This window comes from Trichosurus vulpecula, chromosome 7 (assembly GCF_011100635.1).
Source record: "Trichosurus vulpecula isolate mTriVul1 chromosome 7, mTriVul1.pri, whole genome shotgun sequence".
NCBI classification, from domain to species: domain Eukaryota; kingdom Metazoa; phylum Chordata; class Mammalia; order Diprotodontia; family Phalangeridae; genus Trichosurus; species Trichosurus vulpecula.
The window spans coordinates 240,035,550-240,103,377 of record NC_050579.1 but is presented as its reverse complement, the minus strand read 5'-3'; the positions used below and the strand labels follow the sequence as shown (position 1 = coordinate 240,103,377).

The 67,828-nt window shown below is 49.4% G+C and overlaps 5 protein-coding genes across 5 annotated transcripts; 2 read left to right on the top strand and 3 right to left on the bottom strand.

Moving 5' to 3' along the window:
• Positions 1-16,415: 16,415 nt before the first annotated feature.
• Positions 16,416-22,480, top strand: HSP90AB1 (heat shock protein 90 alpha family class B member 1). Its single transcript, XM_036766968.1, has 12 exons — positions 16,416-16,552; positions 18,115-18,261; positions 18,536-18,742; positions 18,834-18,993; positions 19,144-19,277; positions 19,371-19,676; positions 19,908-20,073; positions 20,199-20,389; positions 20,533-20,680; positions 20,778-21,046; positions 21,334-21,667; positions 22,098-22,480. The coding sequence occupies exons 2-12, from the start codon at positions 18,115-18,117 to the stop codon at positions 22,205-22,207; spliced, it is 2,172 nt and encodes a 723-aa protein (XP_036622863.1). The 5' UTR covers positions 16,416-16,552; the 3' UTR covers positions 22,208-22,480.
• An 87-nt stretch (positions 22,481-22,567) lies between these two features.
• Positions 22,568-28,035, bottom strand: SLC35B2 (solute carrier family 35 member B2). The gene is made up of 4 exons (XM_036769227.1): positions 27,820-28,035; positions 27,102-27,295; positions 26,861-27,015; positions 22,568-24,235 (listed from the first exon to the last, which is right to left on the bottom strand). Exons 1-4 carry the CDS (start codon positions 27,828-27,830, stop codon positions 23,297-23,299), a joined length of 1,299 nt encoding a protein of 432 aa, XP_036625122.1. The 5' UTR covers positions 27,831-28,035; the 3' UTR covers positions 22,568-23,296.
• Positions 28,036-29,750: 1,715 nt separating this feature from the next.
• On the bottom strand, positions 29,751-38,308 carry NFKBIE (NFKB inhibitor epsilon). The gene is made up of 6 exons (XM_036766008.1): positions 37,599-38,308; positions 34,647-34,749; positions 32,013-32,235; positions 31,486-31,574; positions 30,853-31,092; positions 29,751-30,436 (listed from the first exon to the last, which is right to left on the bottom strand). The coding sequence occupies exons 1-6, from the start codon at positions 37,958-37,960 to the stop codon at positions 30,371-30,373; spliced, it is 1,083 nt and encodes a 360-aa protein (XP_036621903.1). The 5' UTR covers positions 37,961-38,308; the 3' UTR covers positions 29,751-30,370.
• A 7,337-nt stretch (positions 38,309-45,645) lies between these two features.
• TMEM151B (transmembrane protein 151B) lies at positions 45,646-51,832 on the top strand. The gene is made up of 3 exons (XM_036766117.1): positions 45,646-45,762; positions 48,853-49,293; positions 50,705-51,832. The coding sequence occupies exons 1-3, from the start codon at positions 45,646-45,648 to the stop codon at positions 51,830-51,832; spliced, it is 1,686 nt and encodes a 561-aa protein (XP_036622012.1).
• Positions 51,833-56,168: 4,336 nt separating this feature from the next.
• TCTE1 (t-complex-associated-testis-expressed 1) lies at positions 56,169-64,386 on the bottom strand. Its single transcript, XM_036768347.1, has 4 exons — positions 64,230-64,386; positions 59,683-60,251; positions 56,814-57,263; positions 56,169-56,375 (listed from the first exon to the last, which is right to left on the bottom strand). Exons 1-4 carry the CDS (start codon positions 64,384-64,386, stop codon positions 56,169-56,171), a joined length of 1,383 nt encoding a protein of 460 aa, XP_036624242.1.
• Between the last annotated feature and the right edge of the window lie 3,442 nt (positions 64,387-67,828).

Below are 67,828 nucleotides of genomic sequence, written 5' to 3'. Positions count from 1 at the left end.
TGACTTTGCACAGACTCCCTCACTTAAATCCAAGTCACTTGCATGTCATGGCATCACCTCCCTGATGTCACAGTCTTTAAGAATGAAGGACAAAACAGCAGCAATGGAGGAAAAAAAGAGGAAAAAATTAAGCACAATTAAACAAAAGTAATCAATACCTGAACCACACCTGACTGCATACGCAACATTCTACACCCACACTACCCTACTTTGCCAATGGGGGAAGGGAGAGGCGCTCTCTCAGCTTTTCTCTGGGGGCCAAGCTTGGTTATAATTGCAATTCAGCCTGAGGTTTTAGTTTGTCATCACGTGTATTGTTTTCCTGATTTTGCTCACATCCATCACTCTTCCACCGGTTGTCTGCCTGTCTCTTAGAATGCTTCATAGTCACCATTTCTTTAGTTTTGAATATTTTTGGCTTTCACATCATATTCTTTATTCATTCATGAATCCGCACCTGCCTCCCCCTCTCCCCGGAGGACCATCATGCCTTATAACAAAGAATTAAAAAGATAGAAGAATAAAAGACAATTCAGCAAAACCAACACAGCAACAGTCTGACGGTATATACAAGGTTCCACATCCATAGCCCCCCACCTCTGAGGCCGGGCTTGGTCATTACAGTTACACTTGTTACAGCGTTATTGTCACTGCCGTTCCTCTACGTTGTAACGACTGTTGATGGATTGTTTTCCTGGTTCTGCCGACTTCATCCTGCATCAGTTCACATAAGACAGTCGAGGCTTCTGGGAGTTTTTTTAATATTCTTACGGAGATGGAATATTCCATTCCATCCACACGCTCTACCTTGCCTAGTCATCCCCAAGCTGAGCGGCATCTACTTTGCTCCTGGCTTTTTGCTGTTACAAAACGCACCGCCATTGAGTCTGTTACTGTCTGCAGGACTCTTCATTTTTTCACTTCCTTGGGCCAGTGGGATCTCTGGATAGTCACCTTATAGTCACCTTTTAGGCTAATTACAAATTTCTGCCATGCTAACTCACAGTGTGTCCTTGAGTAAAGGCCTCAGGGCCTCACTTTCCTTGTCTGGAAAGTTTCTTTTTTTCATTTTTTTCTATTGAGAATAAATAGTATTTTGCTTTTTTCCAACCACACGTAAAGACAATTTTCAACGTTAGTTTTTGAAAGATTTTGATTTCCAAATTTTTCTCCCTCCCTCCCCCCCTCTCTACAAGACAGCAAACACACTGATATAGGTTAAACATGTGCAATCGTGCAAAACATTGGAAAGTTAGTTTCATAAAAACTGAAATGCTAGTTGTCCTGAGTGTTCTCTCTTGGCTACCAAGCTGCAGTTGTGGCTTATAGCCACCAGAGGGCACCATGCAGATGCCCTGGAGCTAATAATAGATAATAATAATAGCTAACATCTATAGCATTTACTGTGTGCCAGGCACCATGCTAAGTGCTTTACAATTATTATCTCACTGGACAACCCTGGGAGGTAGGCATTATTATGCCCTTTTTACAGATGAGGAAACTGAGGCAAAGAATGGGTAAGTAACTTATTCAGGGTTACCCAGGTAGCAGGTGCCTAAGATAGGCCTGGAACCAGGGCCTTCCTGACTAGACCTGTGTTTTATGTGGTGTGTTATGTGTTAGGTCACAGCCGTGGTATGAGGCAGCTAGGTGGCACAGTAGAGAGGAAGACCTGAGTTCAAATCCAGCCTCTGACACTGCCTCTTCATCTTGAGTTTTAAAGGATGTGGTAAGACTCAATTTTCATGAAAACTGGACTAATTCATAAATCTAACAAACATTTATTAAATTCCAGATATTTGTTGATGCAGCGGATAGAATGCCAGGCTCGAAGTCAGGAAGATTCATCTTCCCGAGTTCAAATCTGGCCTCAAGACACTTTCTAGCTATGTGACCCTGGGCAAGTCACTTAACCCTGTTTGCCAAAACTTACTCATGCGTAAAATGAGCTGGAGAAGGAGATGGCAAACTACTCCAGTACCTTTGCCAAGAAAACCCCAAACGGGGTCATGAAGAGTCAGACACGACTGAACCCAACAACAACAATGAAAACTGAAATTCTGCCTTCAAAGAGCTCAGTCTTCATTGGATAGGGTCTCTTAAGCTTTTTTGTACCGCAGCCCCTTTGGCAGTCTGGTGAAGCCGATGGAACCCTTCTCAGAATTAGGTTTTTAAAGCATAAACTAAACGACACAGGTAGCAAGTGCCAGAGCCACTGCCTCAGAATTAAGTAACAACATAATACAAGGTAGAACGTGACTGGGACGGAAAACAGATCCAGATGGTTGCTGTCCATCCACACCCCGTATCATGCGTAATATCCTTAGGACAAAACATGATACGAGTCAGGGACTCGCTAGCAGAGGGGTGGAGATGAGCTTTGCCTCTGAGGCATGGTGTGACCCTGGACCATTCGTTCACTGACCTGTTTTCCAAATATGAGCAAAGGGGAGGGGACTCTTGGCTCTCTATCCATTAGATTTCAGTTAATGGGGAGATTACACTTAGGTTACCAGGAATGTTCTCAACTTTATAATCTGTTTATTCAGTTATTGTATTCATTAGGGAGTGTGAGCACATTAGGATGCGCCTGCCTGAAAAACGATCTATTTTTCCCTGTGTTTACTCTTGTTCTCCAGGTAAACTCAGAGTTGTCATCTTTTTAAAAGGAACCAACATCTTTTTCAATTAGTCACAATTAATGAGCATTTATTTAATTTTTAATATTTTATTTTTCCCAGTTCCATGTAAAAATAAATTTAACCTTCATTTTTTTTTACAATTTTGAGTTGCAAATTCTCTCACACCTTCCCTCACCGCCCCCCCCCCCAATCAATGACAGCGCAAGCAATCTGATAAGAGTTATGCATGTGCAGTCATCAAAACATTTCTATAATAAACATTTACCAAGCAACTACTATGTGTTAAGCTCTGGGGATACAAAAAAAGAGGCAAAAGACAGCCCTTGTAATGGAGGAGAAGACAAGCAAACAAACGTTTGTAAACAAGCCACACACAGGATTAACAGAAATAATTAATAGAGGGAAGGTGCTAGAACCAAGAGGGACTAGGAAAGGCTTCTTGTAGGAAGATGGGATTTTAGATGGGACTTCATGGAAAACCAGGAAATAGATACAAGGAGGGGGACACTCCAGACATGGGGGATGGTCAGAATGCCCTGAGCTGAGACACGGCTGGTCTCGTCCAGTACTAAAGAGGCCAGTGTCACTGGATAGAAGGTGGAGGGAGTAGGGCTAGGTGATAGAAGGCTTCAAATGCCAAAAAGGAGTTTCTATTTGATCTTGGAGGTGATAAGGAACCACTGGAGTTTACCAAATAAGAGGGTGACTTAGTCGAACCTCAATTTAGGAAAATCACTTTGGCAGCTGAATGGAAGATGGATGGGTCTGGGGAGTGGGGGCAGACATGTGGCAGGTCAACCCACCAGCTGGCTCTTGCAGTAGTCCAAAGGTGAGATGATAAGGCACCACCAGCCTCAGGGTGGTGGCAGCGTCAGAGGAGAGAAGGGCACAAAAGTAGCCAAGGTATGTTGCAAAGGTGAAATCAGAATCCCAAATGGAGAAAGTAATTTTCAGTTACCAATGAGTCGATCAATAAAAATTTATTAAGCATCAACTGATACGTGTCACGTACTGGTCTAGGTGTTGCGCTACATAACAAATTAGCAACACATCTGATGGGGCAGGTAGGTGGTGCAGTGGATAGAGCACCAGGCCCGGAGTCAGGAAGACCCAAGTTCAAATTTGGCCTCAGATACTGACTAGCTGTGTGACCCTGAGCAAGTCCCAATCCTGTTTGCTTCAATTTTCTCATCTGCTAAATGAGCCCAAAAAGGAAATGGCAAACCATGCCAGCATCTTTATCAAGAAGATCCTAAATGGGGTCACGCAGAGTCAGACTCGCTGAACAGCATTGTTTTCAGAAACCCAGCCAGGCCTTTGTTTTTCCCTTTATCGTGCTCTGCCCAAATTACAGAGAGGGGCAGATAGAGGCACAAATGACCCCCAAATACAATGCACGACGCCCAACATTCTCATTCCATTCCGGAATTGCCTCCTCTCCCCACCCTAAACAACTTTCCCTCAGATTCTGCTTGGTTCTGGCTAGTTTAAGTTAGCTCTGCCTTCCCTGGGGCCTGACAGACTGGGACAGGTGGTGCGAGCGTGCGTGTGTGTGTGTGTGTGTGTGTGTGTGTGTGTGTGTGTGTGTGTGTACACTCGCTGTGCAGGTACAAGCTCCCAGAGTCAGTCCGGGATGACTCACAAAGCAGAGAATAATAGAATTGGGTCTTATCTCAGAGGAGCCTGGAAGGAGACAGAAAACAGGAGACCCGGCCAAAGAGCTGGAGGGGGCATAAGACCGTAGATTTAGAGCTGGACAGGGATCTTCCAGACTATCCAGGCCACCCCACCCCCTAACCCCCTTATTGTACAGATGAAGAATCGAGGACTAGAGTGATTGACTTTGCCAAGGTCACACAGGGCCAGGATTTGAATCGAGGTCTTTTGACTTCAAATCGAGCCCTCAGAGACAATCTAGTCTGGGAGTCCACAGACCAGGCCCAGATAGATTTCAGGGGGTTTGTGAACTCAAAAAGGAAAATATCTGAATTTTCATTAACTCTTGTTTTCCTTTGTAATCTTATATATTGTATCATATGCATTTAAATATATTATTCTGAGACGGGTTCATAGGCGTAACCAGACTGCAAAAGGTTTCCAGGACACAAAAAAGGTTTAAAAAAAAAACAAACAACCTTCTCTGGTCCAATTCCCTTATTTTAAAAGAATGTCATTGATGTTGTTTGTTCTGATATCCTAAGTCATTTTTGGAAACACCCCTGTTCCCCCTTTCCTGGTTACAAAACACAGCTAAGCAAAAACACTCGAGAAGATCCAGGCCAAATAGGGGAAGTGAGTTGTTCTCGAGAACCAACCCTAAACCCCAGATCTACTGATGGCAGATTTATTCCTGTTCTTTTCCCTGGCAGAATGTGCTCTATCCTGGCTCAGGAGAACTTCTCAACCCCATCGACGCACCCAGCCTGGGGAGGCTCCTTCCTGGTACCCCATGGACTCAACCTTCCTATGATGTAAAACATGAGTCAAAGCCAAGAGTCCCATGATGAAGGAGAGGTTCAGGCCTGAGCAAAAGGAGCCAGAGTGAGAAAGGATAGTCAAAGATAATCAACAAGTATTTATTAAGCCTGGTTCTATGCTCCAGACCCTCTGCTAAAAGCAGTAGTCCCTGCCCTCAGAGAGCATCCAATCCAAGGGAGGGGGGTGTGATACTTCGCAAACAACTATATTTGGATTCACATGTGCGCGCGCGCACACATACACACACACATGGTAGAAGGAGGAAGGTAACCTCAAAGGGAAAGCACTTGGCATTAAGGGGGTCCTAGGAAAGGCTTCTTGTAGAAGGGATTTTAGCTGAGAGTTGGAGGAAGCCAGGGAAATTGGGAGACAGAGATGCGGAAGGAAAGCATCCCAGGCATGGGGGCAGCCAGAAAAAGTGCCCAGATCCAAGAGCTAAGAGTTTCTACTTTGAGGTACAGCAAGGAAGCAAGTCACCGGATGGTAGCATAGTGATCATTGGAAGTAAAGTAAAAAGACTGGAAGGTAGAACAGGAGAGGGCCGTCAGCTGGGGAAAGGCTCTTAAGTGTCACCAGCCTGTGTCTGGGCACTCTGGTCCGACTCTGGTGATCCCAGCTTTGAAGGAAGGCCATACTGTCCGATCCTCCTCCATACTGCCCAACCCTAATCTTAGCTCTGCCACTGACCTGATGTGTGACCCTTCCTGGGCCTCAGTTTCCACATCTGTAACAAAAAGGGAGTTGGGACTGACAACTCCAGATCTAATATTCTGGGAAGCTGGCTTATTTGTGTAACCGTGCTTTGGGAGACAGTGGCCCCCAGCTCTTGCTACATTTCTGGGCTCTTTGCTCCCCACCCCCCAGTTCTGGGGCTGGCGGCACCTTAAACTGCTTTCCCAGTGCAGATAGAGGCCTCCGGAGACAAGACACACCCTTGTGCATCCTCTTCTCCCATCCCCCAGAACCCTTAGCCTCAAGTCATGGACACATCTTCCGGAGCTATGCCCATACTATTCCCCTGTATCTCCAGTGCCTAGAAACTCCCAGAACTTTGTGTCCTGCAGCTGTCCTTGAGAGAGGGAGGGTGGGAAGGAGGAGAGGAGGAGCCAGCATCACTGTCCTCATTTCACTGTGGGGGAAGGGGGTGGAGCTCAGAGGTGCCCTCCCCTGAAACCCCAGCTTTCCTCTATGACATCAGCCTTGGATTAAATCACAAAGGTCCTGAGGCTCCCCCTTGGGGACACTGGGCCTCACTGCAACAAGCTAAATAGGTCAGGTTCATCTCCACGGCCACTTTAGGGCAGGGTGGTTTCATTACCTCAGGCCACCTCCCAAGCAGGAAAAGGGGACCGAGGTGGGAAGACGGCTTGATTATCCATCTCTGCTAAGCTTCCTTTGGCCCCCCATCTTCTCCTACCATGCCCAGCCTCACCCCAATAGGTGCCTCCCCGATAGAACCTTGTTCTGAGCTGTTCAGTGTCATCCTAAAACGACAGTCAAAGTAGGCCCCTTTTACCAGCCCTCCTCCAGGCAACAAGTGCAAGATGAGGAGGGCAGAGACGCTTAGATCTGTGTAGGTCTTGACCTACGTGTACAAAAATATTTATAGCAGCTTTTCTTTTCCAGGGGGAAAGAATTAGAAATCGAGTGGCTGCCCATCATTTGGGGAACTGAACAAGTTGTGGTATGTGATTATGAGGGAATACTATTGTGCCATAAGAAATGATGAGTAGGATGCTCTCAGAAAAACCTGGAAAGACTTACATGAGCTGATGCAAATGTACTGGGCACAAAGTAACAGCATTATTGTAAGATGGTCAGCTGCGAATGACTTAGCAGTTCTCAGCAATACAATGATCCAAGACAACTCTGAAGGCCTTAAGATTAAAAATGCTATCCATCCTCGGAGAAAGAACTGATGGTGTCTGAATACAGAATACTTTTTTTTACTTTAAAAAAAAAAAGAAAGATTTGCGTAGGTCTTGGCCATTAAAGAGCTCAGTATGTGTTTGTTGAATTATCATCCCCATTTTACAGAGGAGTTAAGTGACTTGCCCATTGTCACAGAGTATCAGAGCCAAGACCTCTCTCCAATAGACCCCACTGCCAAGATCTGACCAGAAATAATAGAAGAGTGGGGGTTGGGTGGGACAATGTCACTCCTCTGGAGAAAACTGAATGGGAACAGAAAGGAGTATACTTTTCTCTCAGCTGTACATGCCAGAAATAATAGAAGGGTGAGGCGGGTGGGGCAATTCACTCCTCTGGAGAAAACTGAATGGGAAAAGAAAAGAGTATACCTTTCTCTCAGATGTACATGGTACCTTCTCAAAAACTGACCAGAGACAATAGACAAAAGGGTGAGGCAGGTTGGTGTGGTGAATGCAGTGGCAAAATCACTCCCCAAAACAGGTTCTGGAACAACTATAGTATAATCCCCGTCCTCTCTCATACCAGAACTAAGTATCCTAAAAAAATGCTTTCCCCCTCTGCTCCCCTCCCCAGAATGTGAAAGTAATAACAATGGCTCTCATTTTACATAGCATTTTAAGGCTGGAAATTCTTCAAGTGCAAACTTTGCAAACCTTAAAGTGCTATATAAATGTGAGTGATTATTATCATCACACCCTGGAGAGATGGCTCTACAGGCTTCTCAGCAGCATAATACATTTCAGTGTTTCCACACAGTTAACAGGAACGTCCTTACTAATAAAACTTGGTCCCTCCTGCTTCGCTACCACATCACACTCACATAGACTTCATTAACTTCCCTTTGCTTGGCATGCTGGTCTGGATTCAGTATGTGACAAAGACACACAACCTCTGGTTGTGGGGTGTGGGAAATGACAGTCCTTCAGCCACTCCCGCCTAAGCACTCAGACAAGCTGATGAGAATACACCTCTCACCTCTTCTTTCCCTCCTGCCTCACCCCACTCTTGGTGCCTCCCCAATGCTCCAATTCCAATTCAGAACCTTGCTCTGAGCTAGCTATAAACTAGTCCATGCTAATAAATGGTCATTACAATATAACTCCTCTACAGCAGGTATTTTTATTTTAATGGGAGGCTTTGTTGTTCAGATCATTTCAGTCATGTCTGACTCTTCATTAGGGTTTGCCATTTCCTTCTCCAGCTCATTTTACAGATGAGGAAACTGAGGCAAACATGTTTAGTGACTTGCCCTGGGTCACACACCTGAGGCTGGATTTGAATTCAGGAAGATGAGTCTTCCTGACTCCAGGCCCAGCACCCCCTAGCTGCCACTCAGTGGTATGCTGGTAAGCGTTATCTCAGCCTGGCATTTAAGCCCTTCCATCATCTGCCTTTCTAGTTTTATTCCATTCTGCCGCTCTTCACAAATTCTGTATTCAAGCCAAACTGGATTACTAGATATTTCCCAAACTGGACATTGTACCTCTAGCCTCTGACCACAATATTCCCCCATGGCTAGAATATATTACTTCAGTCTACTCAGATTCAGCTCAGGCCCAGAATCCCCTGGGAAACTATCTCCAACCACCACCCCCACCGGCCTCACACCACCCCCATCAATTTAATACACTTTCCTTCCTTAAATTAACTCCTGTATACTTATATCTGCACACCTATAACCAGAAGAATTAAAGTTATTGTCAGGGCAGTGGCGTTTTTATTTTAACTAAACATTTTTTAACATTCTTTTTATTATTGGAGCCCAACACACTGCCTCGTACCTGCATACTTGTTCAACTGAACTGAATTCTTGAGGAGAAAAAGACAGTAGGATTTTAAGTAGTGGTTACCATCATGCAGGCCCTGGAGTCAGGAAGACCTGAGTTCCAATCCAGCCTCTGATCCCCTAGCTCACTTGCCTTGGGCACTTCTCTGTGCTTCAGGCAACTCCCTAGGATTTAGCTACTAAGTCCCAGACAAGGATTGCCATCTATGGTGCAGGGAGTACCCATACCAGGCTCCTGCGCTGAGGAAATTACTGATACTTCAATCATTCCTATATTGCAATATAACTGCTGATAACAATTTTGGTAGAACCATTCAAAAGTCAATGAGAAGCTGGTTGTGGCATCCCATATTTGTAGTTGTCAGCTCAGGGGTTCCATCTGCCCTGGGCTAAGTCAATCAGGCATTAATATGATATGTCCTTGGGAGTGGGGGGGGGGCACCAGGTTGTCTAAGGAGAGAAAAAAGGACGGAGGAAGGGAAGAGAATGAAGGAGGAAAGAAGGGAGGGAGGGAGAGAAGAAGGGAGGGAAGGAGGGAGGAAAGAAAGAAGGAAGAAAGGAAGGAACAGTAGGGAAGATGGTGTTAAGATAGTTCATTGCAGGCAATAAATGTTATCTATCATCATCAACCTTATCCTACCCTCTCCCCCTCCCCTCCCCCTCCAATAGATTATCAGCTACTAGAAGGCAGGGATTGTTTTTTTCTTGTATACCAGCATCTGGTACCACGCCTGATACAGAATATAGAACATAGACTATTATTGGCCTGTAACAAATGACAAATATGAGTAATTCAGAGAAGCACAGGAAGACGCTTATGAACTAATGCAAAGTGAAACAGGCAGAACAAGGAAAATGGTTTCCCCAACAATTAGAGCAATGTAAATGGAATTGATGATAAGCACTGGAAAATTGTAATGTAAATTGTAATGACCATGTTTGACCCCAGAGGAGAGAAAAATGTATCTCTTTGCTGAGGAGGTGAAATTTACGTATGAGAGCCCTTTCATTTTCTGTTCAAAGTCTATTGATTGCTTTTGTTGAATATTTAAAAAAAACAAAAACCTACATCGCCAGAAAGTTCTCTGTGTAGGAAATGGGGGCAAGGATATATTTGGAAATCAATGTGTTATTTAAAAAATACATGAATTAAGCTTTAAAAAAACAAAGTGAGATAATATAAAGTACTTTGTAAACTTTAAAGGACTATGTTGAACAGGTTATTTTAGTACTATTATTATGTTTGCTAAGTTTGAGGTCTTTGAGCTAAACAAATGACCTTTCTGACCACTGCCTCGCTGATTCCCTGATCAGATTATGACAGCCCCAACTCATATTCAAACAATGTCAGGTCCTTTCAGACTTTTTGGTCTGAGAATCCCTTTACATTCTTAAGGACCCTTTACATTCTGAGGACCCCCTAAAGAGCTAACCCCAAAGAGTAGATTACCTATCGATATTTATACTAATATCAGCATAATTATGAAAATATTTTTGACCCCCATATACCCCTAAAAACGTCTTGAAGACTCCTGAGGGTCCCTGCACCATACTTTGAGAGCACTGCTCTAGGGGAAAGCACTCAGCTCTATAGAGAGATCTGTGCAGGTTTATATAGGTTTGATGAAAAGTCAAAGCCACAAGTTGCTTTATGATAATAACAGCTAGCATTTATATAGTATATTTACATTTTGCAAAGCACTTTACAATCATTATCTCATTTGGTCCAGAAGAGCCTCAGGAGGTAGGCGCTATTATTATCCGTTTTACAGACAAGGAAACTGAGGCAGATAGAAGTTAAAGGACTTACCCAGCTAGGACAAGTCCAAGTACTCTATCCGCTGAGTCAGTGGGCTGAGAACCTATGATTCGTTATGATCTTTACCAATCTGATGAGATTACTTGGCCATCAATGTACCACCGAAATCCTTAGGAGAGGAAAAGCCTATGAAATCATCCTCTTTTCAGCATGCTCTCTTCCTGGTCTCGAGCCTCTCATAGGAATAACCTGGATTTGAAATTTTGGTAGGGCAATGAGGTGACGTGGTAAATGGTGGCCCTGACTTGGAGTCAGAAAGACACGAGTTCAAATCCTGCTCATTCATGTAAGGATGGGGAAAAAACAAAGCACCACACCACCACCCAAGAAACCCAAAACCAAACAGCCTCAGTTTCCCCATTTGTAAAATGGAGATAATAACAGCGTCTATCTCTCACAGATGTCTGGAGGATCAAATGAAATAATACAGGTAAGACATTATGCAAATCTTAAAGCGTATAGAAGTGTTTATTATCATCATCATCGTTATTATTACTCTTCCTACAAGGCTCTAATTGATTAAGTTTATAAAAAAGTTCCATTTCCACGTTCAAAATCCCTAGGCCTGATCATAAATGTTTTATCACGCTTTCTTTCCCTGTACCTTACCACCCTTAACCCTGCTCTTTGCTCTTGCTGTGACCTCTAGCTCCTTCACCTCTCAGTTCATTCCCCAGCTAGCTGCCTTGTAACGTAACACTTTCTTCCCTTCCTTATCTTGTCTCCTCAGTGAACCTGCTTAACTCTATACTCAACTCCGGTGACCTAGCCATGCTCCCATCTTACCAAATTCCTCCTCAATTAATCACTCCCACAATCGGCTTTCTTTACTCCTATTTACTCGCAGCTAAGTGAAGCTGGAGGAAATCACTAAACCTCGCTGACTAGGTCCACTACAGATAGCTTATCTGAGCTCCACAGGTCCCAAACTGCAGCAAGGCCATCAATCTACTCCTCCCTACCCAATTCAGAAACCCAATCTCTGCAGCAGCTGTTCCAAACCTTCTCCTCACTCCTCAAGTCTCCCAAGGCACCCCTTTGTCCTATCCTCATGGCCAGAGGGCTGCAACCCATACTTTACTGACAAAATAATTAAGGCCATTTCCTATGAACTCCTCAGCTTATCTCACTGAAATATCTTGCTCTACTAACTCCTTCACTCTAGTCACTCATGAAGAGGAAACCCTTCTCCTGGAATCTATCCCTTCTAGGCTTCCCCAGCATATTGGGGCCCCTGCTCTCACCATCCCCACTCCTTCTTATGATCAATTTCTCTCTCTCTCCTCTCTTTCTCTATTTTTATCTCTTCCTCTCTCCTCTCCCTTTCTCTTTTCCTTTTTTCTCTTTCTTCCACTCCTTCTCTCTCCTCTTTCTTTTTCTATCTCTTCCTCTCTCCTCCCTCTTTTTCTCTCTTCCTCTTTCCCCTTCTTTTTCTATCTCTTCCTTCCTCTCTCCCTCTCTCTTTTTCTTTCTCTCTCCTCTCCCTTTCTTTTTTCTATTTCTCCTCTCCCTTTCTCTTTTCCTTTCTTTCCTTTTTCTAACTCTTCCTCTTTCCCTCTCCCTTTCTTCTGCTTCCCCTCTTTCTTTTTCTATCTCTTCCTCCCTCCTCTCTTCTTCCCTCCCCTCTTTCACTTCCTTTGCTGTTGTCCACAAACACTACCACATTTCCTCCACCCTTAGAAAATCTTTACTTGATCCTACCATCCCTGCTGGCTATCCTCTTGTATCTAGATCTCCCCTCAATAGCTAAACTCTGAAAAAAAAAAACAGAAAAAAACAAAACAAAACCAAACCCAAACCATCTACACTCACTGCTCCTGCTTTCATTCCCTCTCGCTCCTTCTCCTAAACCCTTGGCAATCTGGCTCCTGACTCCATCATTCAACTAAACTATTCTCTTAGTTGACAACTATAATGCCTCATTCCTCCTGACTTCTTCACAGCATTTGACATTATTAATCACTTTTACTTCCTCAATGTTCAATCTTCTCTGGGCTCTTGTGACCCTGCTCTCTCCTGGTTCTCTTTCTTCCTGATCGCTCCTCAGCTTCCCTGGCTGGTTCATCATCCATTTGATGCCCAGTACTTGTGGGACTCTGTTGTGGGCCCTCTTCTCTATCAGCTCCCATGGGTTCAACGATTGTCTCTACAATGACGACTCCTAGAGCTGTATATCCAGACCTAGCTTCTCTCCTGAGCTCCAATCTCATATCAACAACTGCCTTTTGGAAATCTTGAACTGGAGGTCTCTTAAGTATGTGAAATTCAAAATGTTCAAAGGAACTCATCCATGCCCCAGCCCTGAAACCAAATGTAGAGGATGCCACCATCCACCCAATCGCCCAGGCTCTCTGTCTCCCTCCTCTCAGGCATCTAGCCCATTAATCCATTGCCAAATCTCATCATTCCCACCATCGCACCTCTTGTATACACATCCTGTTGTTTTCACAGAGCCACTGATCTATGGGTATCAGGCCCGTGTCTGGGAGACCTAGGAGGCCAACTCTTGCTCAGATACTTGTGTAATCCTATACCCTCGCAATTATAATAGCAATAATCTTCTAAACTAGTCTCTCTGCCTCATTTCTCCCCACTCCATCCATCCTACATACAAAGGCAATTTTTCTAAAGTGTAGGTTTGACCATGTCACCTCCCTGCACAATCAACTCCTCTGGAATCCCTGGATCCTGGATCAGGATCAGTATGACTTAATTACCTCCACGATACAATATAAAATACTTTACATTTAAAGCTCCTCATAAACTGGCCACTTTCTACTCTCCCAGTCTTCTTACACTTTACTTCCCTCCACAAATTCAATCATCCAGCAGCACTGACTTCCTTGCTGTTCCTCACACGGATTGCTGTTGTTCAGCTACTTCAGTAACGTCTGACTCTCCATGACCCCGTTTTTGTATTTTCTTGGGAAAGATCCTGTTGTGGTTTGCCACTTCCTTCTCCAGCTCATTTTACAGATGAGGAAACTGAGGCAAACAGGGAGAAGTGACTTGCCCAGGGTCACACAGGTAGGAAGGTGTCTGGGGCCAGATTTGAACTCAGGAAGATGAGTCTTCCCAATTCCAAGCCCAGGGCCTTATCCACTGTGCCAGAACTAAACTCCATCTCCTGTCTCTGTCTCACATTCCTGGAATGCTCTCCTTCTTCCACCTCTGCCTGTGAACTTTCTGGGTTTCCTTCAAGTGAAAATCTTACCAGCAGAATGCCCTAGCTGGTTGATCCCCCATTTCTAAAACCTTCCCCTCTGAAGTCACCCTCCATCTTATGGACCTATTTATTTACAAGCTGTCTCCCCTGTTGGATCGGGAGCTGGCTCCTTGAAGGCAGGGACTGGGGTTTTTTGCCTTTCTCTGTATCCCCAGCACTTAGTACAACGTCTGGCACATTTAATAAATGTGCATGGCCTTGGCTAGATGTGACTAATCAAGGACCTGTGCTCCCATCACTATCTTAAATTCTGACCCAGACAGCCCCATCCCCCCATCTCTGTCTTTTGGGAGTTGGAGGACTCACTGTACAAAGACTTCCACATCACTGCTCCCAGGCCTGACCCTGTGAAGTAGAAGAAAAGTAAATTGTGGACATGAGTGTCCTTGGAATTTTTCTTATCATTCTCTGAAATCCATTTTAGATTCCAAACTGGTAACATCTTGGGCCGCACCAGCTCCCCCTGCCAAACAAGGATGCACACTGTATACGGGGTGGATGAGGCCTGCCAGGGTGGGGAGGTGGGCTTCACTCTGGAGGGTGTTCCCTCCATCCTAGACCTGCGTCTTTCTAAAAGCTGTTATGAAGGCCTGGGGCAATCGAACGAGCTCTCCTAACCACGCTACAGTGTGGAGGAGAGGTCAAGGGGGTGTGTGTGTGCCAGCTTGTGTGTACAATGACAGTGCAGATAGTTCCTTCTTCGCCCACTCTGGGAAAGGCCCAAGACAGGCTGCAGGGGTCCCTTCAAACGGCGTGGCAAGAAGGCAAGAACCGGAAAGGGAAAGATCTTAACAGCTTCTTCTAAATTAGTCCGGAATGAACAGTGCCTTCCCAGCTAATCCCCCTGCCTTCGGGCGGTGGAGGGGGGGGGCGGCGGGGCGCTGGCTTGGGTTTGGTTCCAGGCACAGTTCAGCTGAAGGGAGAAGGGGCAAAAACCATTCAGGGAACCTGCCCCCTCCTCCGGTGGGAGCCTCAGTGATGAGAGGGGGCAGGAAGAAAAAGAAAGGTCTGGTGGGGGAGGGGTTGGTAGGTCAGAGGGTGGGCATGGAAGAGCAAGCTCTAATTCTCATCAGGTAGGGCTGGCGAATTGTGGGAGGGGCACTGGATGGGTTTATGGATACTGAGATTATTGAAAACGAAATGGGGGGGGGGCAGGGAACAAGCACGTATTATGAGCCTACAGTGGGACCGAGCACCGTGCAAAGTACTTTACCCGGGCGGGGGTGATAGAAAATGGGGCGGAATGGGGATGCGGCCGGAGGGATGCAGAGGATGCGGAGGATGCAGGGCTCGGCCCACGCGTGGGGGATGGGCCCGCGGCCTGCAGGGAGCCCGGCCGGGCCAGGTCCGCATTGGCGCTTCGGCTACGAAGGGCCCAGGCCCGGTCCAGGGTGGGGGGGGGCGCGGCGGCGGCGCGCGTGGAGGGGGCGGGGAGGAGGAGGGGGAAGGGGGAGGGGCCAGGGCTCGCGGGAGGGGAGAGGGCGGGGAGAACGCGACTAGACTGGCGTGGAAACTGCTGGAAATGCCGAAGCACTGCAGAAAGGCACGGGTTCCGCCGCGAGCTCCTCGGCAAGGAGTCCCGGAGAGCTGGCCCTTCCCCCAGCCCCTTCTCCCCGTGCTGCCGGCAGCGGGTGGAGCTAGCCTGGGCTTTATTCCTTTTGCACGTTCCTGAGCGGGGGTTTATAAATGAAGTACAGCTCCCCCCCCCCCCCCCATCCAAAGATGTGCCTCAGCCACGGCGCGTTCCCCTCCCAGCTGCTCAAACCCCGTTCAGAAAAAGCCTCTGGCCTGTTCTTCCCGCGACCCCTGCTTTTTCTTCTCCCCCACGCTGGTTCCGGTGGGCTGGAGGTCAAGACTATCTCGCGGCTTAGCCCTTCCCCCCACCCCAGTTATGGGGGGGGCGGGGGGCGGTGATACTCGCTTAAGAGGGTGGCTGCGAGTCCTAGGCAAGGTTCCAGAATCTTTCCCAAAGGCAGATCACTCGGAGGGTCTCGCGACCCCTAAACCAGGCCCCCCACCCCCACCCCAGAGATCTTCGTTCTGTCCCGTGCAGCTGGGACAGCAGCTTCGGAATGAGAGGGGTTGCCCCCATCCTGACCCTTCCCCGGTTACGTCAATGAGCCAGTCAATGAACCTTTCTTAAGCCCCTGCTAAGGGTCAGGCCTTCTTGAGCGCAGGGGAGCTGAGAAGTCTAGGCAGCTCGGGCCCTGCTGTCTGGGAGCTGGCAGGCTGGTGGGGGTGGGGGGGAACCACGAGCAGACAATGCCCAGACGCGCTACCCACGGAATGGGTGACCTTGGGCAATTCGTTCCCCTGGCCCCTGCCTCAGTTTCCTCATGTGTAAAATAACCAGATGATTTCGAGAGAACGTTCCTTCCAATTCCAGTAGCTTCGTGTCTGGAATCTGTATATAGGTGTATGTGGTTAGAGGGAGGGGGGAAGGCGGGTGAGAGCTCAGAGGCTGCAGGTGCTCAGCTTGTGAGGCGGCCCCTTTAAGGCGGAGGGATTCGCTCGGGGAGCTCCGACGCCGTCGGTGCGCTGCCAATATATAGAGCGGGTGGGGGCGGCCGGCAGCTTCTCTTGTGCCAAGCTCCTCACGGTAGCGGGTCCTTGGAGCCGCTGGACTCAGCACTTCCCTGAACCGGCCTTCTTACCCGCAGCTGCTCAAGGTGACGTATCCCCCCACCTTATTTAATTCCTTTTTTCGTATTCGATGGCTTTCGTCTTTTCATGTTATTACCGAAAAGGTTCCTTAATGCTTCCCCCTCCCCCCATCCCCGCCGACCATTCAGGCTTTCGCATTTCTCGGCCAGGTGCTTTCCCCTTCCTCTTGCCCCTTTTCTTCTCTCAAGCCGCGGGAGGGTTCGAGGAGGGAGTGACAGACGCGCGGGGGCCGGTTGGTCGCGAGCTGCGTTCCCGGTGGGAACGGGCTAGCACGTGGTGGCCGCGCCGGTTCCCGCGGGACGCTGCCATGTTGGGCTCGCGCCTCCCTCCACTTCCGGCGGCTACGGGGAGCGAGAGGGGCATTCGGCGCGAACGGGGGGTTAGGCCGAGGTGACTCAGCGGGGGGGGGGGGGTGTTCCCTCGCCAGGTTTCGTTCTTGGCTTATAGTTGCGTAATTATAGCTGTCTTGGCCATCTAGGTATCGGATCTTACATAGTCTATTTCGGCCATGATGGCCACATTTTTCAGTAGCGCGCGGGGCGGGGGTGGGGGGTGGGGGTTCGAGAAGGGAGGAGCAGGTTCTGGAACATTCCCGGGGCTCCCTCCCCCCTCCCCTCGCGTCAGGGCCCAGATTGTTCTGGAAGCTTCTGGAACCGCGCGCCCCGCCCAGGTGCCCGGATGCTGGGATGGCGCCCGAGCCCCCAAGCGGAGATGGCGGGGACGTCGTGCCCCCTCGGCAGGGGGTGTCTCCTCGCCTCCCCCCCCCCCCAACCTGAAGGATCAGCCCCGGGTGGAAACTCCTCCCATCCCGCGGTGCCTCGTTGCATTCTGAGGGGTTGGAGACGCAGACGCTGGGGCTCTTTGTCCGCGTCCTTTGTCGTCTGTCGTACTAAACCTGGCCGTTATCCTGGTCCCCCCTCCCCCGATGCGGGGGCGGGGGCTGCTGCCCTTGTATTTGGTTACCTTGTGTTACATGGCACGAGGGCGGTGGGCAGACCCCACCCGGGGAGGCTGCGCATTCCCGGTGAGCAGGGCCCCGCGATGCTGATGCAGGTTTCGGGGCTTGGCTTCTGCTTCCTTCCTGGCATCCAGTTCTGCTAAAGGGTCTTCCATTTTAGTGTGAATTGAGGATGCTGTATGGGGGGGAGGGGAGCTATTAAACTAGGAGTCGGTAAGGTCTCCATTGGATTTCGCTTCTGGCTCTGGGGGATCTCAGCCTGGGTTTTTCCCCAAGACATCATCAGTACGCTTTCCAGGCTGTAGTAAAGCAGTAGTGAAATCTTGAAAGATCATTTCTTCCCCCAGATGTCAAAGTTCTTGGGGTTAGTAGCTTCTGGAGAGTATAGAAGCATTTCTCCAATACTTTATAGTCTACAGGGCATTTATTTGGTCTCAAAACAACCAAGTCTGGTGGTTTGGTTGGTTTTTTACTGTTTAATTACTGGGTAACTGAACCTGGCATGGGTAGGAATCACTGGGTTTTCTCGGATAATAAATTCTTGTGGGAAAGGTAGGGGAGGTCAGATGATGGACTCTAGATTAATTGTATCCTTTGTTATGTTTAAAGATGCCTGAGGAAGTACAGCATGGAGAGGAGGAGGTGGAGACCTTTGCCTTCCAGGCAGAGATTGCCCAGCTTATGTCTTTGATTATCAACACCTTTTATTCTAATAAGGAAATCTTCCTTCGAGAGATCATTTCCAATGCCTCTGATGTAAGTGTTACTATTGATAATGTTACGGTGACCTGGGGAGGGAAGTGGAGGAGGGTGGTAGTTCCAATCGGGTTTTCTGTTATGATTCCTGGTGAGATGCTTCATTGCAGTACCCTGGGGGGGAGGTGTCTGTGAACATGATCCTAACTGAACAGTACAATTCTAGGTAGTGTTTAGGAAGAGGTGGAAGGCTAGGATCTCTGAGTTGTAGAGAAGATAAAGGGATTGTCTTGTCTTAGAGGGATAGCTAATAAACCTGTATTCTCTCTCCTAGGCCCTGGACAAGATTCGCTATGAGAGTCTGACAGATCCTTCTAAATTGGACAGTGGCAAAGAGCTGAAGATTGACATCATCCCCAACCCTCAGGAACGTACTCTGACTTTGGTGGACACTGGCATCGGCATGACAAAAGCTGATTTGATCAATAACTTGGGAACCATTGCCAAGTCTGGCACCAAGGCTTTCATGGAGGCTTTGCAGGTATGGCATCCGCCCTTTTATTTGTCACTAGGATTGCTTGATGTGAACCTTTTCTTCTCTGTATGCCCAATTTCTGTCGTCTTTCATGTAGGCTGGAGCAGACATCTCCATGATTGGTCAGTTTGGTGTGGGTTTCTATTCTGCATACTTGGTTGCGGAGAAGGTAGTTGTCATCACCAAGCACAATGATGATGAACAGTATGCCTGGGAGTCTTCTGCTGGTGGTTCTTTCACAGTCCGTGCTGACCATGGTATGTATGTAGCTTAGTTTGTCTTAAGCTGGGTTGGATGAAATTTCTTTGAATTGGAATGTGTAGGTTAAAAAACTTAAGAGGTTTGTTTTGTGTTGGACTTGTTTCTATTCCAATTAATAATGACACTGGTTAAATTTCTTATTTCAGGTGAGCCTATTGGCAGGGGCACCAAAGTGATCTTACACCTGAAAGAAGACCAGACAGAGTATCTGGAAGAGAGGCGGGTCAAAGAGGTTGTAAAGAAGCACTCTCAGTTCATTGGCTATCCCATCACACTTTATGTGAGTACAAACTAGCCATTTACGTAAAGGGATTACTTTTTTTTAAACCTCTGCAGACCTAATTCAAACTGAACTGTTTCTGGCTGCCCTTAGTTGGAGAAAGAACGAGAGAAGGAAATCAGTGATGATGAGACAGAGGAAGATAAAGAAAAGGAAGAGGAAGAGCCAGCTAAAGATGAGGAGAAACCCAAGATAGAAGACGTAGGATCTGATGAGGAAGATGAAGGTAAGGACAAGAAGAAGAAGACCAAGAAAATCAAGGAGAAATACATTGATCAGGAAGAGCTGAACAAGACCAAGCCCATCTGGACACGTAACCCTGATGACATCAGCCAAGAGGAATATGGCGAGTTCTATAAGAGCCTCACCAATGATTGGGAAGATCACTTGGCAGTAAAGGTAAGAAATTTTGAGGGCCAGAATGTTGTGGAAAAGTTACAGTACATTTGGTGCAGACTACATGAAATGCAACAGTGGACTTGACTGCATTATTTAAAGAACTGTTTTCAATTGGAATGTTGAGGAAACTTGTCTCAGTTCTCTTGAGTGTCATTCTCCTTGGAGAAATGCTGAATTGTAGGCAGCTGTTTTCTGAACCAAGATGAGAAAAATTATTGTTTGCCTCCTTAGCATTTCTCCGTGGAAGGTCAGTTGGAGTTCAGAGCTCTGCTCTTCATCCCCCGCCGGGCTCCTTTTGATCTCTTTGAAAACAAGAAGAAGAAGAACAACATTAAGCTGTATGTGCGGCGTGTGTTCATCATGGACAGTTGTGATGAGCTTATTCCTGAGTATCTCAGTAAGTATTCCTTTAATGGGCTTACCGTTTCCTTTGTGAAGATTTTAACTTTTTAGATGTGTAAGCAGAAAAGATTTATTTTGTAACAAATAGCAATTGGTTATTTTTATCCTGCTTTTTCCTAGATTTTATCCGAGGTGTGGTGGACTCTGAGGATCTGCCCCTCAACATTTCCAGAGAGATGCTGCAACAGAGTAAGATCCTGAAGGTCATCCGTAAGAACATCGTCAAGAAGTGTCTGGAGCTCTTCTCTGAACTGGCGGAAGACAAAGAGAATTACAAAAAGTTCTATGAGGCCTTTTCGAAAAACCTGAAAGTGAGCATCTCTAGATTGTTAAGCACCTTTCTTGGGGGTTTTGGAATACTTCTCTGAATTGAGTAAACAGGGTTGCCAGACAGGACAGCAGTCAAAGCTGAGCTTATGTACTAATTTGTAAATAATGTCTTCTCTTCCTAAAGCTTGGAATCCATGAGGACTCAACCAATAGGCGCCGTCTGTCTGAGCTATTACGTTACCACACATCTCAGTCAGGAGATGAGATGACTTCCTTGTCTGAATATGTGTCTAGAATGAAGGAAACCCAGAAGTGCATCTATTACATCACTGGTAAGCTGCTTGGGCTTTGGTGAGGGTGTCAGGGATGTTGGCTGGCAAGCTAGGATATCCTGACAACTGCTTCTAATGACTTAATTATAACTTGCAGGTGAGAGCAAAGAACAAGTGGCCAACTCTGCTTTTGTGGAACGAGTACGGAAACGAGGCTTTGAAGTAGTATACATGACAGAGCCCATTGATGAGTACTGTGTGCAGCAGCTAAAGGAATTTGATGGAAAGACACTTGTCTCTGTTACTAAGGAAGGGCTAGAACTTCCAGAGGATGAAGAAGAAAAGAAAAAGATGGAGGAGAGCAAGGCAAAATTTGAGAACTTGTGCAAGCTAATGAAGGAAATTCTGGATAAGAAAGTTGAGAAAGTAAGTGCAATTTGGGAATAATGGATTTTTTTTAAATGGTTGGATTCTTACGAGTCTTGGGAAAGGCCTTTTATTGTTTTAGCCTAAATTGATGTCCTTCAGGGACTCATTGCAAACAATATTTAGACAGGTTTCTTTAAAAGAAATTGTGTGCTGGGAAGAAAGCCATTTCATAATTTAGTATAAACCAGACAGATTAAGGGTGTCATGAGTGCTTCATGTGACCCCATTGCACTGGCCATTCTGTACTCTGTGAGGCTACTACTTAATTTTAACAATGTTCGTAGGTGACAATCTCCAATCGGCTGGTGTCTTCACCTTGTTGCATTGTGACTAGCACATACGGCTGGACAGCCAACATGGAACGCATCATGAAGGCCCAGGCATTGAGAGACAACTCTACAATGGGATACATGATGGCCAAGAAGCATTTGGAAATAAACCCAGATCACCCCATTGTGGAGACTCTCAGGCAGAAGGCTGAGGCTGACAAGAACGACAAGGCTGTGAAAGACCTGGTGGTGCTGCTTTTCGAGACAGCTCTGCTGTCGTCTGGTTTCTCCCTTGAAGATCCCCAGACTCACTCAAATCGAATTTACCGTATGATTAAGCTAGGTCTTGGTGAGTATGATCTTGTGGCCGTGTCAGTCTGAAAAGATGAGTGGAAGGGCAATGCTGAGTCCACGTCAAGGAAGACGAAGTCAAATTCTGCCTGAGATTTGAGTGTATGAGCCCAGGGTGGGTCACTTAACATGTCAGCCCTAGTTTCCCCATCTGTAAATCAGGTGTTAAGTTTGAGGATAAAACTAAACCGTGTGGGAAACTTTGCAGGCCCGCTGCATTAAAGTCCTAAAGACAATTTGAGCCATTTGGGGGGGAGGCGCTTGGCGGTGCTGAATGATCTTTCACTGCAAGTGTTCAAACAAAGGATGGATTCTTAAATTTGTGATTGTCCTTTGAATCTATCCCAGTAGGTGATTCAGGAAAAAAGGGTTGGAAATCTGTTTTTTACACGTATGGTGTGTATCCTCTAATATTTTTTTCTTCTCAGGCATTGATGAGGATGAGGTGACTGCGGAAGAACCCAGTGCTGCTGTTCCTGATGAGATCCCCCCACTTGAAGGAGATGAAGATGCCTCCCGCATGGAGGAGGTGGACTAAACAAACCTGCATCAGACCCCCACCCTCTGTATAGTTCCCTGTGTTTTCCCACAGCAGCAGTAGAGGCCCTGTCCTTGCCTGGCTCCATCTGCCAATGTCTAGTGGTTTTTTTTTCCTCCTGTTTTCCAGTGTATAAGGGCAGGGTTTCCAGGGTCCCTGTTCCCCCTCTCCTGATATGGGGAGTAGGATGTTGTGTATTGTGGGCTGTTAATGTTTATTTTGTTCTGAAAATTAAAGTATGCAGAATAAAGAGAATGCAGTTTTTACACGGAACTCTTGCAGCCTGGTGTACTTGATTTACTGGGCAAATAATGAATGGGTGGTTGGAGATCTTGAGTTAAGAAAGGGAAGACCCCACTATTACTTCAAACCTGAGTTTATTTCTCCTGGGAAGTTTTAATATATTTACCCACAATCACCAAAATTCAAGTTTGTTGGCAGTTTCAGGAAACAGATGCAGTACAAATCTGCTTGGCAGTGAGGTTGACTGGTAAGCTGGTCCCCACCCATTTGCTCCCACCCTGTTCCCAATGCATACACAGGGTCCATCCCCCTTGCAGCATTTTTTAATTGATTAAAAGTTACAATTTGAAGTACCAAAACCTGGGCTTGGCCCGATAGGGAGAGCTAATAAATGGGTTTGGTGAGGCCGTCTCCAACAGCCTTCTTTCACTCCCACTGGGGACCAGCAGCAGCTTGGAACCCTTGTGCTTTTCTCACCAGGGAAGGAATATACAGCTCTCAAGGGTCAGGAGGGAGTAATTAGAGCCAGAGCTACATGATGAGGTTGTGCTGGCCTGGCACTAAGGAGAGGAGTTGGAATGGAGAGAACAGTAGAAACCGGTCAGCAGGGAGTAAGAGTAGTTTTAGCAAACTGAATACTGCATGGGGCGGGGAGGGCCGGGTTCATAAGAAAACCAGTACCTTGAAATCAGGACTCTTGATTCTTAAGGCAAAGGTGGAGGTTGCCCCCAGACCCCAACATTTGCAGGAGCTGGTGTGTGACCTTAAAAGAAACCCTTCTCCAGCCACAAAAGGAAGAAAATCCAAAATAAAAGGTTACTTCTTCGTAAACCATTTTCTCTTGTCTCAGACCTTTTGTATTGGAGCCTCATTTGGAGGTACCTTCTTTCCCCGCTGTTTCAGGCGCCCTTTGGCATACACTCGAAGGAAGAGAGCAAAAAAGACAACAGCCATGCCCAGACCCCCCACCACAGTGACAGCGTGGTCATAAATGAGACAAGAGAGAAAAATAGCAAAAGCCTGGCGCAGGGTCATGATAATCGTGAAAGTGGCAGCACCAAACTGCCCAATGGTATAGAAAATGAAGAGCTGACCAAAGGCTGAACAGATGGATAGCAACAGCGCGTGGGCAGCAAACTCTCCGTGTCTCCCCATGAACCTCATGGCCTCCACCAAAGCCCCTTGCTGTATCAGTGAGCCCACTGTGAGCAGGCAAGAAAAGAGGTTGACCCCAAACATCATCTGCACTGAGGACATCTTGTAAGCAAATAGGGCATCTTGCCAGTTGGAGGTAAAGCTGTCAAAAAGGATGTAGCCAGCAAGCAGGATGAAGCCTGAGAGAGTGGTGGCTGGGGAAAAATAGTGCTCAGGCCCATTGGACAGCAGGAACATGCTCACTCCAATGGAAATAAGGCCAGCAGTCAGGTATTCCCAGTGCTCATAGCTGCGATGGGATACCAGTTTGCCCATCAGCATTACGGGGATCACTTTGGAGGCCTTTGCCAGCACTTGTGTGGGGAAACTGACGAACTTGAGGGCCTCGTACTGGCACCAGCTGCTAAGGATGTTGGACAGGCTGGCAAAGGAGTAGCGGTACATGGGTGCCCCGTGCCGAGGCTGTTTGCAGAGCACACAACACAGGCCAGCCACCGTCAGTGCTAGCACTCTGTTCATCAGCACCAGGAACTGGGAGTCAGTGAAACGCTCTCCAGGCATTTTATCTGTAGCCCCATAGTTTCGGGTCATTACTCGCTCCTGTAGTACACCCCAAGTCAGGTATGATGCCTGGGAGAAATGGGAGAGATATGTTAAGAACCCATTAACAGGGTAGAGTGAAAGAGGCCAAAAGTGGGGAGAAAGATACAGAGAGGAGAGATTAAAGAGGTGAGGTGAGTTTAGGAGGCAAAAGAGATGACAATCTTCCCTTTCCAGAGAAAAGTCAATACCACTATTAAAACAATTATCTCTTGCTTTAGAGTCCACTCTGTTATCTTTATAAATGCTTACTGGGACTAGACAGTCATTCCCTTTCAAGTCAGAAATTAACTGACATGTGGAATCAGCTCTGGGCCTGTTTTCTTTGGTTATGCTTCTAGAGAGCCTTGCATTACTGCAAAGGACAAGAAGTAGCCTGGCCATTGCTACCCTGAGGGACTATGGGAAACTGGAAAAGCACAAGCTCCATCTGCAGGACTATCACTGCTTGGTGACTTCACGACTTTGTCCTCTATTATTTCCAATTTTGTGTATCTCATCTAATAGTTGCATTTGATTTTTGATTCTTCACAGAGTTATACAAATGTTTAAGCCTGCCTAGTCTGCCTTGATAAAGGTGAAATCACAATGCTTTGAGTTAATTTGTCAATGTAGGGGATCTGTACAGAGAGAGTGTATATATGTGTACACACACAAACACACACCCCTGTATCACAAGTCAAACATGTTAATCAGTACAGGTGAGTGAGTTAACAGTACTTCTGAAATACAGATTCATTTATTATCTAATACTTAATCCAACTATGGCAGACAGAGATAAAGACAGGGATCACGCCCACCTCTTTTCTAACCACCAAGTGCTCTAAGGTCACAAAACAGAGCATGGAGAGGATCTAGGTCTTCTGCCTACCATCCCAGGGGTCTCCTACTAGATCCTCCATGGCCAGCATCAATATTTGGGAAAACAGATCTTAAAGAGGAGGAGAGTGAGAATGGGGCAGTTGTCAGCACAAGCCGGGCGATATCCATCACCCTCTTGTCCTTGAGTTTCTTTCTCTCCTGACATCACTCTTTCCTGGTTCTCCCTCCTGCCTGACTGTTCCTTCCCAGTCTCCTTTGCTGGATCATTGTCCAAGTCATGTCTACTAATGGTAGGTGTGTCCTCCAGGGCGCTATACAGTGTCCTCCTCTCCCTTTCTTTATCTCACTTTATGATCTCTTTGGCTTTCTCTCTTGTGATACTGCCACCACCCCAGTGCAGGCCCTCATGACCTCACACCCTCTGACCTCTCCAGTCCACCTTCCATTTAGCTGCTAAACCGATCTTAAGTGCAGGTCTGACTGACCACATCCCCCGCTTATCCAATAAACTTTAGTGCATCCCCATGTCCTCTAGGATCGAATATCAAATACTCCGATTAGCATTCAAAACCCTTCATGACCTGTCCAGTCATCTTTCACCTGACACCACTCTGCTTCCTCTGTGATCCAGTGACCCTGCTCCCCACCTCCCAACATGGGGCATTTTCACAGACTATCACCCATGCCTGGGGTGCTCCCTCTCCCCATCTCCTCCCGCCTTCTTTCAAGTCCTGGCCACCACCTGCCATCTTCTCGATGAAACCTTTCCTGATCCCTCTTAATTCTACCACCCTGACTCTGTGGATTATCTCCCAATCTATCCTGTATACAGTTTATACATAAACTGGGAACTCCTTGAGGGCAGGAATCATGCTTTGCCTTACAATCCCAGCACTAATTACAGTGTCTGGCACACTGCGGGCATTTAACAAAGGCATGCTGACTGATGAGCTACAAAAACACTCACCCCACAGCCCAACTTTACAGTCTAAAGCACAGATTACTAAGGAGAAGGGGCAGATATGCCACATCCCCTCACCAGGGAGATATGGCATATTAAACCCTCTACTCATAGCACCACGGTGGTGTGGAAAGAATGATTTGGGGTCGGGGTCCCAGGTTCCAATCCAAGTTCTGCCACAGTGAGTGTGTGATGTTGGCCAAGTTCCTTCATCTCTCTGGGCCTCAGTTTCTTTATCTGTCAAACTGTAGGGGTTAGACTAGATGACATCTAGGGGGCCTTCCCAGCTCTAGTCTCTGACCCTTTGGCTGACTGAGAATCAGCCCTCCTCACTCTCCCTCCAATCCCTTCCCTCCCTCTCTGTCTCTGCCAGCCTAAACCCCTTGTCCAGCACGTTGGTACTGTGGGAAAAGAACAGAGGAAGAGGGAAAGAGTGCCCCTGCCCTTCACTATCTGAGCAGGGCAAGAGAGGGTACAGTGCTGAACTTGGAGGCAGGAAGACCTCAGTTCAAATCCTGCCTCAGACACTGACTGTGTGACTGTCTGCCTCAGTTTCTTCAAATTCGGGATGGGGATAACAGCACCTACTTTGCAGGGTTGTAACTGAGGATCAAAGGAGATTTTACACATGCCTGTCAGTGTCGTGTCTACCACGCAGGACCCACTACTGGAGCCAATCTTTCCTTTCTTCCTAACCCAGCCTCTTGGGGTCTATACCCGGTCTGAGGCTGCAGAATATCTGATGGAAAGTCGAGCATGATCCAGGGGTCCTGGGGCCTGCGTTAATGGCACAACCAGCCCCAAAGACAGCCAAACAGCCCTTCATGCTGAATCCTGGGCCCCCGACTGCTGCAAACGGTGAACGGACCTACCTGAAGCCCCCCGGTGCAGAAGAGCAGCTTGAGGAGCTGTCGGCCTCTGGTGGTCTCCGTCAGCTCGGCTCGGGGGGCCGCCGGGGCTTCGTCCGCAGGCTTCAGCTCATTGCCAAAGACACAGTCCCGTATAACGGGGAAGCAGAGGCCCCGGCCTGGGGAAGGGGTTCAGCGGGGTCAGGATGGCCGCCATCGCCCCCCACCCCCCACATCGTGACCCCGCTCCGAGCCCCCGACGCACCTGTCTCCAGGTAATTCCTCCGCTTGAAGTACTGGACCAGGAAGTAACCGGGCACCAGGAGGCTGGCGTAGCCCGCGGCGTTCACCAGGAACCTGACGACCCAGAACTCGGTCCAGGGTTCCGGGGCGGCTTCCGGAGCCTCCCCTCCCATTCCCAGACTGGGAAGAGTGACCAGCACCACCACCGCCCACCACCTGCGAGGCAAAGGACGAAGACGCGAGCGTGTGACCCCGAACCCCGACACCTTCCTCCTCCTCCCCGAGCCCCCCGGGAGCGGCCCCTCTGGGCGAAGGGGGCTCCCCAGCCTGCACTCTGATGAGGCTCCGGAGTGGCCTCCACTCAGCAGGGACACGGGGAGGGGGGGATGGGGAGCCCACCAAAGAGCCTTCCTTCCCGCAGCCTGAACAAAGATGCTCTCTTTGGGCTGGGGGGTGGCAGCGGGGCGCCCCTCCTTCCCTGGTCCCCAGGGATGGGCCCGCCCCTCGGGCTACACAAGCCCGCTCTGTTCCCTGCTCAGGCTCACCGCGCATCCGTCCCCGCCGCCCATCCTCCTCCCAGCTCCTCTCGCCCTCCTTATCTCCTTCTTCATCCTCATCCTCCTCCCTGTCTCCCCCCCACCCCCACCCCGGGGCTTCCTCCTCGCCCGCTCCGTTCTGAGGGTGGTCACGTGGAGGATGAGGGAGTAGGTCACGTGGGGGGCCCGGCCGCTCGTGCTCACCTGCGTTCCATGGTCGCGGCCGCCGCGGGGGGAAGGGGGGAGGGGAATCCGGGGCACACGGGGGAGGGGGGGAAGGGAGAGGGGGAGGATTCTGAGGTTCCCGGGGAGCCGCCGCCGCCGCCGCTTCCTCCTCCCCTAAACTTGAGCGGCTGCCGGAAGTGTCATCCACCAGCCTCCCCGCCTCCCGGGGCTCCTCCGGCTCCTGCCACGCAACACAGCCTGGAGCAGGCACCGCCCCCTCTGCAGCGCCGCCCGACGGATGGGAGGGGGAATGCAGCCTCGGGGGCCCCATCGGGACACTGCGTCGCGGCGCCCCCTGGCGGTCCGTGCTCCGCGGCGCAAAGAAAGCCGCATTCAGCGCCTGAGAGTGGGCCTCGGGGCCTCCGGCCCAGCTGCGCCACCTCCTGATCTACCGGGGAGCTTCAGCTCCGCGGCGCGGAGAAAGCGGCACTCAGGCAGCCTCGGGGACGACCAGAACCCTGATCCGCAGCGCCCCCTCGTGGTCTGAGCGGGGAACTCTAGCTCCGAGGCACGCTCCAGAGCGCCTGAGCCGCCCACTGTCCCTGGAAATTTGCAACCCTCTTCTCCACTACCACGCCTGCGGTCCCCCGGGAGCCCCCAGATCGTTTTCTTCCAACTTGACTCATCCCCTTACACCCATTTGCCCTCAGAGGCAAAGACATTTTTTTTCTCCTTCGACTTCAATTTCCATCTATAAAATTAGGGAATTGGTCTAAAAGACGTTTTAGTTACTTCCAGGCCCCATTTGCTCCACTGCCTGAAGGCATTGTTCTGTTTCAGACTCTATAAACAGACCCTTCCTCTCCCCACTCCCCGCTCCCTGCGTGTTCCCGGGTCCCCACGGCAAGCCTGGCCCGGTCCCCCTAATGCTAGCACCCGCCACCTGTTTCTCAATGTTCTGTATGTGTGTTGTCTGTACAGAGATGTTTGCACGCTCTAATATCTCCTCCGATGGAGTGTAAACGCCCCGAGGGCAGGCGCTATGTTTGGCCTTTCTTTGTAATCCCAGGGCTAAGCACGGAGCTCTGCACCTGGTAGGCGCTTAATGAATGTTTACTGACTCACTGACTTCACAAAGCTACACACATGTACATTTCCTCCCCCCCCCCCCCATCTTGTAGACACTTATTCCTTCATGACCCAGTGAAATAAACTAGTTCTGATGTCAGAAGACCCTTGGGACCTTGGCAGAGTCATTTCTTCTGAGCCTGTTTCTTCATCTGTAAGTTGAGACGGGAAGGGAACAAACATTTATAAGCACCTACTATACGCCAGGCGCTGTGTGAAGAGCTTTATACATCTATTATCTTCTTTGATCCTCAACTACAACCCTGCAAAGTAGGTGCTATAATTGTCCTCGATTTACATTTAAGGAAACTGAGGCAGACAGTCAGTGTCTGAGGCAGGATTTGAACTGAGGTCTTCCTGCCTCCAAGTTCAGCACTGTACCCTCTCTTGCCCTGCTCAGATAGTGAAGGGCAGGGGCACTCTTTCCCTCTTCCTCTGTTCTTTTCCCACAGTACCAACGTGCTGGACAAGGGGTTTAGGCTGGCAGAGACAGAGAGGGAGGGAAGGGATTGGAGGGAGAGTGAGGAGGGCTGATTCTCAGTCAGCCAAAGGGTCAGAGACTAGAGCTGGGAAGGCCCCCTAGATGTCATCTAGTCTAACCCCTACAGTTTGACAGATAAAGAAACTGAGGCCCAGAGAGATGAAGGAACTTGGCCAACATCACACACTCACTGTGGCAGAACTTGGACTGGAACCCAGGACCCTGACCCCAAATCTGCTGCTCTTTCCATCACACCATAGGGCTCTCTCCGTCCCTTTCCTGTCTAGGACTATTCTCTGAGCCTTCTGACCTGTTGTCTGATTTGCTGAGAAGGTATTTTTAAAAATCAAGAGAGAAGGAGTTGGGGGAAAAACAGTCAAAAACACTCAGCTTTTTTAGTGTCATATCACTCTCCTTCCTCAAAACACAGTCCAGAGTTTCTCTCACAGAAGTGCCTTAAACAACTATTTCCTACTAATCCTCTGCAACGAGAGAGGGTTTTCCTACGGACAAACTCCTGGTGATCCTCTTCCCTCAGCCACCTGGCTTCAGGCTTGTTCTGGAAGTGTTCCCAGTAACAGGGCTACAGCTCCTGAGTAAACCAGCCTGGGTCGAGTCTCTGGCTCCATATTTGTAAAGGGGAAAGAGGACCCCTGTTGTTGCAAACATCTCACTCCTCCTTCCCGTGATGACTGAGTCTAAGAAAGTTGATTTCCTCCCAAACTGCCTCTGTGGTATGGTTTCTTTGTCTGTTCCTTGGGATCCTGAGTCCTCTCAGCTCATAGAGACTCTGCTCAGCCCATAGCTGCCGATCCCATCTCTCAGAGGCCTTCGCACCCATGCCAACCCCATCTGATAGGACAATGAAGACAGTGAAAGGCCCAGAGCTGCTGCTGATCACCCTTGTGAGCTGGGGCGCAGGCAGTGTCCAGTTGAGGAGGTTGGGTTGAGGAAGGAGGCCATAAGGGCCCAGGCCTGGCTTCAGTCAGTACATAGCAGTGGCTTCCCAGAAATCTTCAGGTCATCAAATGGCAGGAGAGTGAGAGGCTGGAGGGACAGAAGAGAGAGACAGGCTAGTTAGAGGGCTAAGGGAAACAGGAGGTGGGGAAGGCACAAATGGGTCCAGGGTATGGGCTGGAGGGAAGAAGATGGAATTCCCAGAGTCTGTTGGAGTGGGCAGGGATCCAGCAGCTGCTTCCCAATTCCTTCGTGGGGAGGATTCTTGCGGTTTTTGAGTGAAATTAAGATACTAACAGCCATCCTGCCCCATAGGCAGCCCCTGTGCGCTGAGGTTGATACAGCACATGCAGAAGCTAGGGCTGGAAAGGACTTCAGGGATCACCTGGTCCGAGCCTTTCATTTTACGACAGAGAAAAGTGAGGCTCACTCAGACAAGAACCTAGGTCTTCTTACTCCTAGTTCAGTGTTCTGGGGGTACGGAGTGGGAGAGGAACTGTACTTACATCTTCAGCGAGGTCCTGCGGTGTCTCATCTTCGACATTCCGGAGCAAGGAGTCAGCACCCGCCTGGCACAGAGTGGCAGCAATGCCCGAAAGATGGCGCCCAGCGGCCAGGTGGAGGGGGGTACAGCCGTTGTGCATTCTGGCATCCACCCGAGCCCCTGCCCGAAGCAGGAACCGCACCAATGCCCTGTCTTGAGTCTCCACGGCCAGGTGAAGGGCCGTCTTCCCACTGGTGCCCTCCTGTCGGGGATCACAGACATCACTGATCAGTCAGTTGGCCAAGTAGTTTTCATTAAGCACTTACTATATACAAAGAATACAAATAAAAAGAGAAAGACAGTGTCTGCTCTTAAGGAGCTTACACTGTAACAGGAGGAGACACATAAAAGGAAGGGGCTAGGGAAGGGTGGTAGAAAATGCCCAGAGGACAGCCCCGAGAGGAACTGGTTACATTCATCCTTCATCCCCCTCAACCTTCTGGAGTAGAGGGCTCCCCTCCCCCAGCCCTGCCACCATTTCTCTGCTGCAGCTTCCTCCTTGGAGCCACTGAGGAAAGAGGGAACTTTCTGGGTATTCCGGACACTCAAATGAGTCTAAGGTTGGCTGGAGAAGGGGATGAACCTGGCTACTCACCTGGATGTCAATGTCAGCCCCGTTCTGGAGAAGCAATTCCATCAGCTGCCGATTTCTCTGCAAAGTAGCGAGGTGTAGGCAGGCCAAGCCTGAGCAGGAAGGAAAGGGGGAGTCAAGAGAGCAGCCCAACCATGCTAGGAGCTCACGTAGGGAGTCACAACCACAGTAACAACACCACTTTAAGGTTTGCAAAGCGCCTTACATTATTTGATCCCTACTGATTTCCTAGTAAGAATAATTTTTCCTAGTAATGTTGATCCTGGTAATAATTCTTTAAGGTTTGCAAAAGCACTTTACTTATGTTATTTGAGCCTCACAACAACAATGTGATGAGGAAACTGAGTCTGAGGGAGGTTAAAATGCCTTGTCCAGGGTGACATAGTCAGTAAGTGGGTGTAGAACCCAAGTCTTCCTGTCGTCAGGTCGAGCTCTAAGAGCTTTCCATTTCCTCTCTGTCTCCTCTCACAAGCGGGTAATGCCCCATCCCCACCTCGGTGGCATCCCCTTCAGCAGACGCATCATCATACCTTGCCAGTTTTGCAGCCGGAGCTCCGGATGGTGATGTTGGCTCCGACTCCGATCAGGTGTGGCCTCCAAGAGGTAGCGGGCGCAGTCCAGGTGCTGGTGTTGACAGGCCAGGTGCAGGGCCGTGTCCCCGTGCCTGTCCTGAAGTGTCTGGCTTGCCCCTTTCTGCACTAGGGCCCGGACTGTGCTGGGCTGGTCCAGGTACACTGCCAAGTGCAGGGCTGTCTGTAGGCACCAGAGAATGGAAAGAGAGGTGGGGAAGGGAGGTGTTATGGAGGTTATTCTCTCTAATCCCCTGCCTCTGGGAAGTACTTAGATCCCCTACAATCTCCCCTTTTCATTCTCAGAGGTCAAGTTATTATAAGTTATCATATATTATATATTCCTTTCCATAGAAGCTTCATCAAAACCTTACTTATGGGTCTCCCCTGGAGAATGGGGCAGGAGTGGACAAACATAGATACCCCTTCAGAGCCCTAACCTCAGTGTTACCATACACACATGTTATTTAAAAAGAACTTTTCACAACAACCCAGGGAGATACATAGGTCAGAGAAGGACTAAACCTGGGATTTCATTGGTGGAGTAAACTACTTGGGGAGGAAACTTCCTTGATCAGTGCAGGTTCTTACTTTCTTTACAATTTTTTGTTTGTTTGTTTTTGGAGGCAATTGGGGGTTAAGTGACTTGCCTAGGGTCACACAGCTAGTAAGTGTCTGAGACCGGATTTGAACTCAAGTCCTCCTGACTCCAGGGCCGGTGTTCCACCCACCGAGCCACCTAGCTGCCCCTACAGTTTATTTTCTGAGAGTTGTCTAGAGCACTGGGAGGGAAGCTAGGTGGTGCAGTGGATAGAGCTGGTGAGGGTCTGAGTCCAGATTGTAAAGACGGCCCGCTCAGAGGCCTCATTTCAACCTCCAACCTCCAGGAGACCAAGCCTCGAAGGACAGTGGGCAGACCCTATGGAGCGTATTACTCCTTTCCTGGGGGTGAGAGGAAGACAACATTGGATATTCCCTCCCTATGGATGACTAGGATTTCGAGCTTGGTGGGAAGACAGGCCACCCTAGATATTAAGGCAAAAGCAACGACAGCAACCCGCTCCCCATACAAACACCCCCTTCGATCCTCACATCAACTCTGGAAGGAAGGTTCTTATTTGTTCCTGTTTTGTAGATAAGGAAACTGAGGAATAGCAATTGTTCCTCAAAGCAGCCACCTTGATGCACCTGATGCCATGTCATCTCCTGCTCAAGAAGCTACCGGGGCTCCCTTCTTCCCTGTGCTATAGGATCCTCGTCACAACTGGGCTCTAGCCTACCTTTTTTTTTATTTTGAATTTATCTCGCCTACCCTTCCAGGTTTATTACATAGTGCTGTCCTTTAAGAGCCAAACTCTCTATTGGCTGTCACCCATCTGTCTCGATGCCTTTTGTCCAGGCTGTCACCTGAAACCTGGGATGTACACCTCTCTTATATGCCTCTCCTTCTTATAAAAATCCCTTGTTGTTGTTCAGTCATGTCTGACTCTTCCTGACCCTGTGGACCGTGCTGTCCGTGGAGTTTTCTTGGCAAAGATACTGGAGTTGTTTGCCATTTCCTTCTCCAGTGGAATAAGGCAGAGTCAAGTGACTTACCCAGGGTCACACAGCTAGTACATGTTTGAGGCTGGATTTGAACTCAGGTCTTCCTGACTCCAGGCCTAGGCTGCTCCACCTAGCTACCCTAAACCACTGGAGTTGTTTGCCATTTCCTTCTCCAGTGGAATAAGGCAAACAGAGTCAAGTGACTTACCCAGGGTCATACAGCTAGTAACTGTCTGTGGCTGCATTTGAATTCAGGTCTTTCTGACTTGAGACCCAGAACTCTCTGTCCACTGAGCCATCTAGCTTGCTCACAAAATAAGTGACAAAATCCTCATAAAACCCCTAGCTTCCTTCAAAGCTCAGTTTAAATGCTACCTCCTATAGGAAGCCTACCCTGATTTCCACCACCACCAAACCCCTCCCCACACCCAGCTACTAGCAACCTCCTCAAAGAAATCATTTTATTCTGTATTTTATATCTACTTTTCTATGTACAAGAAGTAGCTGTAGCCTCATGAATGCAAAACTGGAGCCAGGAAGTCCTAGGTTCAAATCGTGTCTCAGGGCCTTACTAATTATATGTCCCTGGGCAAGTCACATAACTTGTGCCTACCTGGGCCAGTTTCCTCACCCATAAAATGGGAGAAATCACAGGACCTGCCTCCGAGGGTTGTTGTGAGAATGAAATAAGCTAATATACAGAAAGTGCTTTGCCTTCAACCACTCAGGCTATGGGACTGAGGCAAGGCACTAGGGTGTAGGGGAAATGTCTTACTGCATTGGGAAAGGGAGCCTCTTCATCTTTGTAGGGCCAGTCCCTAGGCAGTCCCTAGCTGGTCCCTAGCCTTCCAGAGTTCACATAGTTTCTTCCCAATATAATATAATCTCCTCAAGGGCAAAGCATAATAAATGCTCACAGAATGAACAATCAGGCTTGGCCCCAGACTCTCATGGGGGAAGGACCAGGGAAGCCACTCTGCTCAAGGAGTCTGTTGGCGGGGTGGACGTAGGACGGTGCCCTTGCACGGTCTTCATGCTTCATCTACCCACCTGAAAAAGGTCATTTTGTATGTCCAGGACTTCCTGGGGCAGCAGAGCTAGGCAGCAGCGCAACACCGTGGGAGCCTCATGGATCACAGCCAGGTGTAACAGCCTGAGGGGAGGCAAGGCAGGGGGCAAGAGTGAATGTCAGAGTGCCCAGGATGGTGAGGATAGTCTGGGAATCCGTGGAACAATGACACAACAGGTAAGGATAGGAAGTGAAAGTCTAAGAGAGGAAATGGACTCTGGATTTCCCCTTCCTTCTTAAGGGATTCTGGAGGATTGGGGTAAGGGTAAAGACTGATTTGATCCCCCTCTTGTCCTACCCTGACCCTTTTGTCCCTGCCCCCAAAGTTGCCCCTGTGAGTTAGCTCATAACCAAAGTGAAAAGGGGAAAGGGGGTTTCCAGGCCCAGTGCTGCCCTGATGTTCTTACTCTACCCCAGAAAGTAGAAGAGATAGGAAAGAAGCATCAGCTTGAACCACCTTTCTCAGAGGACCCACATACATCATCCCCAGAGACAAGGGGATAAGGGGTACCCACTGAGGGAACTCCCTGTTCACTAATTATAGAGTGTCTGCTCTCACGGCTGGACGCCAAGTTTGCTGGTGCCTGGTACAGACACTAGGTGTCTGGGTTGCCTAGGTGGCAACCTGGCCTGTTTGCTCATGATTGCTCCTCCCACCCTTGAGGTTGGACGTTACCAGACCCCTAGAGGTAGAGGGTAGATGGTCTATTTGAAGGAACTCGGAGTGGTGGTGTAAGTCTTGGCTTAGCCCACCCTTCTACTACGGGAGAGGATAAGAGGGGGGAGAGACAGATGGGAGGGAAAGTCCCAGGGACTGGGGTTTCCCCCCTAACAGCTGGGAAAGGAGAAGTGGAAGGAAGGGGGCGGGGATGGCTTGGACCAGAACAGCTGGGGTGGGTGATCAAGGTAGATGGGTCCATAGAGAGCCAAGGCTGGGGTCAGGGCTCAGACTGACAGCAGGCAGGGAGGGCGGGCTGGGGCTGGGACAGTCCTGGGAGGAGGAGCACGCTCTGGAAATCCCCTTTCTGCTCTGGGCTGTGCTCTCTGGGTCACATTCCAGAAGCCACCTCCCTCCTTCCCTCATCTTCCTTCCTCTGACTTCCTCTTTTCCCACTTCTCATACCTCCCCTACCCTAGACCCCTCTGAGGGGAAGTACCCTCCCCTTGTCCCCCCAGTCTGACAACTCCATTAAGGGAACCCCTCTGGGGAACAAGCCCAGAATTCTCAACACCTAGCCCTGCACGCTAATGTCTCTATCCTGTCTTCCTTCTCGATGCTTCTGAAAACCCCAGAAGTTGGTCCCAGGCTCTCATTCCAGTAATCTGACTTTCAACCCTATATATTATTTTAGGTTTAACCCCCTCTCTCCAACTTCATGGATTTTACCCACACCCTTTGAAACAGTGGAAGATATTTGTTCAGTCGAGTGCCTGAGGGCTAATCTCAAAGGGGTAGAGTGTAGGGGACCTTGAGAAACCTGGTGCAGTGCTACTCACCCTAGACCTGCATGGATCCAGGCCTAGACAAGACCACCAGTTTTCAGGCATGTGGGTGGCCTCAAGGCCAAGAGCAAGTAGCATCTTCCAGTCCTCAAATTTCTCCTCAGCATGAACTCCTTTGTACCAATCACACTCTTCTCTTATTACCCTCTTCCTTATTCTTGTACCCATTTTTGTATGTTTTGCTGCCCACTCCCACCCTACCCTTTGCCCGAGGGCAGGGCCTGGGTTAGATTTATCTGCGTTGTGATTCTCAGAATCTAGCAAGGTGTTTTGCTTCTAGCAGGCACAGGTTTGCTGAATCTGGAAGTTGGAGGGGGTGGGGCAGCATCTCCAACCACCTCCCTCCGCCCCGCCCCTAATAATTAAGCACACTTTGCCTTAGACCCCAGCCAATACTACTTCTCCTGGGCTCCAGGCCGAAGAAGGAATGTTAGGCCTAAACATTCTCTAACCTTAAAGAAGATGGGGCAAGAACTCTCCCCTCAGATGGTTTCCTCTCCCCTCACAGGCAACCAGCTCTCCTTCCTCCCCTTTCGCACCAGACCTTCACACATACATTGTTTATACTCCCAAACAGCATCTGGGCTGGATGGAAGGAGGTTTGGGGGTGGGAGGGGGAGCACAGAACACTGACCTCATCCCTGACTTCCCCTTTCTCAACCTAGGAAGAAGTGGCAGCAAAAAGGCTAGACCTTGCCCTGGTTTATCTGATGTGAAGGGGTTGTGTTCCCCACTGCTCCAAACCTTACACAACCTCAACCCTGATCTTTGCCCTCCAGGGGCCTCTATCCCCTCTCAATCTCCCTAGGGCCAGCCCCCTTCCCCCCAATACTTGAAACTCCTACTGCTATAATCCTTCCTCTCTGTCCCCTCATTCAAACCCTGGGAAGCTTTACTTCCTGGGACTGTCTAGAGGTTGGGGGAGGGGAATAATTCTAGATATTGAACAAACAGGCACTCCTCCCTCTCACCCCCTCCCCAACACAGAAAGAACCAGGTAAACTGGTTCATTCTTATTCTTAACTGATAGTGCAGTCTCATCCATTCTATGAGGTTGGTTGGTGGTGTTATTTATGAGGTTCTGTCAGTCAAACTGCTCTACAATCTTTGGAGAAGCAGACGTTGGCCGGCCAGCCAGCTCAGCCTGATCTGCCCCTCCAAACCCACGGACACTAGTGGAGGGGCCATGCCAGGTTCTAAGATATGGGCTGGAGGTAGACAGCCCGGAAAGGAACATGGCTTAAGTCTAGGGTGGTGGGTCACCAATGGGCCTTGGGGACAGTAACCACCCCCCTCTCACTTCAGAGTGGCTCATTGCTTTTTGGAGGAACACCGGGCTGTCCCCTTAGGGGAGGACCTCAATCACGGACCTCCTGGTGGACAGGCACAGTGGTGTAAGGGGACCCAGGCCATCAGGAACCCAAACTCACGTGTCTCCATCCTCAGATATGTAGGTGAGCGCCTCCAGCTGCTGCGGGCTGAGAGTTCCCACCCGGACCTCGGGCTCTCGGGGTTCCCCGCCCTCGACTCCCTCGGGGGCCCCCAGCGGGGGCAGAGGCTCGGTAAGCGAAGAGGAGCCGTAGGCGGAGTCCATCCGCTCCCCATCTTCCTCCTTCAGGTCCTCCTTGGTCCCTGAGGGGGGCCGGGTCCCGGTCCGGGGCGGGGGGCAGCCGTCTGAGGGCGCTGAGGTTAGGGGCGGCTCGGGCAGCGAGCGCAGCGAGCGCCAGGACTCGATGCCGGAGTCGTACTGGCCTTCGTCGGGCTCGTCCGGCCCCTTCCCAGGCTCCGACATAGCTTGCGCCCCTGCTATCGGCTGCGCTCCCTCTCCGAGTGCGGGGAGGTGATCCCCGGCTCTCTCGGACGCCGCTCGGCTTGGGCTTGCTGGGGCGCGGGGCCTGGATGCTTTCCGAGGCCTCCTTCCCAGGCTGCGGGCTCTGCGCGTTGCAAGGGAAGCCTGCAACGATGGAGGAGCGAGGCTTTTTAGCCGGCCAGGGAGGCTCCGGAGAGATAGGTGGATGCTGGGCTCGAGGCTGGATGCGCTCCGGCTTGGATGCGCGTAGCGAGAGCAAGAAGAGCGGGATGGCGGCGGCTGCGAATGCTCCGAGGCTGGGGATACCTTCGTTTTCCCTTTCCTGCTTCTCAGACAGCCGGCTCCGGCCCCAGCTCCGCCCCGAATCGACTCATTGGTCGCGCCCGAGACCTGAGTGGGGCCTGGGACTCCCCGCCCCATGCAAGCTCCGCCGATAGCAACGCCCTTTGCCAGGGACACCCAACCCCAGGAACTCCCCGCCCCAGGTACGCCCCACCCCCCGTGTCACTCCCCGTCCCACCTAGGCTCCGCCCTCAGGACCCACGGCGCCCCAAACACCCTACAGAAGAATGGCAGGGCTCCCAGGAACACCCTGGGAACACCTAGGCTCCTAGGAACACCCTGTCCTAAGCAACACAGAATAAGACGATAAATATTTATCGAGCAACTGCTCTGTGTGCTGTGGGAAATACAGAGTGTAGATGAGATGGGGGTCCCTACTTCTCATGGAGCTTGCGCAAGCTCACTGCGGGGTATGGATTGTGCCTTTCTTTGTACCTATATCCCTAGCACCTAGAGCCTGGCCTGTAGCAGGAGCTTAATAAAAATGCTCGTCGATTGATTGATGAGAAGAGAATAAGACATCAAAGCAAATGTAAAGGGTGGAGGCGATTCAATAAATCTATTCCCATTCCTTAGCAAGATGAAAACAAACCTCAGTCAACCAGTCAAACCAGGCAGAAAAGTTCTAGACTTCCTTGAAGCTGGGAATGTTATTCTCTTCCCCAGGAATGCCTCCCCTCCCTCTTCTTCCCCTGTAGATTCTTAGCCTGAGGAAAAAAGTGCCCCAGGCTTTCATGTCTCCGCACCTGCTTCCCTCCTTTAAAGGCTTTACTGTATACTACGAGGCACCCTGGACAGAGGCAATAAACATTTGTTCTGGGTCCGCACTTTGGAGAAACAATAATCATTTCATGTCGAAAGTTGTATGGTTCATCCCTGGAAAGAATCATCTGTGATTGTATTGGACTAAACCTGTTCTTAATCCACTCCAGAACCCAGGCCTCAACCTTTTTATTCGTTCACTGGGCAAACTTTATTAAATACTTGTGTACAGAACACTGTGTTTAGAAATGGAGGAGACACAAATATCACATAAGATGTAGTCCCTGATCTCTCAGAGACTATATCGATTTCATTAAATGTTTATGGAGAGTCTATAAGTAAGACCCTGTCCTCAAGGAGCAAACCATCCTTCTTCCTCTCCTCAGTCTGGAGTGGGAAGCTTGAATAATTCTCCATAGCCTTTTGTTTGTCACCCCCTCTTCCTGTTTCTTTCCACCCCCTCCTCCGTTCTTCTCTAGTCTGATAGTTTTGAGGTTTGGAGACATGAGTCTAGTTGGAGGTGGGGGAAACTTGTGTTTTAGACAACAGTCCTCAAAATAGTATCCATGAGGGGATGCCCCTGCTTTACTCCCTTGGGACTTCTTCCCCCAATATCACAAGTATGTATCTGCTTGTATTTTCCTAACGTACATTTTTCCCCAGTTGATACATCTCTACATAAATAAGCATAAAAACAAATCATTTTTAAAACTGTGATACACTCGAATGAAGATATGTGAGAAGAAACTCCCAGCATACCCCTCCATGGAGGTGGGAAGTCCTCAGGTGTTACACAGATTTTTGCATTGCACATATTTTTGGACTTTCTCAATGTATCAGTTATACAGACTTTTTTTCCTCTCAAAAGCAAACCAACCAACCAAAAACCAACATTATTTGTTCTATGGGATAGCGCTTGGGGGGGGGGGGAGAGATACATGAGATACTGTAGTGATGTAAGAAACAGAGAATATTAAAAAATTTAAATGTAATATCTATATCCCAAAAGAAAGAAAACCCCCTAAAATGGGTGGCTGCTTTTTTTTATTCTCAGAGAGATCCCTGTATGCATATTCTCTCTCTCTCTCTTTCTCTCTCTCTCTCTCTCTCATTTGTGTACTAAGAAATTTGAAGAGACTGAGGCTATTTATCTGAAAGAGGATGGGGGAAGAAACTGAAGTTCTTAGACAGGTCCTTACTAGGTCAAGAAGCCAGAGCTTTGCACAGTCTGGGGAGGGGGTACTGCTTCCTCCTCATTGTGGATTCAGAAATCACCAACTCCTGCCCCCTTCTGGCTCTTGTGAGAAGGCTGTGCCAGAAGAGGGCAAATGAGGAAGGTCGATGGGCCACACTTTTCTCTCCAAGGCTGACACTCATCCTGTGGTAAAATTTTCCTTCCTGGGGCCTACTTGTCTTATTTCTGCTACCTCTGAAAGACCCCTTTCCTCAGCTGCCTCCCTCATACTATTATACTAACTAGGGGTGAAGAACCTGTGGCCTCGAAGCCATATGTGGCCTTCTAGGTCCTCAAGTGTGGCCCTTTGTAGTCACAAGTTTAGGTTCCATCAAAGGGCCACACTTGAGGACCTAGAGGGCCACGTATGGCCTCAAGGCCACAGGTTCCCCACCCCTATTAAATCCATCTCAGCTTCAGCTCTCTCCCTAGACCCTGAAAGTCACTATTATTTTTTAAAATTTCCATTTTATCCTAGATCTTTTCTCCCCACACGCATTTCTCCCATCTTCTGAAACTCACTGAAACCTAGCTTCCTCATTTAGAGAATTATCTTTTTATTAATACTCTTTTTAAAATATCATCTTAACTTCTGAATAGATACCTCCTCCCTCCTTCCCTAGGGCTTCATTCCTCATAACAACAATTTTTAAAATCCCCAAAGTTAATCAAACTAACACATTGGTCTTGTCTGACAGTATATGCAATATCTCACACAATATTCCCCCACTTCTGCATAGAAAGGAAGAAGGTGCTATCTTTTCCCTAAAGATATCTCAATTCTTGGTACCCTCTATGTTGCTGGCTGCTTCATCTCTCACATACTGTGGCGACAACAGGGAAGCTGGCATACTTCTTTCTCTCCACTGCCATTTTCAGACCTTGCCTCCCCTTCTTTCAGCGGGCAATTACCTTTAAAGTTAGTTTCACCCATCCCAGATTCTTGTTGGAGTCATCTATGGACCACTGGGTTACTTTTCCCTCCCTCCTCAAGAAGTTGTGTCTGACTTACAGACTTTGTCCCCACCTTTGCCCATCTTCTTCAAACACTCTGGCCTCCCACTTCCTCAACCTCCTCATCTTCCACAGCCTCTTTCTCCAGATTACTTCAACTACTCTCAGGAGTGGGTCTCCTCAGACCCTTCCCCAAACTGAATTTGCCCTAGGAGCCAGAATTCTTCTAATGCCTCTGCACAGAACTCTGAGTGAGGGGCAAGAGAAAACAATGCCTCAGTTCCCCCAGTTTAGCACCCTCCTCCAGGTGCTTAGCCCTTTCTCTAGAACTTGGCTTCCATTTCCAGTACTTATATTCCATTCTTATCACTTAGCTCCAACCCCTTACACTTAATATCATTCCCCAAACTTGGACCCCATCTCTAGCTTTTAGCCTCATCTCAGCTCTTAGCCCCTGTTACCACCACTTGGCTACCCTACTCCAGAATGTAGCTTATGTCCTCAGTACTTGGCTCCATCCCAGCATTTAGCACACTGCCCTCAGCACTCAGCCTCCTTTCTTTATCCCTGAAACTAGGGAAATTTTAGATAGATCTTACTGGAATTATAGTCTTTCTGGATAAGAAATACTCATCTACTGTCAATAGCTCTAGTACTAGAAATCAGCCTCTTCCCTTTCTTCTTCTTATGCTCCTTATCCCTAGGAATTCTCCCTTAGGGGGATGGTCCCCTCCTGGCAAACCCAACCCAGCCCTTCTTTCATCCACAGTGAGAAGAAAACCAATCAACAAATGTTTATTAAACATCTCCCATTGGGTAGGCACTGTGCTAGGCAATGGCGAGGCACTGACCTCAATGATCTTATAATTCTACTGGGGAGACAGCATATATAAAAGCAGGCACATAGATCATATATCCACAAAATAAATTAAAGGCATTTAGGAAAGCCTGTATGTAGAAGATATATAAATCACTTTTACCTTATTCCCCCGGAGTGATTTCTCCCCCATCATTCTAATTGGGGCTAGGAGGAAGGGATGAATTATGCAGCATATAGAGGGCATCCTCATGGATGAATAAGCTTTGGTGTTGGTGGACTAAGGCTGCAGTGTGAAGCATTGAGATCAGAACCCATCATGAGATGTTTCCTCATGAGATCAAAGGAAAGCTATGGGTAAATGGAGGTCTGGCTCCCCGGCCTGATGCCATATTGCATTAAGGTTGGGAGAATGGTCCTATTCCCATGGGGCGAGGAGGGGGAGGCAGTGATAGTTTAAGATGACTTTGTGTAAATCTTTTTAGTACCAGAAAATCCTGTTCTCTGTAGTGAGTGTTAAAGGCCCAAAGCTTTTGGTGGAATACAATTTTTAAATCTTGCCCAGGGGTGGGTGTACAAATATGTCACCCCAGTTTCATCCTTGTCGTTATCAATACTTTCCATCTCTATAGCATTTTATTGTTTGCTAAGCACTTTGTATACATTATTATTTCACTTTGGATGTTCTTACTACTTGACCTCTAAGTTTTAAATCAATAATCTCATGTGATGCTCACAACAACTTTATGAGGTAGATACTGCAAATATTTATTGGGGGGATTTAGAAATTCTATGCTTCAAAGCAGGTAGATAATTCATGTTCAACCTAGGGAGTTGAGAGATTAGGGGACTTGCCCAAGGTCAAATGGCTGTCATGTTTCAGAGGTAGGATTTGAACCCAGGTCTTTATGACTCCCGAATCTACTATCTATTCCCTACATCATGATCAAGTGTCATTACATCCATTTTACAGATGAGGAAAGTGAGACTTAGAGACATTAAGAGACTTGCCTAGTCACACATCTCAAGTGGAAGAGCTAAGACTCCAGCCCAGGTATTTTATTCCAATATCATTCTATCCTTTCTATTCCAGTCTGCCTCCCTCCCACTTCCTCCCCCTAAACATATATGCACTATAGCTGGGAGATTTTAAGCTCCCCCTCCCCCCAGCTGTCCAAAGATCCTCGGCCTCTGTTGACTGAGACACAGCAATCCAGGACTGAACAGTGTTCGATTTCTTCCTTCAAAGGGAATGCATCTAGGGGACAAAATCCAAATGCTGGAACCCCATCTCTGACCACATGAGGTCAGCATAGAGCCACCCTCCGTCTTCTCAGCTCTGGAGCCTTGAATCTCTATAGAAAACCAGGCTAAGGGACCAATCTTATTAAGCTGAGGGGGTGTCACCTGAGAAGGGGGAGAGAGGAGACCCTCTTCTCAAGTCATAATATTGACAAGAGAAAGTTTGGCAGGAGGGGAAGCTCTGACACCTCCCACAGGAGTCTCATCCCCAGATCTCCAATTTTCCTAACCCTTTGTACCCTTTCCCTCATTTGTTTTCCAGCCCCTTAACCACCCCCCATACATACCTCCGCCTACCCCATCTAGCTTCTCCATGAGAAGCATGCCTGTTGTCATGACAACCAGTTGGTCAGCAGGTCCTAGAGGCAGCTCTAACCAGAACCCCTTACCCCATCCTCCTCCTTCCTGAGGCTGTGCGGCGACAGGTTGGGAAAGGCATAGGAGAGAGTACTCTTGTCTTTTAGGCAGCCAGAAGTTAGAGAACAGGCACCCAGGATGTCTGTCCTCAAGCCATGCTCCAACCCTGGACCCCACTGAACTGAAGAAGACAGTAGGGAAGAAGGCAGATGGAGCTATTACTGAGGACAAATATGGAGTTCAAGTATCCTAAAGACTAAAAATGAGATAGCCTAGTATGGGGTTAGAGTCAGAATTGCCATCTCCATCCCCACTTAGGCTTGGATAGGCTAGAGTGGACTGAAAGTGGAATGGCAGTGAAGTTGTGTGTGAGGAAGGATCCCTTTAGAGGTGCTGGGGTGAGGCACATTGAAACAAAGGACCAATGTTAATCTCTTCCAGCTCCTGCACCAGCTCTCCCTCTCTCCCTTCTCCTTAGCCCACAATCTTTCCTGTATTTGTCCTGGGCTGGACCAGGTTAAGGGCAGGAGTCTGGGTGAGTTAACCTTGGGAAGGCCAAAAACATTGAGCTGGTGCTCCCAGGTAACTGGAAAAGGCCATAGAACGTTAGAACTGAGAGGGATCTCAGGGACCATGTAGTTCAACCTTCTCATTTTACAGATGAGGAAACTGAGTCCCACAGAGGGCAAGTGACTAGTCCAAGAGCACTCAGCCACTAAGAGTCTGAATTTGCTCATCACCCAAGTTTTCTGAGTCCAAATGCTGTGCTTTCCACCCCACAATACAGCTAGTTCCAGGGGAATAAGAGAGGAAGATTGGGGGAGAATAGAAAAGTGAAGATCAGCTTGAATTGTTTGGATACCACCCTCCCTGGTAGTTCCCACTATCCCCATAGGGCCAGGAATATTCCTGGAGAGCCAGAAGGTCTAGGGCCTCAAGTGACTGAGTTGTTTCCCCCCCATTTCACCTGCCTCCACTCACACTTTAACCTATGGACCTGCAGAAGTGAAGGAGAAACATGAAGTATTTGTGTATGTGCTTAGTTGGTCACCTGTACCTTCCCATCCAGTGCCAGGGACATGTTCTCTAGGGTGTCTACAGCGTGACTTTGGCGTTCTAACCTTTGCCTATAGCATGCCTCCTAGTCTCCTTTCAATCTGATTCCCACCCTCCTCATTCCCACCCCCTCCTTTTTTTTTTTTTGCTCCTGGCCTATATCCATTCAAATCTTCAAGAGTCTTTAGGAATACTGAGGAGGGGGGTGACCTCTGCCTATTCTCATGGAGACCCAGGCCAATGGGGAGAAGGATTGCTGCAAAGGAGAAGGCTCTCTCAGGCTGGGAGAAGGGGACCACAGAAAGGAGGGACTGTGGGCAGGGTTGCCTGGTGCGTCGGAGAATGGGGGTTTGGGATCCCCCTCTGTCGCATCTCCTCTATACTAGGGGTAATTATTAGGTGGGACTTTGGGGGAGGCGGAGTTGGGGGGGCGGAGGCGGGGCTCAGCTGCGCTGGGAGGAAGAGGGGGGGCGCACTGGCTCGGGCTCCCGGCTCAGACAAAAGGCGGCGGCGGGAGCTGGAGGGAGGCGGAGCGGCGCCGGGAGGGCCTCAAGGTGACACTTGCCCCCGGTCCCGGCCCCTCCGCCCCGGCCCGGCCCCCCCCGCAGCCCTTACCCTCCGTCCCACCCCACATCCCCCAGTGCCTTTCCCTCCCCAACCCGGCCTCTCCAACCCCAGAGCCCTCCACCGGCTCCCTCTCCACCCCCCGTGGGGGGGTGGGGAGCAGCCAGGGCCCCGCCCCCTCCCGCCCCCCTTCCCCCTACCTCCAGGCCAGCACAGGATGCCCCCGGCCCCCGGTGGCCCCCAGGGAGGCTCCGTGCTCCGCGCCCCCCACCCTGCGCCATGTCTCCCCCCGGCTCGGCTGCAGGAGAGAGCGGCAGCGGCGGCGGCTGCGGCGGTGGCGGCCCCGGGCCCCTGGAGGAGGCGGCGGCGGCGGCGGAGGGCACCGCCCGAGAGGAGGTGAGGACCATCCCCGTGCTCCCTGCTTCCCCAGCACACCTCCTTTCGCATCCTCTGAGGGACCATGTCCAAGTCCCTCTCCATCTCTCCCACCCCAAGCCCTCCCGCTCCCTATAGAGTTCAGCCGTGGTCCAGAATACCACTGCTCCCCCCCGTCCCCCTTCTTTCCCAGGACTTTGACGCGGTCTGCTAGGATCTGACCTGACCCTGAATACGGCCCCCCTGCCCGTTCCGCCGCAGCGCGGCCCTCTCCGCCCCCCCCCCCCACCACCCCTCAGCCCGGCCGGCTGCAGCCGCAGCCCTGCACATCGGCACCCCCCTTCCCCTCCCCCCCCCCAGAGCTGTCCGTGGTATTGAAAAAGGGGCAGAGGCAAGGGGCGGGGCTCTGGGGGTCCTGGGGTGGGGGAGGGGGAGGGGCAACTGGGCGGGGCTTCTCTGGTGGGGCTGGAGAACTGAGAATGGAAAGTGTGTGTGTTTTGGGTGGGGGACAGGTGGGTGATCTGGAGTTGATGGTTCCATCAAGGGAGGCTAGGGGCAGAGGGTCCATGGCAGTGGAAGAAAGATTCTAAGGGTATGTAGTGGAGAAGGAGTCATGTACTGGGGAACTCGGTTAGGTAACAGGTTATCCTGGACAGTGCTTCGGAGGGAAGGGGACCTAAAAGATGAAGACCGAAGATTTCCTCCCGATCTCACGAAGGGGTAGTTAGAATTGTATATGAGGGAGCAGGCAGCCCTTCTTCCCAATGTTCCCATTGCCCTGGGGACAAACAGAGAGCTTCTCCCCAAACCTCAATATTGTGTCTATGAGAGTTTTAGGCCAGGCCACTGGGGGTGCCGGAAGGAATAAACCCCAAAATTACGATTGGGGTCAAGGGAGATGAGGGGGTCAAGAAATGTCCCTTTCCAATGTCTAATCCAGATCACTAGCTTGATGAGACAAAACACAGGCAGAAACAGACACACCCACAACAGCCCCCACCCTCTCAGACACAAGCATGTTAATCCTTGCATATACATACAATGATGGACACACATGCATAGATTTGTACACAACCGTTCAGACACACTTACCAATATAATTATGCACTCAGGCACAAAACAATGCATCCAACCCTCTGAGAATATATGGTCCCAGAAGCATACATGTACATGCATGCATTCATACAGACACACATGGTTACGCACACATGCTCACTCATACTTCTCCCATGTCCGGATCTCTTCTCTAATTTCAGGCACGAGCTCTTCCTTATTCCAGATTTTACCTAAATTTATCCCACCCTTTCTGAATCCTTTTCCCTTTTCATGCTCTCTTTGGCTCTTCCTTTCTATTTTCCCTAGAATGCCCCTTCTTGTTCTGACCTTCTCTAAACTCCCTCCTCTCCTTCTCTCTCCTCCATTAGCTAGAACTTTGGGATCATGCTAGGAAGCCAAATGAGGGAGGGAGAATCCCAGCAGAAATAAGAATAAAGATGAGATATCAGGAAGAACTACCTAATAATGAAAGATGGGAGACCCTAAGCACAAGATGAACCTTAGTTTAAGCAAACACTCTCCTACATGGTAATGCAAAAGAGGCAAAAATCTTTCCTTTATTCAATTCAGCAAATGTTTTCTAAGCATCTACAGCTTTGTACCTTCACTCTGCTAGGTACTGGGCATGCAAAGATGAAATACCAGTTCCTGCCCTTAAGGAGTCTGCATTCTAATAGATGGGAAAGGATGTGTGCACAACTAAGCATAATTCAAGGCAAAAATGTGGTTAATAAAAAGGACAGGTCCAGATGGGTTTTGATGAGAAAGTCTGAGAGAACATTTCCAACCTTGAAGAAGAGGGGTATTGGGGGATATGTAGAGAGAACTGTTAGTGGAGGGGCTAGTACTGGACTTGGGCCTTTAAGGGAGGAATTTCAAAGCAGAAGGGTAGGCTGGTCCATTCTAGGCATAGGGCACAGCACAAGTACAAGGAGGACAAATGGAGAACAGAACAAACACCTGGAAAAGGAATGTCCCACCTACACTGGCCACCTCTCTGGCTCCTTCCCAGTGCTCTCTTTGGGTTCCCTAGTTTTCTGGGCTCCAATTCCACTCCCTCATCTGTGTTCTTCCCTGGGGCTCTCACTTGCCTTAGATCCCCAAGCTTTCTCTTGCTCTACATTAGGAGACAGTATTGGTAAAAGTATATGGGGGAGGGGAGGAGAAGGCTGAAACATAGGGGCCTAGGAGAGAAAATAGGGTTTGAAAGAGAAATTTTTACTATCACCTACTATTTTCATCACCTACTAGTATAGAGTATAGCTTCACTAAGTGGCCCCTTCTCTGCTCCCTGGTGCTCAGGACTCAACTATATAAGCTGAGAATTTGGGGGTGGGTGGGAGAAGCCCACTTAGAAAGATATATACCTAGAACAGGGCTGGACCATTTGCTGTGTGTGTGTGTGTGTGTGTGTGTGTGTGTGTGTGTATAAAACAGAGTAGTAGGATTTTCCCTTTTCCATTCCTCTTCCTTCTCCTCCAGTCTGGGGCACTTGGAAGGGCATGGGCATGGTGCCCATCTTGGAGTGAGGAGAACACTAAGGAAGGCATTGCTAATTATTTCTCTCCTGTTTTTTTCCCTCTTTCTCTTGCCTCTCCCATTTCATCTTCTTTGTCTACCCCCTCCCTTTTCTTGGCCATTGTCTCTCTGTGCTATTCTATCTCTCTCCTCCTGCCTGTTTTTTGTGTATATTTCTTTTTGCTGATATTTCTTGGCTTTCTTTCTCTGTACGTAACTTTGTTTCTGGCTTCTTGGTCTGTTTCTCTCTGCTTCTCACTATTTCCATCTCTCCCTTTCCATTTCTGTATCTTTCCTTGTGTCTGTATCTCTCTCTTTCCCTGGACTCTTCTCCCTTTCTGAATTGCTTGCGTTCTTTACTGTTGCTGTTTCTCTCTTCTCTATATTTCCTTTTCTGCCTCTATGTCTTTATGTTTTGGGGGGAGGGGTATCTGTTTTTTCCTCTTCTCTTGGTTTCTGTCTTCTGCCTTGTTGTTGTTTTGGGGTTGGTTCTGTGTTCTTCCATCCCTCCCTTTCCTCTTCTTCCCCACTGAGCAGCAGCGCCCAGTGCAGCCCTCCTTCACCAAGTCCCTCTGCCGTGAGTCGCACTGGAAGTGCCTGTTGCTGTCGCTGCTCATGTACGGCTGCTTGGGGGCCGTGGCCTGGTGCCATGTCACTACGGTGACTCGTCTCACCTTCAGCAGCGCCTACCAGGGCAACAGCCTCATGTACCACGACAGTCCCTGCTCCAATGGCTACGTCTACATCCCTCTGGCCTTCCTGCTCATGCTCTATGCTGTCTACCTCGTGGAATGCTGGCACTGTCAGGCCCGCCACGAGCTGCAGTACCGCGTGGACGTGGGCAGTGTGCGGGAGCGAGTGGGTCGCATGCAGCAGGCTACGCCATGCATCTGGTGGAAGGCCATCAGCTACCACTATGTCCGCCGCACCCGACAGGTCACTCGTTACCGAAATGGGGACGCCTATACTACCACGCAGGTAAGGGATCGGGTCAGGGCCATGGGCCTAAAGGGACTCGGGAGGAAGCTGATACAACGTGAGGAAGTGAAAGGTCACTATTTCGGTGGGGAGAGGAGGAATGCAGAAGAGGAAGGTGATGGGAGGAGAGAGATCCTGGGAGGAGTGCCCACTGGATGTGGTGACAGTGCATGCCCTATCAGACCTTCCCCTGAGGACTTTCCCCTACTAGGACATCTTGGAGGTTACAAAAAAGAAGACACCACTGTTGTCCTGGGTAGACTTTGTAGTCGGATGAGGGAGTCCCTAACCTCCTAAGGCTGCCAATCTTAGGGAGAAGATAGATCCTATCCTGTGGAAACTCAGAAGTTCAAGTTCAAGCATCATTTTTTAGGGAACTACAGTGTGCTAGATTCCCTTCTAGGTACTGCAGATAAAAAAAAAATGACAGTTCCTTCCCTCAGTGAGCTTACATTCCCAGTCTGGTGGGGGAAAGACTTACTGCCTTCTGAGAGTTCCTTTTTGGATAGTGAGTCATTGCCCTTTGAGGAGCCCTAATCTGATGGTGAGACATTAGAAAGTACTCAGTCTAATGGGAGGAGACAGTCCCTACAATTCAGATGCTCCTGTTCTCATGCGGGGGTGGGGGTGGGGTGGGGGCTGTGCACACAGTCAGGGATCTTCTGATTTGAAAGACGAGACACAACCACTCGCCCCAACTCCCCAGAGCTCACTATTTAGTTGCAGAGAGAACACCCCCACAAAAAACCCCAAAACGTATCCATCCTTAAAAGGCAGGGAACCAAGGAAATACTTGCAAACTTTGGTGCGTTAAACTCCGAAGGAATTCCCTGTGTAGAGACCAGAATGTATCTGGTTTAGTCAGGAAAGTCTTTCTGGGACAGATTTGGTGCAGGCTGGAGGAAAGCAGTGGAGAGGTCATCGAAGGGCAGGGTTAAGGATGGGGAACAGTTATGTCACGAGTGCAGGGACAGGAAGCAAATTAGTTTGATCTCACTGGAGAGCTCTTGAATATTGTGGGTGTGATGGGAAGGCTAAGATAGGGCGGGAGGCTGCTGGACAGCCCTTGACTGCCGGGTTGGCGAGTTCTAGAGTTTCATAAGGACAGCATTGTTAGGGACCCCTCCACTGAAGGTCCTTGGAGTTGGATAGGGAAATGACGGAGACATATAGGCTTCAGTTTGGATGCAGGATGGAGCGAAGGAGATCAAGATTATAGACTATCTCAGCTGGGAGGGGTCTCAGGGACCATCTCTTCTAACCTCCTTGTTTTACCTGTAAGGATCCTAAGGCCAGATAGGGCAAGTGACTTATGCAGGAAGGAGAATAGAGCCTCTAACTTCTGAGCCCCACTTCAATCTTTTCCCCTTCTACCTTCCCCACCCCACCCCACCCCGTCCCGTGGCTTCAGGTCTACCACGAGCGTGTGAACACCCATGTGGCCGAAGCTGAATTTGACTACGCGCGCTGTGGTGTCCGCGACGTGTCCAAGGCACTGGTGGGGCTGGAGGGCGCGCCAGCCACGCGATTGCGCTTCACCAAGTGCTTCAGCTTCGCCAGCGTGGAAGCAGAGAATGCGTACCTGTGCCAGCGCGCACGCTTCTTTGCAGAAAACGAGGGGCTGGACGACTACATGGAAGCGCGGGAGGGTATGCACCTGAAGAACGTGGACTTCCGCGAGTACATGGTGGCCTTCCCCGACCCGACGCGCCCGCCTTGGTACGCCTGCCAGTCGGCCTTCTGGGCAGCCGCCCTGCTCACGCTGTCCTGGCCTCTGCGGGTGCTGAGCGAGTACCGCACGGCATACGCCCATTACCACGTAGAGAAGCTCTTTGGGCTGGAGGGCGGCGGCGGCTCCACCCCAAGCGGTGACGAGTCCCTGCCCCCGCTCACCCATCGCCTGCCCCGGGTCAACACGGTGGACAGCACGGAGCTGGAGTGGCACATCCGCTCCAACCAGCAGCTGGTGCCCAGTTATTCTGAGGCCGTGCTGATGGACCTGGCCGGGCTGGGAGCTCGCTGCAGCGGGGGGCCCGGCGGGGGCTACGCGCCCTCTTGCCGCTACGGTGGCGTGGGCGGCTCGGGGGCAGCCGGGGCAGCCCCTTACCGCCGCAGCTGCGAGCATTGCCAGCGCGCAGTCAGCAGCTCGTCCATCTTCTCTCGCAGTGCGCTCAGCATCTGCGCCAGTCCCCGGGGCGTGGCTGGGGCCGGGGGTCCAGGGGGCAGCGGAGGCTGTGGCGGGAGTCGTTTCTCCCTGGGCCGCCTCTACGGCTCCCGCCGCAGCTGCCTGTGGAGGAGCCGGAGCGGGAGCGTTAACGACGCCAGCTGCCCCACGGAGCAGACGCGCCTGTCCAGCCAGGCCAGCATGGGCGGCGACGACGACGATGAGGACGATGAAGATGAAGAGGGGGGACCCCCTCCACCCTACCACGACGCGCTCTACTTTCCCGTGCTCATAGTACACCGGCAGGAGGGGTGCTTAGGCCACAGCCACCGGCCATTGCACCGCCACGGCTCCTGTGTGGAGACCTCACTGTGACCCTTCCCTCCCCCATCTGTCGAGAAGGGGTGGGCGGCAGAGGGGGAGGTGTCGCAAGGATTGAGGGGGACTAGGGGGTTTTCCCACCACCGACCTGCTCCACGCCAAACTTTATCCCGTCCCCTGTCCCCAACCGGGGGAGCCACGGATGTCCGAGTGACCACAAACAGCAGGGGCACGCTTTGAGGGGGATTGGACAGATCAGCACGGACTGAGACCTTGGCTCTCTTCTTATACAAAAAGAGTAGGGATGGTGTGTGCACGTGTGTGTGTATGTATGTATGCATGTACGTATGTATGCGTGGGGGAGTGGGAGACTGGCCCAGAATTTTCAGAGAAAGAGATTTGAGGGATTTGGAACCATCAAGGCCAAAGCGATCCCTTCTCCTCCCCTTGCCAAATCCTGTGTTCCTAAGGGCATAAAGGGACGCAGCCTCACCTAACCCGGCTTGGGACCCAGCTTTTTACAAGATCTTCCGACTGTTACATGGGGTCCTGTTAACTCCCTCTTCTGCATCCCCACCCCCACCCCCACCCCGCCTTTATCAGCCCACACCAAGGAAGAGGCAGGCCCTCCTTATAGAGCTGGGGAGAGAAAGATCTTGGGTGGAGAAAAGATACTGGGGGAAGCCTGAAGGAAAGGGCTTCCCGTCTTCCGTCACTTCACCCGCTTTGTGTCGGGACATGGTGGAAGGGAAAGATTCCTGAGTTAACCGTCAACCCCTTAACTTAAGTGGGTGTCTGGATGAGCTCAGCACTGAACATTCCCACTTCAATTCCGTGAAAAATCCGGAGATCCTTCCCTCTCTGGCCTCTGTCCCCGCCCTCCCAGGCCAGTCTCTTTTCTGCTTCTCTAGACCTTTAAGCTTCCTGTTTATCTTTCTGGTCCCAGGAGTCCAGGCTTCCAGAGGGATGACTCTTTTCACAAAGACATTACCTGCCTTCGGCTCTCTTTCTCGTGTTGCGGAGATTGCATAGTAGGAAGAGAGGATAAGTGAATTCCTTTCCTAAATTCACTTGGGTCTCAGTTTCTCCACCTAGGCCGGGGGTCGTGTGCCTTCTCTAGAGGGGAGGCTGAGTGGGTGAGATGAAACACAGGATGCTGGCCAGGAAGGAGGACAGAACAAAGTGACCTGGGCTGAGAGGACTGGATGGGGGCCGGGGGAGAGTAACCAGGAGAGAAGAGGAGTGTAATTTGGAGAGAACCTGACCAGAATTGAGAGGGGGAGAGAGGGCTTCCCTTTGTGCCCCCTTTCCCAGTGCCCTGAGTGACAGCTTTGTCCTAAGACTAAATTGGAGAAATTCTGGATTCCAATGTTTTGGGGCTTTTAGGGATGTATTTATACTCCAACCCCCAGCAGCCCTAGCCACATGAGCTTGGGGTCACTGCTGTGTATCCTAGGTTCCCTAAAGGGAGGCAGGAACAAGCCCTGCCCCCACTTTATTCTCTTGCTGTCTGTGGCTTAGCAGCCTTTCATTCCCGCTGCTCCTAAGCTCTATTCACTAACCTGGTCCTTTGGTACAAAAGGGCCCCAGCACTTCCTCTCTCTCCCTGGTTGTTTCAGCCTGCATGTTTGTGTGCTACCCTCTCCTCCCAACTGTTTGTCCCTAGCTCAAGCTCACCTCTGCTGAATTAGTGCAGAAAGGCAAAAGCAGTCCAGAGATGAGTTACTGTAGGTCTTGATCTAGAATTTTCCCTTGCTTTCTCCCATCTCCCTCAGAGGACACCTAGAGGTAACATCCCCTCCCCCCACCTTGGGCCCAGCAATGCCAGTGCCCCCTCATTGTGGCCTCCACCTATGCAACACCATCTCTGTCCCCACATCCCTCCTCACTGGGGGTTTGGGGAAGAATAGACTTAGGAGGCACTGCTTCTGAGCTGTTTTTCAAGGTGTTAGGGCCTGGCTCTGATTAGCTTGGTGTATGTGTGCCTGTGTGTGTGCTTGGTGGGCTGAGCTAGCTAGGTGAGGAAGGCTGTGGGAAGTTGATACCAGAATGTCCACTAGGTTCCTATGGAAACTCTTCTCCCCATCTCGCCCCCTATTGTACAACTCACACTCAACTGGCTGGCTTCCTGAGTCTGTACCCCCTCTCCCCTTTCTGTCTGTGGACTGGTCTAAGCCATCTCTTCACTCCACCTAAAAGGTATCTGTCAGGTCTAGGTAGTGAGGCTGGAGATCCCCCTCCCGATTCATGGCCAGCCCCATGCTCTTCCATGTTGCTCCTCCTACTGTCAACTTGTAAAACATCTTGTTTCTTCAGAAAGAAGGAAAACCATTACGGCCCATTCCCCTCAGAAAGGGCCTGAGTGGTTGTGGCGGAAATGCAGAATGCCATTTGTCTGGACACGAGCCACGTAAAGGGGTCAGGGGATCAGGATTTGGACCCCTCATTCCTTGCCTGTACTCACCATCCCTGCCTTGGGTGTCACATATAGACACATACACACACAAAGACAGACTTAGAGACACGAATCCTTTGGTTCTTGCTTGGTGATTCTACTGATTGGCAGGAGAAATTCAAACCAGTGAAATTAATTAATCTCTAAAATTAAACCTTACACTGAATGTTCTCATTCCTCTGATGAGGAAGTCTGCTGGCAGCGCACACACACGCACACCCACACATTCACACTCTTGCACAGAGATGGAATCCAACTCACAGTGGCACAGGCACACAGATGGGCCGGGCACCGACAAGCTGCGGGACTCACCCATGCACATTCCCCACTGGTGCTCTGCTAGGCATCGGCTGGATGGCAGGCAGCTTTGGCCCTCCCTCTCCCCAAACGCCCTGCCCTAGGAATTTGCCTGACTGACACATCTCTGTCTGTGGCTTTCTGTCCAAGGAGGGAGCTCACCCCTTCTCTGGGCTTCTAGGACTGGGGGAAAGGGTAACAGGATGGGAGGATTGTCATTTCTCCATTAGTTTCTTTGACAAACACCAGGAGAGTCAGGAAGGGGAGAGCTTGTCCATTTCCTAGCCCTCCCCACACCCTAGAGTAGGTAGTCAGGGTGGTGGAAACCCTGGGAAGATGGAGGTAGTGGGATGCAGGCATTTACTAACCACATGCTTTGGGGAACATCTGTAAAACTTGGTGTAGTGGGGATGAAGGCTAGGGGTTTCGAGAGGGGGGTAGGACAGTGGTCTGTCCATTGGGTGCATCACGCTGTGGCCTTTCTGTTAAGGATCTCCAAGTGAAAAGATTGTACAAACCAAACGTGGAAAAATAAAGTTTTCAGATGACTCACTGACTTCCCTCAACAGCTTGGTACCTCCTTCCTTCCTCCTCAAATCCCTGCCCTGTGCCATATATCCTATTTACAGCCTTTTTTGATATGCAGCTGGTAGCAAAGTGAGACCTTGGTCTAGATTTAGGGGATGCCACTTAAGCCTCTCTACCCAGAGATTTTCTCCCTTCTAAACCCTGCTCTGCATTCAGGGGTACCCCCTTTCAGAAGGTGGTGTGTGTGTGTGTGTGTGTGTGTGTGTGTAGTGGGAGAAGGATAGGGATTGTGGTTTGATCCATACTATCCCTTCCTCCATAAATTTATCACCCAGAGATAGTTCCCCCTACCCTCAACTAGCTCTGCTTCCCTACTGTCTATGAGAAGTGGCTTAGGCAGGGGAATGACTCAGGACAAGGACAGAGCTGAAGAGAGGAAGGTGGCCTTGGCTGTGGTAGGGATGGCAGATGGCAGCCAAGCACCAGGTCCCAAAGGAGCCAACTCTGTGGTTGTATGTATGTAGGTTGGAAGACATGTTTATCAATGCCTCCTATGGGGAACAAGGTAAGGAATCAGGGCTCATCAGAGATAAGGGAGGCAGAGGGACAAGGAAAGGGAGGTGGCTAGAGGGCAGCTGACAGGAGTGGGGGCCCAGATGAGGCAGGTATTTATAGCCTATAGATGTTTCCTGAATTCTCCAACTCCCCTCCAGAGTTCTCTAACCACCCTAGGCTTGTAAAAACTTTACTTCTTCCCAGTACCCCCAGCTTTCCTGTCCCTTGGTAGAACTGGGCACCTCCTTGCTCCAATACAAGTCCTTAATCCCAGCCCCCTTCCCTCATTCCTTACCAGATTTTTCCCTTTCTCTTTCCTCTACCAAGCCTCTTCCTCTTCTAACCATCCTCTCCTCCCACCCCACCCCCACAAAACACGCTGGCCTGGAGGGGGGGTAGTGGGAGCTGAAGATGGGAGCAGGAGGATGGGGGCTTTATTAGAAAGTTAGTTTAGGGATGAAGCTGGTCAGTGGGCAAGGGGGTGGGGGGGTCAGTGAGTGGGGGAGGGAGGGGTTGAGCAGCAGGTGGATGTCTCAGATGTCGGCCACCCTTCCCTCAACCTGCAGCATTATTGATGATACGGCTAACTGTTACATGACAACAGGTAGGCTGCAAGATCCGAAGACGGGCAGCCTCTCGGTTGGCATTGAGGGCCACACCTATGAGGTATTCACTCTCCTGGCCAATCTCAGACATCCTCAGGTCAAACTCCATCAGGGTCTTGTTGTCAGACATGCCTTCCAAGAGCTGCTTCCCACCATCCTGTGCCATGGGGTGTGAGGAAGAGAAGATGGGAAGGGGGTGGGGGAAGGATGCATTAGAGAGGCATTGTTCTTGGGGGTGCCCATCTTCTAAGAGGGGATAATGTGAGACTTTGGGCAAGACACTTCCCCTTTGGATGCATTTTTTTCCTGTAGAATGAGGGATTTGGCATCCATAATATCTGAAGACTCTTCCAATCTAAATTTCATGAGTCTATGATACTGTGAATCTACACAAAGTGTCCTCTAGCCCTCCTCTCTGTCTCCAATCATTCCCCTCCTCTGCCACCCTTGCTATATCATGTTGGTTTGGTCTATTCAGGTTGGCATCAAATTCAAGGCATCTATAGCCCTGAGCGATGCTGTACTCTCTCACCACTGAGCCTTTGCCCAGCTGCCGCCTCACCATCCCTTCCTAGAGACCTCCTTGATGACTCACCAGACCAATGTGGTTGCAGGAGAGATTGATACAGGTCAGGGTGGTATTGACAGACAGCATCTGGGAGAACAGAGTGGCTGTGGGCTCAGAGAGCTCGTTGCCCCCCAGGTGCAGGTTGGTGAGGGTCGAGTTGTTCTGTAGGGCATGGGCCAGGGCCTGCCCGCCCTCATCCTCGATGCAGTTGAGGCGAAGGTTGAGGGAGAGGAGAGTGGTGTTGTAAGACAGAGCATGAGCCAGTGCCTGGGCCCCTAAAGCTCTGATTTTGTTGTTGGCCAGGTTGAGGATTTGCAGGTGGCTATGGTTGATCAGCTTGGCCGCAGCCCGCACACCTCGGTCCCCAATATTATTATGTGACAGGTCTAGCTCCACCAGGGCTGGGTGGTCCAGGAGGCTTCGAATCAGGACACGAGCCTTCTCATCATCCACCTTGCTTCGAGTCAGTTTGAAGACCTGAGGGAGCAGAAGAGTTTCCTGGAAGTAACTGGGTGGGAACTTGTCCTATCTGTTCTTTTTTGGAGGAAATGGGGGCAGGGAGAGAAGCAGTGATTTGAGTCTCGCAATTCTGTCTCATAATCTGACTTCCTGAAATTGGGCTCTGCAGGCAGAAGGCACCTCCATCCTGAAGAGGATGGCGGTACAGGATGGGGGATAGGTGAGGGACCGAACTAGTTAGGATTTCCCTAAATTATAGAGAGCTAAGTGACACAGTGAATAGAATGCTGGCCCTGGAGTGAGGAGGACCTGAGTTCAAATCCAACCTCATACACTTACTAGCTGCGTGATCCTGGGCAAATCACTTAACCCTGATTGCCCCCTCCAAAAAATATTTCCCTAGCGTGCTAAAGGGAAGTATTCTTGGTGGATAGAGTGTTGGATTTGCTGATGGGAAGACTCGGGTTCAAATCCCACCTCGGGCACTTACTAATTCTGTGACCATGAGTAAGTCTCAACCTCTCTTACTCTGTTTCCTCAGCTATCAAATGAGGGTGATAGCCTATGGTGCCTACTCACAAGTTTGTCATGAGACTCCAATGAGATAATGTTTGAAAAGTACTCTGAAGAAATAAACATCAGCTATTATTATTAAAGGTAAGGACCATGATTCTCTCCTGAGACCTCACTGTGGTGTGGAGAGGACCCTAAGGTCCAGAAGGCTATGTAAGGGAAGGCAGAGTGGTCCTGTGGGAACGGCCCTGGTTCTCAGAGCAGAGGACCTGAATTCAGATTCTGCCTCCTATGCTTTACTCCCTGTACAAACTTGGCTAAGCTATCTTCCCTTCCTGGCTTCTGCAAAATGAGGGGGTGAGATGTCTCAGCTGGCATCCAGGTTCCCTTCTAGTTGTGGGATATTGGGGAAATGCTGGGAGGTCTTACCGTGGGGAAAAGGCTTTGAGTGATGGGTCTAGTGCTGGGTTGTATGTCTTCTGTTTCAGGAGTGGCCTCTCTATGTTGGAAGAAGCTCATGAATTTTTGTTTTTGAACACACTTACTGTGGAAGAACATCTCTTAAGTTGTAATGGGGATGAAGTCTGAACTGGTGGGAGGAATAGCAACACCGAGACAAGATCGAGGTTCTTGAAGTGTTTACATACTAAGGCCAACTTTGGAAGGGGGAAGTTTTCTCTCTCTTGATCTGTGTGTGCACGTGTATATGTGTGTATGTGCATGCACGGGCAGGGGTATGTGTGTATTGTGCATGCATGTGCATACATGTGAGGGTGTATATTGTGTGTACTATGTATGTGTGCACTTTGCGTGTGTGTATGTGGTAGTACACAGGTGTGCATGTGCATGTGTGTGTAGTAGACCATGGGAAAAAGTCAGGAGAAGGTGATAAGAGGAAGGAAAGAGAAGGGAATAGGAAACGAGGAAGAAATAGGAGGGAAAAGACAGGCCAATAGGGGAGAGAAAAAAAGAGAAAAGGAGACAGCAGGAAGGAGGAGAAGTAGATCATAGGACCATAGGTTTACAGTAACGGTAGCTAGCATCCATTGGTCTATATACATACATACATACATACATACATACATACATACATACGTGTGTGCGCACATACATGCATGCATACATGCATGCATTCACATACATACACACTGGGTTTTGCAAAGGGCCTTACGTGTACTGTATTTGACTCTTACAACAATCCTATGAGTTAGGCAGATAAGGAAACTGAGTCTGAGAGAGGCTGATGCCTTGGGCATCCTGCTCCAGCCAGCAAGGCGACTTGTGCACAGACGGTAAGGAAGAATCTGAGCTGGAAGGGCTCTTAGAGGCCCTCTACCCTGAACTCTTTATTTTACAGACGAGATCACTGAGGTTCAGAGAGATTAAGTGACTTGCCTGGAGTCACACAGCTAGAGATTATCTGAGGTAAAATTTGAACTCAGGTCTTCCTGACTCCCAGTCCAGTACTCTATCCCCTACAATCTGCTGCATCTCAATAGAAACATAGAAAGATGGGGCAAAGGAGGAATAGGAAGCTTTGTGGTTGAATAAGGAAAAGAGGAGAAAGGAAGAGAATAATTCATAATAATAACAGTAATAAACAGTATAATCCAACTTGGAGTCGAGTCACTTCTCCTCATACATCAAGGGTTGTTATGGAAGAACTCTGAAGTCACAGGCATAAGCCCATGGATTTAGAGCCAGAAGAGACCCTTCCATTTTATAGATGAAGAAACTGAGGCCAGGAGAGGTGAGATAATTTGTCTCCAGTCCCAGGATACTTAATGGCTGAGCCTGGATTCAAACCCAGGTCTTCTGATTCTAAATCCACCATTCTTTTCACTCCTTTGTGCCCATGGCCTATTGAGCCCTGACATTCTGGGGTTCTGTGAAAAAAAAGGAGAAAGGAATGGGGTTTCACCACCTTGAGCGTGTGACAAGCCTTGATAGTGGAAGCCAGGGAGAGGCAGTCTCGGGTGGTGAAGAGGAAGAGGTTCCACTCAAAGTTCATGCCACAGTCCTTGACTCCAAACACCAGATCCAGCTCTTCCAGCCGCGGCAGCCCAGCCACCAGGTCGCCCAGCTGATAGTGGTCCATGTTGAGGTCGTCCAGCTCCGTCTCGCTGGCTGAGTCGGACTGGTCCATCTCCTGGATTGGCTGTTCCAGCTTCACAGGGGGCAGGAACTGGTCCACGCGGAGCCTGACCACGTAATCCTGGCACAGAGGCAATATCCCCAGAATCACGTTGGGGTCTGTGGTCCCCGGGATGAAGAGTTTCAAGAGGTCCTCAAGATACCTCTCGAAGAACATTCGTTTCCAGTTGTTCCCGTACTTCTCCACATGTCCCACCGCCCAGCGCTGGTTGCAGCGGCGGCGCCAGTAGTTCTCGTCAGTAATCAGGTTGGCGACCACCTTCAGGGGCAGGTCAGTGGAGAGGTGGTCCAGCACCCTCCGCTGCTGGACTGGATTGAGCTGGGTGAGTATAGGATTGCCTATGGGGAGGAAAGGCAGAGTGGAACCAAAGGCCATCCTATTTGTAGTCAATGGGTCAACAGGCATTTATTAAGCTCCCACTAGAGGCACGGTGTGGGGGGATAGGGTGGCGCCAGACGGAGGTAGAAGATATTGGACTCAGGAAGAGCTGAGTTCAAACTTAACCCCCGGCAGTCACTTAACTTCTGTCTGCCTCAGTTTCCTCATCTGTAAAGTGGGGATAATCATAGCACCTACTATATGTTAGAATAATAATAACATGAGGCAATTTGCCAGCCTTATAAATATAAATGTTACCTATTCTTATAGGCTGTGGGGACGCCATAGAAGTGAGTGTTTCTGCCTTCAAAGAACTTATGTTCTTAGATGTTCACAGATAAGAAAATGTATCTATAGAATAAAAACAAAGTGGTTGGCACGGGGCACTAGCAATTGGGGAAAATCTGATTTAAAAAAAATAAATCTGCTTCTATTTTATCTGCCAAGCAAAATAATTATTTTTAAATTAAATTTTATTTTTTTAATGAACAAAAATTCCACTTCTCTCACTCCCACGTCCTTCCCCATTCCACTGAAGAGAGAAAAACAAAACCCCTGTAACATATAGGCATAGTCAAGCAAAACAAATCTCCAAATTGGTCATGTCCCAAAAATATATACCTCAGTCTGTACTCTGATGTCACTGGGGGAATCTGGAAAGGCCTCTTGGGCTGAGCCTTGAAGGGAGCTAGACATTCTAAGAGGAAAACATTCTAGGCGTGGAGGGAAAGTCTGCGCAAAATGCAGCATCTTGTATGGGACACAGCAAATAAGTCAGTTTGACTGGATCATAGGTGATTGGCTGAGAAGAGAACAGAGGAAATAAAGCACCTACTATGTGCCAGCCACCATTTTAAACGCTTTTACAAATATCTCACTTGATCCTCACAACAACCCTGTGAGTTAGGTGCTATTTTAAAAAAAATTTTTTTTGGAAGGAGGAAGGCAGGGCAAATGGGGTTAAGTGACTTGCCCAAGGTCACACAGCTGTCTGGATCTGAACTCAGGTCCTGCTGACTCCAGGGCTGGTGCTCTACTCACTGTGCCACCTAGCTGACCCATTAGGTGCTATCCTTATCTCTATTTTACAAATGAGGAGCTGGAGGTAAACCAAGGCCAATCAAACTGTCCAGGCTCACGGTTAGCACATGTCCAAGGTCATAACAGAACTTAGATCTTCCTGACTCTAAGCCCAGCATTCTGTCCATTGCCGGATGCTGCTTCAGATCTCTGCATCTGGATGTCTCCAATTTGGAAAACTCCTAGATTCCTCCCTAATCTAAAAGACTAAAGTCTCTCTCTCTCTCTCTCAGGATACTGATATCTTTAATTAATGCTTGAACAACCTCAAGCTAGAAATTCTGCCCATACCTCAATTTTGTTTTTGTTTTTGGAGGGGGGAAAGCAAGGCAATTGGGGTTAAGTGACTTGCCCAAGGTCACACAGCTAGTAAGTGTCAAGTGTCTGAGGCCAGATTTGAACTCAGGTCCTCCTGACTCCAGGGCCAGTGCTCTACTCACTGTGCCCCCTAGCTGCCCCCCATACCTCACTTTTTAATCTCCTATTACTCTTTGTCTTCCTCTTGCCTTCTTACTTTCTGTACCAGACACACTAACCCAAATCTGAGCATACTTTCCCCCTCCTTTTCTTCTAGGACTTATTTATTCATGGGTGGAAAAGTAACATAAATTCAAAAATATGACAACAGGCCACTGGAAATCAGGAGTCTGGAAGAAATATACCCAGTGTAAATGGCATGACTGTATTTCTTATTAATTTATTCCAGTTCACCTAAAAGTCTTCTATCAAGGAGGATTAGTGAAGATATCACCAGAGTGGGGTATAGTTAATCAGGGAAGGCCTCCAGGAAGAAGCAAGCTTGCTTTGAACTGTTTTGTTTTGACCCAGAGTCTCTCTAAGTGGACCAGACTGGAAGTGGGGTAGCTACGAAGAGGCACAAACTTGATACTGGTCTTCGTGGAAGCTTTACCCTGCTCTCTTTTTCTGACCTGGGCCTGTCAGAATAGTTACTGCCCTCAAGGAGAATAGAAATCCTGGGATCATATATCTAGATCAAGAAGGGACTTCAGAAGTCATCTAACCCAATCCCCTTCACTTTACATTTGAGGAAACCGAGTGATGGGGGCAGGATTTGAACTCAAGTTCTTCAACTTCCAATCCAGTGCCCTTTCCATTGTATGACAAATGGCAGGCAGGTCATATGACCATGGGTTCCCAGATGTAGAACTGGATGTGGTACAAAAGACCTTAGAAGCCATCTAGTCTAGTCCCCCTCGTTTTACAAATAAGGAAATTGAAGCTAAGGGAGGTTAAGTGACTGGTCTAGGGTCAGAGGGATAGTGGAAGTTAAAAGCAGCGTACCCTCAGTTCACTTATGAGTACCTCTCATTAGATAGCCCCCAACTAACTCATCCTTTGCTCTCTGTCAAAATTTTTTCCTTCTTCCCAACATAGACCATTCCCCTTGTCCAATAATATTTCTTGTGCCAGCTCCTCCTTTGAAATTCAAATTTAGGGCAGATATGGCACGGGGTTGGTTAAGAGCCCAAAGGAGGGCATTATAGGCAAGCAGGAAGGGCTGTGAAGGTGTAAAGGCGAGCAAAGTGGGACTTTTTGTTGTCTTTTGTTTTGGAGTGCTTCTCGGCACTAAGGCAATCAAGTGCTTTTGATTGAGTCTTGACTTTGTTTGCAGGAAGGCCCACACTATTTTGCTAATTAGGTCATAAGAGGTGTGAAACCCTCAAGAGGTTAGCATTTTGTTTGGGGCTCACACATTGGAAGAGTGTTGTGTGGAGCCTGTGGGTAGCCATTAAGGAGCCCCCGGCTTTGAAAACCCAGAGATTGGTGCTTCTCTCTCTGGTAACTATGTTTGTATATCTTTGGACAGCTAGGAAGCCTGTCTGCTGATTTATGTTATTTTGCTGTTTATATTTTCTCCATTTGTAATTTCTGTTTGTATATGCTCTGAAGTTCAGGGTGCTGACTTTTTCCCCTGAACTAAGTGAAGGTTATATGTATGTTTGATTAAAGTGAGCTTTTAAGGCCCCTTTAAATTGCTTTCCTTAGAAAAGCAGATCGAAGAAGCTGTGCTGGCAGCCCTCCTGTGTGCTGCTGTTACTGGCCTTACCCAGCCACAGTAGCACTAAGTAGCACTGTTGTTACAGAAGGTAACAATTAAGATGTGTTCCAGGCCCACAGAGTATATTGGCTTGACTAGAGTAGAGGGTGTTTATGCATTTACTCTGCTATATGTTTTATTAACTTTTTCCCATTAACTATATTGGCTTGCAAGGACTCCTGTGTTTTTCCTGTTTTTCCTCATGACACCAGGAGCCCCCAGATGGAAGTGATTTTGTCCTTTCCATGAACTCGAGAGCTTCTTGAAGGCAGAGACAGCATTCATCCCATCAGACTGGGAGTGCCTTGTAGACAGAGCCTAGTTCTCTTTGCCAACTGAAACTCCTCTAAAGGTAGGGACTCTGTCTCTCCCATTACACTGTGAGTTATCTGAAGCCAGTTTAGCTTTTCCTGGGACTGGAAAACTTTCCAGAGTGACCAAAAATTTCTTCTGAGCCCTCCACAGATCTACTAAAAGAAGTTTCATCTAATTTCAGTCCTGATGGTTAGGGAATGGGGGCTGTTATGAAGTGAGGATTGCTGAGGATGAAGATGCTGGGTCTGGAGGAAGCTGAGAGGCAGGGAAAGTCCCAGCACCATGAGTGGAAAGCTAAGGAAACAGTCTGAATGCCCTCGTTCAGAACCTATCCTTCCCTAACCTGATAGGGCACATCCCCAGGAGGCCATGGCACAATATCCAGGGACATTGACCATTGCCACAGATCCTCTTGGCCTCCTTCTCCCAGCTGCCTCGAGGGCAGCCTCCCTGGGGTAAGTAGGGATAGATGGGACTTACTTACTTTCAAAGTTGGCGACCATATGCCGCAAACAGAGTTCGCTGAGCATGGGTATGGTGGTCAGGGACCATTCTGGGTCCTCTGCAATGATGCGACGCATCCTCCGTGTGTTGAGGGCTGGGTTCGTTGTTGAAATCTTTGATGGTGGAGGGATTGCCATGGTTACCTGGGAGGAGGCTGGGGTTGTGACACAAAGAGTTCAGTGGTTTTGTATCAGGAGACTCCTTAAGCAGAAAGAGCCGGAAACGAATGGCTGCCGAGGTCTAGGGCAAGAGACATTGTTAGTGTCAGTAACTGGCACATTGGAGGTACCCATAAAATGCTGGATGGTAATGATGGAGATGGAGATCAAGCTGGGTTGTGGCCAATGAGGCACTGAAGCACAGAGCTTAGCAGCCATCCTTGAGTCTTCTTTAGGTTAGTCCAGGATACAGGAAGAATGAGAGAGAGAAGAGTGGGCACCAAGGTGAGAGGGAAAAGAGCTGAAGGAAACAGAGGGAAACAGCGGAACATCAGAGGAAAGACTATGGGACCAGAGTACATCAAGGGAAGGGGGGGGGGGTGGTGGGAGTTTGTGGATCTTAACGTTTTGGGCTCAGTCTATGATTTCACCAGGGCAGGAAGCTGGGCTGAGGAACTTCCCCTACCAAGGCAGACTGATTCCTTCTCTGCACTTTACAGTTTGAGAGAGTGGCCTGGGGCTACTAAGAGACTAAATAGCTTGCCCAGGGTCATATAGTATGGGTCAGAGCAGAGTTGAATCTGTCTTCCAGACTCTAAAGACGACTGATTCTTCACTGTGCAATGCTGTCTTTCACCTTAGCATTAAAGAAGGGAATTTCTATACTCTTAGGTAAATGGGGGCTGTATCACCAAAGGATAACACTTAAATGTGACTTAAACTTTACGGTTTAAGAGAGGATTCCTTTAGTCATGAGTTTAGTTTACTTGACAGTAGCTCGCTTGCTTGATTGAAGCAGATGTTGGGGAGGGGGTGTGCGTGGCTAATGGGGATGGGAAGAGGCGACAGGATTGGGCACTGCTGGGTGGGAAAGTCTCAAACAGTTGAGTTGAGATCCACTGCAGAATAGTCTTTGGAAGAAAATCCAATTCCCTTATGAGTGCATCTCATTCGATCACCTCTTCGCTCCTTAAAGGATCTATCCTCTCTCAGAGACACTACCATCCTTCAGAGGACCTATCCCTCTTCATAGACCCTAACCATCATCATAAACCCCATCATCTCTCAATAGACCTCCTTCCTTCATAATCTCTATCCCTCTTCACAGAACCTACCCTTCCTCAGAGGCCCCACCCTCCTTCAACAGACCCCCTTGCTTCATAGCAAATGTGGGCATACATGGGAGCATAGCTGTGACTATGAAGGCAAGTGGATCTATAGTCTTTCTATATGCAAAGATACAGAAATCTCCTGTCCCTCGTCTCCCACCCCTCTGTCCAAGCCCCTTAGGACAGTAGAGAAGGTTCTCCCTCCTACATCCTCTTTCCCCTAAATTGGGCCTGGCTCCTCCCTATTAGCATGGGCTTGGCTTTATGGGCTGGAACAGAGCCAGGCCCATGCTCTGGTTGGATGGTCAGAGTCCCTGCTCCAGAGTCCAGAGGCCAGGCTCAGGCCAGGGAAGCTGCCTAAGTCAGGCCTGCAGAACCCTTTTCTCTTCATTTCCTTGATGGGCTATGGTCCAAGGCCTTTACTTTCTTCAATCTCATACTTCTAGAGATAGACTCTGACTCTGATAGACCCCCAATCATTCAATTAACCAGCGAGTATTTATTTAACACCTACTATGTGCCAGACACTGATCTAGATGCCGGGGATTTGGGTATAAAGAATGAAATGATTCCTATTCACAATGAGCTGACATTCTAAGCTCAGCTTTCTGGCTTGGGGGAGAGGAAAAGGGAGTAGGAAGAGTAAGGGAGGATCATCTTTGTCTCACTGACCCCTTGCTTGCTCATGCTTGGGTCCTGAGCTAGAGTTCTCCTTGAGAATGGGTCAGAGGAGAGAAGGGGTGGGAAGGAGGTGGGGGAGGGGGGATGGCAGGAAAGGAGGCCCCTGGTTTCCTTTTCTTTCCCTACAGACTCTCAGTATTCCAGACAACAGAAGGCATGCATTGGCAGTGAAAATAGAAGTAAATTTGGGTCTGAATTTTGGGGGATGTGATTGTGACATAAGGGTATCCTCCCTTGCCCACACACTGACACCTTTCCAGCCTTGCTTGTGGGGATCCCTATCCCAGAGGCAAGGGCTGGAGCTGGGACAGAGGCTGGAGTAGTTAGGATCCCTGTGCCCTCCTCCCTGAGTCTCCAGCAGCTTGCCTGGACTCCTTTTGAATCTGCTCCTTGGCTTCCTACACAGCGGGGAGGGCTCCTTTGAACCAAGCCACTGTGTTCCCTGGCAGAGAGAGCACAGCAGATGGTTCTGCCCCCCTGTCTAGCCCCAGTCAGCCACTCAGTGCTGGCTGCAGCACAGGTCCCTTCCTCTGTGGCCCTGCTAGGCAGCCCCTCAAACACCTGAGGAAAGGGATTGGCCCTGAGGAGACTGGAGGGAAAGCTGGTACTGAAGATCCATACGAGGAATTATCTGTGAGGCAGAAGGTCTATTGTGTAAGAGGAGGAGGAAGGGGGAGGAGTTAGGGTTGGGATTTTTGCATTTGGATGCTCAGAGTGGAAGTGAAATTCAGATTCATGCAAATTAGAATACAACACATTTAACTAACCAGCCTAGACAATTTGAATGACAGGATTGTGGGGATGTAGTGGGGTGGGGGTGGGGATAGATTGGGTCTGTGTGAGGAGAATGAGATCATATGAGTGAATGGGAACTGTAAATGGGGACTGGGCCTTCTGAAGGAAGAGGATGTCTCTGAGAAGGGATGGAGTTTGAGGGTGGGATGGATTCTGTGGAGAGGGATGGGGTTTATGAAGAGCTGAGGTCTAGGAAGCAAGGGGGTCTGTTGAGAGAGGATGGGGTTTGGGAGGAGGGTTGGGGTATATGCAGAGGGATGTAGTCTATGAAGGGGATCTATTCAGAGAGGATGGGGTTTGTGAGGAGGGTTGGGGTATACGCAGAGGGATGTAGTCTATGAAGGGGATCTATTCAGAGAGGATGGGGTTTGTGAGGAGGGTTGGATCTGTAAAAGAGGATGGTTTTATGAAGAAAGATGGGGTGTATGATGGGATGGGGTCTATGAGGCAAGGTGATCTATTGAAGGAGGATGGGGCCTCTGAGGAAGGGTGGGTTCTGTGAAGAGGGATAGAGTTTATGGAGGTAGGAAGTCTACAAAGGGGGTCTATTGAGGGATGACGGGGTTAGGGTCTTTGAAGAGGAATAGGGCCTCTGAGGGAGGGTGGTGCCTCTGAGGGAGGATAGGTCCTTTAAAGAGTGAAGAGGTCTTTGAGGAAGGTGGAGATTTTCAGGTCAAGCCTGGAGTCCCTGGCGTGGGTGCTCTCCTAGCCTTCAGGCTTCTATGGTACCTATTCAGACTTGGGTCAAGGGCTCATGAAGGAGGGTGTGGTCCCAAAGGAGAGGGGAGAGTCAGAGAGCAGATTAGGTTACTCATCAGTGCCTGGCTCTGAGTCCC

What these genes read in the sequence shown, in the direction of transcription:
- HSP90AB1 (XM_036766968.1), top strand. Translation starts at nt 18,115, where the DNA reads ATGCCTGAGGAAGTACAGCATGGAGAGGAGGAGGTGGAGACCTTTGCC. An exon ending in TCATTTCCAATGCCTCTGAT is followed by an intron (nt 18,262 to 18,535) that starts GTAAGTGTTACT and finishes TCTCTCTCCTAG; the next exon opens with GCCCTGGACAAGATTCGCTA. An exon ending in CTTTCATGGAGGCTTTGCAG is followed by an intron (nt 18,743 to 18,833) that starts GTATGGCATCCG and finishes TCTTTCATGTAG; the next exon opens with GCTGGAGCAGACATCTCCAT.
- SLC35B2 (XM_036769227.1), bottom strand. An exon ending in GAGGAATTACCTGGAGACAG is followed by an intron (nt 27,016 to 27,101) that starts GTGCGTCGGGGG and finishes CCCCTTCCCCAG; the next exon opens with GCCGGGGCCTCTGCTTCCCC. An exon ending in TCTGCACCGGGGGGCTTCAG is followed by an intron (nt 24,236 to 26,860) that starts GTAGGTCCGTTC and finishes CATTTCTCCCAG; the next exon opens with GCATCATACCTGACTTGGGG.
- NFKBIE (XM_036766008.1), bottom strand. Translation starts at nt 37,960, where the DNA reads ATGTCGGAGCCTGGGAAGGGGCCGGACGAGCCCGACGAAGGCCAGTAC. An exon ending in CCGGCTGCAAAACTGGCAAG is followed by an intron (nt 31,575 to 32,012) that starts GTATGATGATGC and finishes CTTCCTGCTCAG; the next exon opens with GCTTGGCCTGCCTACACCTC. An exon ending in GGGCTGACATTGACATCCAG is followed by an intron (nt 31,093 to 31,485) that starts GTGAGTAGCCAG and finishes GATCCCCGACAG; the next exon opens with GAGGGCACCAGTGGGAAGAC.
- TMEM151B (XM_036766117.1), top strand. Translation starts at nt 45,646, where the DNA reads ATGTCTCCCCCCGGCTCGGCTGCAGGAGAGAGCGGCAGCGGCGGCGGC. An exon ending in AGGGCACCGCCCGAGAGGAG is followed by an intron (nt 45,763 to 48,852) that starts GTGAGGACCATC and finishes CCCACTGAGCAG; the next exon opens with CAGCGCCCAGTGCAGCCCTC. An exon ending in ACGCCTATACTACCACGCAG is followed by an intron (nt 49,294 to 50,704) that starts GTAAGGGATCGG and finishes CCGTGGCTTCAG; the next exon opens with GTCTACCACGAGCGTGTGAA.
- TCTE1 (XM_036768347.1), bottom strand. Translation starts at nt 64,386, where the DNA reads ATGGCAATCCCTCCACCATCAAAGATTTCAACAACGAACCCAGCCCTC. An exon ending in TATGGTCGCCAACTTTGAAA is followed by an intron (nt 60,252 to 64,229) that starts GTAAGTAAGTCC and finishes TCCTCCCCATAG; the next exon opens with GCAATCCTATACTCACCCAG. An exon ending in AGGCTTGTCACACGCTCAAG is followed by an intron (nt 57,264 to 59,682) that starts GTGGTGAAACCC and finishes CTGCTCCCTCAG; the next exon opens with GTCTTCAAACTGACTCGAAG.